This window comes from Crinia signifera, chromosome 4 (assembly GCF_055691185.1).
Source record: "Crinia signifera chromosome 4, ASM5569118v1, whole genome shotgun sequence".
Lineage (NCBI taxonomy): Eukaryota > Metazoa > Chordata > Amphibia > Anura > Myobatrachidae > Crinia > Crinia signifera.
Window position 1 is genome coordinate 209,256,844 of NC_139220.1, and position 72,089 is coordinate 209,328,932.

A 72,089-nucleotide genomic window follows, 5' to 3' on the forward strand; every position below is an offset into this window, starting at 1 on the left:
GATTTGTACAGTTTATCATAATTAGGGTCTACGAAGCCAGAATATTAAGTCAACAAAGATACATTCTATGTATCAATGTTTCAGACTAAAATCAAAGCAGCAGCAGAGGCCTCTTTGTGACCTGTCCAAGGGAACTCCTGATACCTGCTGCTGGGTACCCCTGTGTTCAGTGAGGTTGCCCAATGACACAGCCTCAGGGGCAAAGTAGAGCCGTTTCCCTCTATGCAATATTAATGGGTCAGATCAGCTCAGAATAAAAATAAATAAAGAACACACCGTTTTCCAAAGTGTTTGTTTAATAACAAGTTAGAAATGAGGTTACTAGTAGAAACAACCACTACAAAGACTTACGGTTCTAATCAAACCAGACATCCATCTACAGACCAAGCACGCTACGCAGCGCTGAGGCACACAGGAAGGTATCAGATCACTGGGTCATAGTGTCTTGTCATAAGTAGCATGGGCGTGAGCTTCCATATTCTCTGTTCTCCCCTTCCACGTGACAGTATTTTTGCAATATATTGAATATGTTGCCTTAATGTAAAGTATAAGGATACATGGTCTGCACAGGGAGGTCCATGCTATTGCATGTGGTTTAAGTTCCTAAAATTATTTTGTATAAAATACGCCATATAATGCCCATTATGCTTTTTTCCTGAGTCACTTCACCTTTCATACGCCGTAACTCTTATTATTATTTGATTAACTTCTCTCCTTTGTGCTATAAGTTACTGAGTATGTAGCGATAATATTAGTAGTAGAAGTACACCATCCACTTCCTTATTATGTTGTACAAGAACATTTCTTTCCATCTCAGAGTACAGAGCTTAAATCGAGTGTGTCCAATAACACTGAGTAAACAGCAAGCACTACAGTACCATCCAAGTCTGCCAATAAAAATCTCTTATTCCAATTATTGCTTCTTCTGGATACAAGATGTGCATCTCTCATGGACACTGCCCTGAGACCTGTAAGTAGTTATTTAATATGTTTTAAATATTTTAGGTTTTAAGGTTTGTTTGTTTTTTTGGCTCAGCTAAAATTGAAAAATAGGAATTGGGTTATGAGTATAGCTACAATATGCGCACCATTAACAAAGGTTAGTTCAGGTACTGAAAATTTGGTGCACCAGAAAGGCTGTACATAAGTCATCTCACCACAAATAGATCAACTTTAGTGTTTACGCCATAAAAGAGAAGACTTGCACATATAACACAATACATATTTTATGCTCCATGTGATCATCTTTCAAATATTGCTCAGTTACCATAGAAACTATCTGTTCAGGTTTTAAAGCTCAGGAATGTTAACACCTTACTACACAAGATGTGGTGATCACATGCTCAAGAACTAAGTTTTTCCAAGTGATCTAGAGTCTGGCTGGGAAAACTTGAGTTGAACCTGACTGTTCAAGTCATATTATCTCCAAAACATATCTTATGGTAAGTAACCAATGCTGGCCTTTCTAGATCTCAGAGCTGGACAGGAAGTTCAAATGACCTCACTGCCTGTCAGCAAACTGAGATAGTCTGGGGCTTTAAGAAAAGTCACATGACAGTACACTTTTCAGCTGACTGCTTCAGGTCATCCAAAGTAGACTGGGCTTTTCCTTTAATTGAGTCCAAGTCAATATTCTGGATATTTGTTAGTTGTCCAATAACTGATGTTTTCCCTTCCTCCTCTTCATTGTCCTCTTCAATCATTTTTGCCAACTCCTTGGGAAGCTCCACGTCACCACCAGCTAACTGGATCTGCGAATCATCAGTGTCATTCTAGAGAGAGACACAAACAAACATCATACATAAAGCTATATCAATTACTGCCTTGGGGCAGTACAGATGGTGTAATGGTTAACATTACTGCCTCACAGCGCTGAGGTCGTGGGTTTGATTCCCACCATGGCTCTAACTGCAGAGTTTTTATATTCTCCCTGTACCTGCGTGGGTTTCCTCCGGGTACTCCAGTTTCCTCCCACAATCCAAAAATATACTGGTAGGTTATTTGGCTCCTGACAAAATTAACCCTATAATGTGTGTGTGTGTGTGTGTGTGTGTGTGTGTGTGTGTGTGTACATGTGGTAGGGAATATAGATTGTTTGTAAGCTCCACTGGGGCAGAGACTGATGTGAATGGTCAAATATTCTCTGTAAAGTGCTGTGGAATATGTTTGCGCTATAGAAGAAACTTAATAAAAAAAACCTGAGGTTTTCTGGATGTGTTTGAAAAAATGAAGGTGTGTCCAGGTGTTTTTGAGGAGCCTAGCCTGCCTCAGTCACAGATTAATGGAAGCCTCAAACCCGATGTCGTAATTGGGGTATGGGTGACCGTTGTGCCGCACAGAGGATCTGTGAGTACACAGTCGCACACCCCATTACCTTTGCTTCTGGCTTGCAGGGTGCATGGAACAGCACCCTGCAGCCAGTAGTGCTCCCACAGCGTCTCCCTACTGTCTACTGCAGAGGCCCTCCGGAAATTGATGTAGTTTCTGGGTGATGGTGACTTGCCCCCTGTGCATGACATCCCGCATGAAAGAGGCGGAGCCAGCAAAGGGTGTCGGGAGTCCTCGTTACTGTGCTGCTCAAACCTCACATCTGATGTTTGGACAGACGACGAAGCCTATTCGGGAATTGCGAATAAATAGCAGTTGGTGATCCATTCACAATTTATTAACAATTTTACAAGCGTTTTTTTTAGTCTGTGCAGCGGCTTTCTCCTCACAGTCCACTGTGAATTCTATGAGTAGAGATGCATGCTGAATTAGGCCCAAAAAATGGAGATGGCAAGGAACTTCAAGAGCAGTTCAGCATACAGTATATGTTTGTGAGCAATGCATATATGTAGATATAGCCTCTGCAGTGCAGAGTGTTAAGGCCCATACACACTGGGCGACTTTGAGCTGAAAGTCGCTCAAAACAGCAGGTTTGAGCGGCTTTCAGCTCAAAGCCGCCCAGTGTGTATGGCCCGGCGATGAGCTGGGCATAGTCGCCCAGTGTGTATGGACCTTTACTCCTCATGTGTGCTTGTTGAATTTGTCTTAAGGTAAAAGATTTTACAATACCATACAGATTGTCTCTACTCATCTTTGTTATAATTGTTTGCCTATGCATTTGATGGGTTGTTGATAAAGCGGAATGTCTGCTATCGCCTAACTTTTAGGAAGAGGACATGACTCTGTTAGATCATAGATGGTGCAATCCTGGTTTGGGGAGGATTTTACTGGGATTTAGGTGGAATCATTGTAGACCTATTTCAGGTAGGCTTGGTGTCCATCTATTCAAAGGTTTACATTCATTTAAAACATGGGTCTTCAAACTGTGGCCCTCCAGATGTTGTGAAACTACAAATCCCAGCATGCCTTGCCACAGCTTTAACACTCCTTTATAGCAAAACTGTGGCAAGGCATGCTGGGATTTTTAGTTTCACAACATCTGGAGGGCCACAGTTTGAAGACCCATGATTTAGAACATAACTTCAATGTTATACGGTGTTAAACTAAATGAGAACAGAAGGAGAACAATCTACCAATAATTAAGATCACTGAAGGACATTTCTACAACAAAGGACAATTTACCTTCCCTTCTCGAAATACAATCCCTGACTGAATATCCTGGACTCTCAGCACTGAAATCCCTGGATTAGATTTTGCAGAAACTTTCCATTTTACCTGCAATTACTGGTATTTATATCTGTTGATTTGTACAAACACCTAATTTTGCCCTGGACAACATTAAGGAAAGGTAATTGTAGAACCTACTAATATTACTATTTCACCTTCTCATTGTTAATTAAGCCTTTTAACATGCTCACCAAACTAATCATTTTCATATCATGTCATGGAATTATTTTCAATAGATACTCATCCTACACTCTCCCTACAACTAACTACTGTGCACGTTATTACTTCCATTATTCACGCCCCTCTTCTTAATAATTTTATTTATGTATCGCTCTTTCTCCAACAGGTCTCAAAGCGCTTAACTGATAGAATGAACGTACTACAGTACAGGAACAATGAAGTACAGAAAAGTTTTTCATAAACCACAAAGAACATGGTGATACCTAAGGGAATTATTGAAACGCTTGTGTAAACAGGAAATTCTTGAGTCTATTTTTTAAGTATTCCAGAGTGGGGGCCTGTCAAACTGTGAGTGGAAGTGAGCGCCATTGAGTTTGAGCACCATGTTTAAAAGCTTGACCAGATGAATTACGGGAGATGATAGGTACTGCTAAAAGTCCTTCACCAACAGAGTGCAGTAAACAGGTGGGACAGTATGGAATGCGAAGCTGCTTCGAGTACCATTACTACTACCATTATTATTTTGTGTATTGGGCATCATGGTGTGCAGCATTTTGTATAATGGGAATTACGGTGTGCAGCATTTGGTGTGATGGGCATTACGGTGTGAATGCATAATGTGGAATGGGCATTACGATGAGCGGCATAATGTGAAATGGGGATAACGGTGTGTTCCATAATGTGTAATGGGCATAACAATGTGTTCCATAATGTGTAATGGGCATAACGGTGTGTTCCATAATGCGTAATGGGCAGTGTAATGCCTCCTTTTTGTGATGCCAAGCCTCCTTTCCATGAGGCCACGCCCCTTTTTGCTGTGCGGCTTAGCCGCGCAAGGGTCCCGCCTGCTGCAGGGGGCCTGTGTGCTCAAAATGCCAGGGACTATTTCTGGTTCCAGTCCGGCCCTGTTATCACCTTCTCAATCTCCTCCTTTACTCCAAACTCTCTAAAACTGAGAGCATGCAAGCCTCCTCAAACCTGCCAAAATATGAACACTATTAATTATTAACAACTTTCTTCCTCTCTACAACAACTGCTTCTACACTTACCTGTCCTGAGACAGCTGTATTCCACCTGAACCAGACTGCAAACAGTTCCTCCAGCTACTCCTAATCCAAGTAGGCTTAGATGCCAACCGTAGCACTCTAAATTAACAAGACATCTACAAAAACTATCACATAGAGAAGAACATCAGTGGCATAAATCTCAGAAACCTAGTGACTGCCTCACATTTAAGACTGCCTACCACTGTTACTTTACCCTCCCCATGAACTACTATCAGTGCACAAGAACTTATTTCTTACTTAAAGGACACGATTGATAAAATCCAAGATGGTATGGCATACTCTTCCTCGGTAGTGACTTTTTTCGTTTCCTTTCCTGAGCCTTTTGGCACTTTCTCCTCATCTGACCCCACAAATGAAGATGAAGTATATACACTCTTCTCATACTACTACTCCTCTACCTCTTGATGTATAGCCTTACAAGTCAGTAAAGCTCTACCTCCTGTGCTTATCCCAAATTTAACAGAAATCTGTAACACCTCTCTCTCTCTCTCTTTTTTTTTCACATCTTCTTCTAGATCTCTTTGCTGCCTTTGACACTGTTGACCACTCTCTTCTAATACGAATACTACAATCCATAGAACACAGCCCTTTCTTGGTTCTCATCCTACCCATCTAGTCGCTCTTTCAGTGTTCGCTTCTCTGATTCTGCCTCCCCTTCACTCTATCTGATGGAGTACCACAAGGTTCAGTTTTGGGTCCTCTGCTTTTCTCAACCTATACCTCCTCTCTTGGCAAACTACTCCGCTCTTTCGGTATTTAGTATAATCTGTATGCTGATTATTCTCTATCTATCTTCCCCTTGTCACCACCAGTATTGCTCAGTGTCTCTGAATGCCTTTCTGCCATTTCATCTTGGATGTCATCTCACCACCACAAACAACATTTCCAAAACAGAATTAATTATATTCCCACCAGTCCAAAAAAAAGTTACCATCCTGATATCTTAATCACTGTTGAGAACACTACAATCAATCTTACCCCACAAGTTCGATGCCTAGGTGTCATTATTTGACTCTGAATGCATTGAATAAAGGACAGTTCAATCTGTCTCTAAATCATGTTATACAGTATATATCTAAAAAAAAAAAATCCAAAATGTTATCATTATATTACACAAGACACTACAAAAACTCTAATCCTGATTAATGCAATAGTCTCCTTACCAGTATTACAGTATAAGAAAAGACTCTCACAACTACAATCCATTTTCAATGCAGCTGCAAGGCTGATTTTCCTGGCTAGATGTTCAATGTCTGCTCCTCCGCTATCAGTCCCTCCATTGGTTGCCTAAATTCTACTGTATTCAATATAAAATACTTCTACTCGCATACAAAGCCATTACTCTGACTACACCGACATACATTTCTTCCCTTATCTCAAAATATATCCCACCTGACTTCTCCGCTCTGCACAAGATCTGTGTCTCTCATCCACATTTATTACTCGATCCAATTCACAATTGCTGGAATTTCGTCAGGCAGCAACCACCCTATGGTATGCCCTTGCACACACAATAAGACTCTCCTATAGCCTCCAAACTTTCAAGCATTCCTTGAGGACTGTCTTACAATCTGGTGGGACTGCGATGCTACAGAATCATATCCTTCTGTATCCCTCCTATTATCCCTATAGATTGTAAGCTTGCATGCAGGGCCCTCCTACCTCTGTCAGTCTGTTATTACCCAGTTTGTTTTATCGCTGTTGTTTCCACTTGTAAAAGGCAACAGAATATGCTGCACTGCATAAGAAACTTAAAATAAATAAATATAGTATAGTGTTATCTACATGTTGACACCAAGTTTCCGGACAATCGGCCAGATTCTCTAAGCTTCAAAAGTGATAAAATGGAGAGTGATAAACAGCCAGCCAATCCGCTCCTACCTGCCATGTCACAGAGTTTGAAAAATGTCAGGCAGGAGCTGATTGGCTGGCTGTTTATCACTCTCTATTTTATTAGAGAATCTGACCCACTGTCTCAGAAATGACTTGCTACTTTACCTTGGGTAGGCGGTATTTGTCTCTGAAGTGAGTCCGTAGTGTGGCTCTTTCTGCTTTGCGTTGAGTGTACACTGCATCACGCTCCATCCTGCAGGAACCAGATCATGTTAGTACCATACATTTACTGAACGTGAGTAAACACGCAGTCTAAAATCAGCCATCTACTATTAATATAATTGATACAGCTGAAATCAGTCTTTCAGTAGATCGTTTTCTCGTATTTCATAATCACTTAAGCCTGTGATGGCTAACTTTGACACTCCAGCTGTTGTTGAACTACACATCCCGGCATCAGTTTAAGCATGGCCAAATAGTAAAACTGTAGCAAGGCATGCTGGGATATGTAGTTCAACAACAGCTGGAGTGTCAAGATTAGCCAACACTGACTTATGCTGAAATTGATGTCAGAAATATATATACATCATAATGTTTAATTCAAGTAACTATAAAAGGATTTTTGTAATCGTATCTATGAGAGTTGATTTAATCTAGGCCATATGATGAGGAATGTCTGGCAGAAGTGCCCTGTCTGGCTCAGATGCAGTGATTGCTGAAGGAATTGGCTTTAGACTATTCACGGAGATGTGCAGCTGAACCCAGAACATGTCACATTCCTTATACTGGTGGCTACTTTTAGAATTTCTAGTACTATTTCTTGTACAGATTTCTTATTTTAAGTAAATGTTGAATGCAAACACAACTACACATCATCTAGATTTACTGCAGAGTTCAAGCTTCACCATGGTATTGTTTGTATTTTTAACATGATTCTTTGTAAGAACTGCAGTCACAATATGAGTATATTTTACAGGGGATATCCTATTAGCGGATAAGAAGGAAAAGTCTGTGCCACAGAATTAGCAGCAGTAGGAAGTGTTCACTAAAGAGCTTTTTAAAATTGTTATTCTTTCCCCAGTAATTCAGATATCTAGGGGGAAATTTACTAGGATTCTATTTCACGTGGGATGTTGCTATGGGCGGATCAGATATGTAATGCCGGCGGTCGGAATCCCGACACTGGAATCCCGACCGCCGAAATCCCGACATGGGGGGGGACGTGGAGCGCCCCCCCTTGCGGGCTCACTGTGCTCGCCACGCAGCGGGCCCGGTGCCTCGCTACACTCGGCACGCTATTTTATTCTCCCTCTATGGGTGTCGTGGACACCCACGGAGGGAGAAAGTTTCAGGATTCCAGTTGACTGCATCCCCTATGGGCAACCAATCAGATACTACTACTTATTTTTTTTAGCACCTTCCAGAAGATAATATAGTATCTGATTGCTTGCCCATAGCAACATCCCATGTGAAATAGAACTCCCATCTTAGTACATTTCCCACCTAGTCAAGGCTTTACTCTTCTTGTCTAAAGCTGCTTCTACCATGTATTAAACCAAGGGGTGGATTCCTATGTAGTCAATTCATTCTTTATTTTTTTCCATTTATTATTCATTTAGAATTTTAATTTTTTCAATTAGAGCTTATTTTGTTTATGATCAATGCTAAGACTGTGGGAATAAATCCATTTTGTTCCCATGATGTAAGAAAATAGAAATCTGAGAAAATACCAAAGGGGGTGATAAGCTTATAGACACTGATCTTGCTTTACTTGTCTCAGACACTAGTGTCAACTTCTTCATCCCCTCCCTTCTTCAGGAGGTGTAACATAGAGCTGGTTAGCCCTAAATAACATCAAATCAGTAACGGCGGCCCCACTTCTAGCGGGATCTCTGTATTATGACCGTACACTGTGCTAGTAATACACTGCAGGCTTATTGGCTGCCAGTTTATGACTGAGTGGAGATTGTTTGCTGAAGTACAACTGCAGACACACTTTCTAGTATCTGTCGTTTATCACAATTTTGACATCCCAAAAGCCAAGTTCTATGACCCCACTGGTAGCACGCCATTGATAAAACATCAGTTAAACGGGAGACAAATTTCCCAGATGATGCTATGTACTAATACAAGAAATACAGTGTCATATATCTCTGCTAGGTTTAGGAGATCATAATTTCAATCTATCATTTTTTTCCACCAAGCTGTCAGTTTAGATTCTTTAATCCTATTCTTCCTAACTCTACATATAATACATCATGTGTGCAAGGCATGTTTGGAAAAGCTCCTTAGGAGGCAGTACTACTAAAAGCAATAATGTTAAGAGAAGGATTACGCACATGGCAAAAGGGATTTTAATCTTTTATTTTTAGCTTATGCATCATGTTCTCTAAGGATGGATTCACAATTTGGGGCTTTTCTTCATCATTCTCTGATATGTAAAGGAGCAGACTTCAACCATTTCTTTTGTTCCCTAATCAACAATGTCATCTTATTACGCCCTTAATATTCCTATTCTTGCTGTTCTCTGCCTTCTCATGCTATCTTTCAGATTATCATTTAACGACACTGTAGTGTAGAGGTAGAGGTAGTGTGCATACCATTAGTGTTTAGTGTTTACTGCACAAACTATCCATGTGACCAGTGGAGGATTTTACCTATGGGCTGCAGGACTGCAGTCCCCCAGGTAAAATCCCTCACTGTGCCCTGAATAAGTGAATTCTGAGACTACACTGGCTTCACTGTGACTAGCTGTGCCTTCATATTGGAAGTCCAGCCAGTCACTCAAGGCAGTCCCATTGGGAGATTTTTCCCTCTCTCTGGGATGCCTCTATGGGCTGCTTTGGCTGCAGCCCATAGAATCCAGGGTATGCAGATGTGCAGTACCGAGGCCTATACTGCTCATGCGACAGTCCCGGTGCCTGTCATCTGCTGTGTGCAGGCGCTGGGACCGTGATTTAGCTTCTCTGGACAGCTAGCGATCCAGCACATAGAAATGGGGGGCATGCACAGTACCGAGGATGCCCATGACCATGGCAGGGTTGACAGCAGCAGGGACCAGCAGTTGGGGGGGGGGGGGGCATCACTGTGGCCAGCAGAAGCCTCCCTCCTGCACTGAGGTAGGAGCCTCTGCTGCTTGTGACTATTAATAAACCGAACACATGTTCTAACTGTACGGAGTTTGTATATTCTCCCTGTACTTGCGTAGGTTTTCCGCTGGGTGCTCCGATTTCTTCCTACAATCCGAAAAATATATTGGTAGGTTAATTGTCTTCCAGCAAAAATTAACCCAAGAGTGAATATGCGTGTGTGTACATGTGTTAGGGAATATAGATTGTAAGCTCCACTGGGGCAGGGACTGATGTAAATGTTCATATATTATCTGTAAAGTGCTGCGTAATATCTGTGCTATATGAGAAACTGTTAATAATAATAGTATATACACTACCATTCAAAAGTCTGGGGTCACTTAGAAATTTCCTTATTTTATTTTTTAAAGAAAAGCACTTTTTCAATGAAGATAACATAAAATTAATCAGAAATACACTGTATACATTGTTAATGTGGCAAATGACTATCCTAGCTGGAAAGCCTGGTTTTTAAAAGAATATCTACATAGGTGTATAGAGGCCCATTTCCAGCGACCATCACTCCAATGTTCTAATGGTACATTGTGTTTGCTAATCGCATTAGAAGATTAATGGTTGGTGAAAACCCTTGTGTAATTATGTTGGCACAGCTGGAAATGTGTTTGCTCGTTAGAGAAGCTATAAAACTAGCCTTCCTTTGAGCTAGTTGAGTATCTGGAGCATCATGTTTGTGGGTTCAATTATACTCTCCAAATGCCCAGAAAAAGAGAACTTATATGTGAAACTCAACGGTCTATTCTTGTTCTTAGAAATTTAGGCTATTCCATTGAGAAATTGCCAAGAAACTGAACATTTCCTACAACGGTGTGTACCTCTGTGCGAGCGCATGTGAGCGTATATGTAAGCGTACACATTCGCTTGCAGCATATGGAGCGGATATGGCTGATGGGGGCCATGCGTTCAGTGGGGCGGTGTTAACCTGCTCACTAGCCAGCGAATATACGCAAGCTAGTGAGCAGTTCTGAATTGGGCCCTTAGTCCAAAAGGTGTCTGTGCTTTGCAGTGAAGTCTTAAATAGACTTCCCAATCATTGATTGGCAGCTATCTATTCTCAAATAAGATTGTTGAAAAGTTTTTGTTATGTATTCATGAAAATGTGATAAATAGCGCGCTCTAGTGTTTTAACCACGTAGTCAATCAAAGAAGATAAGTAATATGCATACCGCAACTTATGGGGTCACTTGCATCACCCCAAACTTCTCTGACTACCTAGTCAATACACTAGAGAGCACGGTTTCTCACCTTTTCATATATATATATATATATATATGTGTGTGTGTGTGTGTATAATGCTTCGATATGCCGGCACCCACCATTCAATTTCATCTGCCCAGGTGCAGGTATTAATATGTCCTACAGATATCCCAATGTACCGCACTCATCAGGACTTGTTCCTTGTATGATCAGCCTGAGGACGGGGAAATAAATCCCCGAAACGTTGCTGTAAGCAAATGGCTCCTGTCTGTTTATTTAGCCCATGGAACAAGTCCTGATGAGTGCTGTACATTGGGATATCGATCTCTATCTCTATCTATATATATATATATATATATATATATATATATATATATATATATATATATATATATAGATAGATAGATAGATAGATAGAGAGAGACAATAAACTGCTTTATTGAAGTTCGTGATGCCTTATGTTGCTGCTATATTGAAGGGCTCCTGAATACCAGGCTGGGCTATACATATGTTAGTGTGTTCATTCTAGCGCCCTGCAGTGCTTAGATACATACCAGACTCTGTGAGAAGCATCAAAGCTGCTGGCTTGGTGGATCGCTACGCTTGCCACAGATTCTATTCTCCCTCTTTGGGGATTGAGGACCCCCACAAGGGAGAATAGCCCCTGTGAGTCGGGACCCCCCCTGTCTGAACACTGGTAGACGGGATCCCACATTGGGATACTAACTGTTGGGATCCCCTTCCCGTCGGAGTGTCATCCGGCACCCGCATAGAGAGGTATTGGGCCCAGCAGTCTCCATTCATAGATAATAAAGAGGCTGATCACACCATGGTGATTGTGCAACATTCTGGGCCATCTTCAGGCAGGTGGTATACATTAATAAATTGATCCAATATACAGTATTTCTGTTGCAAGAAGTAAATGAAGTGTCTCCCCTCTGCGTATCATGATGACACTGTCCAAGACCTCTTATCTTTAGCTTTGTGATGAATGTAATGATTTAGTGCTTTGCGCAGAACTCTCCTGCTATGATCTGATCCTCTCCTATGTGAACTAATCCTGTCCTTGAGTGATCTCATTTTAATTTTATTCACAATAAAAACCTGGCTCAGTAAACACTAATGGAGGATGTGAGTGTGGTCCGCACCGCGTCCCGCATTGTGAGGTACTGTACATATAAAATAGGGAGCTTCCTCCATTTGTATACAAGGTTACCAAGCACTATATATCATTCTTCTATCTCTCGATGTATGTGGCTGATCATGTACACTTATGTATGCTTTGTACCTTTACTTTTGTTACTGTGTCTAGTAAGGGCCGCAGGGCCTGCGAGGAGGTCCATGTCGAGCTGTTTGGTGTTTGCATGCTTATCCTGTCCACTGTGCTCTACAAATACAGTCACAGAACACACACAGCTGGATTATGCAGAAAATCCCTGGTCAGATGTTACTGTAATCAGTTGTTTATGGGTTAAGCTACAGCTTGTGTGTCACTACCCACTGACCCTGTGATTAGATATGTTGTATTGTGAGTGACTACACCGGCCTGACATAGGCTGGGGAAGTTTATTGTGTTAAAGCGGTGGCTCCTAACCATACAAGGTACTAGTATAGACACAGGGGCTGGTTATGTACCAGAACATATGGGCAACTCAAAATGAACTTGTAAGACTGCAAATAGCTTACAGACAAGGTTTGGCATCAATGTATGGTTTCTTTATGGCCCTATATTCCAGGCAAAATCTCTGTACCGGAGTGTTTTCCCACAAGAGAAACAATCCCAATATAAGAAGTACAGTGGCAACAGAGGGGATCCCAACACTTGTCATTACCTCTGCTGTCAGTGTTCCTGGATAGCAACACACACACACACCCTCCATAATCCCAGGGCACTCCCACAACTCAGAACTTGCATTGTTGTCACCCTGAAACCCCAGTTTCCAAGGGAAAGACAGATTCCACGAGTTCTGTATAACAGACTAGGACTAACCCAAAAATGTGTACAGTCACATGTGCTCCTGCACTGGGGTCCTAATACATATGTGGTTGGAGTTGCTGTAGGTAATGCCTGCTGCAATATCAGATCACTAGAATCTACCGAGCAGTTTGTGGCACCCATTCAGAATCAGAATCATCTTTATTGGCCAGGTATACTTGCGCATGCTTGGAATTTTTTGTGGTAACAGTGCAGCATCAATCAGGGAACACAAAGGGGGTGGGAAGAGAGACATAAACATACATCACATACATTTCACATATATCTAGAACAGTTCGAGTTAGTATTTGGTACGTTCAATGCGGTTTAGTTGATGGACAGCTATTGGGAAGAAGCCTTTTGTAGTTCTTGTCGTCTTTGCTGGGATGGACCTAAAACGTCTGCCTGACGGAAGGGGTTCAAACAGGTTGTGGCCAGGGTGTAGCTTGTCCGCCAAGATCTTTCCTGCACGCTTATTGACCCTGGCTAGGTATAGTTCTTGGACAGGGGGGAGCTCCGCCCCAATGATCTTTTCTGCCATCCTCTCCACTCTTTGCAACCTTCGTCTGTCATTCTCGTTTGCTCCTCCGAACCAGATTGTGATCGAGGAGCAGACCGTGTAGAAGATGAGCAGCAGCTCCTGCGGGATGTTAAATTTCTTGAGTTGCCTCAGGAAGAACAACCGCTGCTGAGCCTTCTTGACAGTTGTAATGATGTTGGGACCCCATTTGAGGTCACAGGAAATCTTTGTTCCTAGGAATTTGAAGGAGTCGACCCTCGACACTACTCTGTCAGATATTATGAGTGGGTGCATGGCATTTGGTTTCCTTCTGAAGTCCACCACCATCTCCACCGTTTTGAGGGGGTTGAGGTTAAGGTTGCTTCCGCTACACCATTTAGTTAGCCGATCCACCTCCCGTCTGTATGCCGACTCGTTTCCATCCATGATTAGGCCGATAACCGTTGTGTCGTCTGCAAATTTTATAATTTTTACTGACTGTTCTGCTGAGGTGCAGTCGGGGGGGAGAGGACACATCCTTGAGGGGCACCGGTGCTAATTGTGCATGTGTTTGACATGAATGCGCCTGCTTTCACCGCCTGTTTCCTTTCAGTCAGGAAGTCAGTGATCCAAGAGCATGTAGGTTCTGGGACTCCTAGTGAATGGAGTTTTGGCTCCAGGATGTGAGGGATGATAGTGTTGAATGCCGAGCTGAAATCAACAAATAGTATCCTTGCATAGGTGCCTGGACTGTCCAGGTGCTGTAGAATGTGGTGCAGCCCTAGGTTGACTGCATCCTCAACACTTCTGTTTGCTCGGTAGTCAAACTGCAAGGGGTCGAGGTGAGCATTTGTAACAACTCTCAGGTGGTTCAGCACCATACGTTCAAGCACTTTCATGACCACCGATGTTAGTGCAATCGGCCTGTAGTCATTGAGGTCTTTCGCAGTTGAGCTCTTGGGAACCAGACCGATAATTGAGCCTTTGAAGCAGGTGGGGACCTTGCACATTTCTAGTGAAGTGTTGAAAATCCTGATAAAGATAGGGGCGAGCTGTGTTGCACAGGTCTTGAGGGCAGATGGAGACACTCCGTCTGGGCCTCCAGCTTTCCTAGGGTTGACCCTCTTGGACATTCCTTCTACCTCATTGTGCTGTAAAAGCCACCTGTTGCAGAGGCCATATAATCTTCATCTATGACAGAGATGCTGGCCTCTTCTCTCCCCCTCAACATCAGAGACACGCCAACATTTTCAAAAATCAATGCTGACGCCACCCCTTCCTCGCCCACCAAACAGCACCCGACTAGCAATCACTGACAGTCTGCTGATGTCCTTTGATGCAGGACCCATTCGTGCATGGGCAGAATGGGTCCTGTACAAAGTACCAATAATCAGTATTTTGTGGCACAGGTTGCAGCTCCAGCCACATCTGAATTAGACCCTATATGCAACAACTCACCATTTGCACCCATGCACAGAGATCCATCTGACTCAGAATTAGCCCCTAAGAATCTGTATTAATTGCCTCCTGCCCGGAGGTTCCTAAGCCTTCAGTTTGGAAACAATCCTGGCCATTCAGTGCTTTGTCTGGATACTGAAGCCAGCTCGGAGGAGCTGGGAGACTTTTTCAAAGAACAGATTAGTAGAGCAACACGGGGTTTGCATCAGTGGACCAGCACAGGGAATCTCTGTGCAATATGAGACCAGCCACAGTGGAGTACGTCTGGGAAATAAATACAAGGATCAGGGTAATTTCTCAAAAAATGTATGGCCAACAACTTGGGAAATCCCTCTGCGATATACAGGCAGCAACTAGAAGGGTATCTGCAATATATGGCAAGCAACATAGTGTTACGTTTTGTTTTTGTTAAACATCCATTCTTTACTGTGCACCCCAATAAATGTAACCTTTGAAACGGAAGTGACAAAAATATAGATTTATGTGACCCAGAATTTTATTTTCACAATCTATTAATATTACATTAAAGATAACTTGGTCAGGATAATATTTCAGTGACCAAAATGTAGCAGCAGTCACCAGTCTGTTACCCAACCATTCTTCAACCAATTCTTATAGGTTACACGTTGCCATCTTTAAAAACTCTTCATCACCCATGCCTTCCATATCAAAGAGAATGGACCCATATAATCCTCTACTGGAGAATGTTTTGCTCTCAAAGATACTGTACATCGTGGCTGATAAAAGGCCTGATTCAGGTTAGTATGTAAACTCAATGGTGGTGTTGGAAAGAATTTTTCAAAAACTGTGTGGCAGGATACGTCCTCATTTTCTGGGAGTGCCAAGGCCGGTGTCTACGTTTACTGAGGAATGAATTACTGGGAAGCCATTCTATAGATGGTGGGTCATTACTTGGGGTCATCCTGAACTACCTGTTGACCACTTCAGGAGTAAAATATGAGATGGACAGATTCCCATGAAATAAAAACTTGTCGACCCAAGTGCCTGCTATTGTAACTTTGTTGAAGTCTATTCATATTGTTAAAACGAATGCAATCCCAATATCAACAGCCAAACAACGTGTCCCTACTTGGCGACCTGACCACCATAGTCGTAGCTAGAAATGGAATGCATGTAATGTCTTTATGTAGTATATGTATTCTCTCTCCCCCCCCCCCCCTTTTCATCCCTGCTTGATGCTGCACTGTAATCCACAAAAAAAAACAATTATTTTATTATTTCAACTTCATGCGTACCAGAAAGGAACAATAACATATTAAGGAAGATAATATGTGGAATGAAATATAAAACTGCGCAACTGCTAACACGTTTCTAAATCAAAACAAAAAGAAATGCACTCTCATATGTAAAATTTTACGATCTCTGCTTTGTTTTCAAAACAATAGAACATTGTGAAAATCATTTCTGAAGTAATATTGGCAACAAACAAAGTTTGTTTACATACAACCTCTGATCGTGAAGCATAATTTGGTTTAGTCAGAGAGCTGAGAATGCTGGCAAAGCCTGCTAAAGATCTCTTTGATAATAAACATTAAGATCATGACAACATAAAATGCTCACTCCGATGCCCTACCCATGTGCCGTGAAGCTCCACAATGAGCATACAGCAAATTTGGTGTTTGTGGTTTTTAATTAATGAAAAATTAAGATTTTTTTTTTTTTAGTTGCCTCGGCCTTATTTTAATACGCTTGTATGTATAATTTCACAATTTTTGTTTGTAAACTGTGGATTTGTATAGAAAGACAGAAGGACACATTTTCGATTTTATATATTAGATTGTTTCTTTGCTTTATTTACTTTTATTACTTATTTTTATTTCATTTTATTTATCTTGTTTACCTGTGTACCCTTTATATTGACTTCATATTGCGACAGTACTCTCTTTGATTTCTTTTCATATTTTGATACTGTATCTTAGTTACCCTATACAGGTTGGGTATTCCGGATATCCCAAAACCGAAATATTCAAAACACCGTAGGATTTCAGAATATTTGGAGGTTTTTTTGTTGTTGTCCCCCGCACCTTTTTTTATACTTACCTCATCTCCCAGTGTCCATGGCGGCCATTGGATTCCTCTTCAGCAGCATCCCCTGTCCCATGGATGCATTGTGTTGGTGCGCTGGTGACGTGAGTGTATTGCGCTGGTGCACCAGGGGTGGCGCTGAAGAGCAATCGGATGGCCACTGTGGACATGGGGGCACCACCAGGTGAGTATGTAAAAAAAATATATATTTTGAAATTCTGAATAATCCCTTATCCAAAATGCTCGTGGTCCCAAGCATTTCGTATAAGGTATACTCAACCTGTTACAGTGCATTTTTGTTACCCTACATTCACATTTCTATAGTGAATTTTTGTTACTTTACATTGACAAAGGTCTGCTTGCTCTAGATCGACACTAACAAAAGGTTGAAACAAGCAAAAGGAAAATACATGCAGATCATTCTGCTCTCCTTGTGAGTGGCCTCAATATATACTAGTATCATGTTTCTAAACACTTGCTAATATCAACCGTTCGCCTGTGTTTCCCCTAGCTTTTACCTTCAAAAAGTCAGTTCAAATCTCATGACTAATGTGGAATACAATTAGCTGTGGTAATTTACTGGGGCTATTCAGTTAAGCTGGGTACACACCTACAGATTTAACTGTCCAATCTATCTGCTGGGAACAAAACTCTGGTAATGTTTGGGAGAATATGAGCATCAACTCAACCCAAATGCTGGAAAACAAACAATCGTGATTCAGATAAATTGGTTAAAGTTGTTTGATTTATCAAACTAATCCAAACAATTTTTTTTATCCATTTCCAGATTTTGTTTTTTTTCAGTATTTTTTATTGAAGCATTAGCATCTTTACATTGTTGACATTTGGTCCATACAGATTGAAAAGAACTTTGAGATGAAATATGTGAACATGTACACCCATTTCCAGACAGATTGGACAGATAAATCTTTGTGTGTACCCAGCTTTAGCCCCTGAAGTAAAACAGCTGGCAGCACTTATTGGACATTTACTTTTTATGTGTCTGAAAAGACTTAGGTAAATAAGGATAAGTCTGGGGGAGGGGAAATAGTAGGTCTCCTTTATATACAAATAAAAAAATAAATTGCACCTGGTGTAAGAAAGCAGTGCTAATTTATAGTACACCAATAATAGTACACCAATACTAATAACAGTATGTATTACTATTATTAGTATTGGAAGGCTATCAATTAGCGCTGCTTCCTTGCCCCAGGTGCAATTAGTATGTTTTAAAAGTGCAGCCACAGTGTTAAGATAGGAATGTGTAAACTTTTCACCTGTTAACAAGTTAAGTTAACGGGCATTAACAAGGTGCTCGGGTTAAAAGGGTCGGTAATTGAATAGCCCTGGGCATTAAAGTATGGGGCTACTTCCCTGTTTTTGACCTGCGATCATTTATCATGGTTATTTCATTCCTCCCTGAATCCACAAAATCTCTGCAATTTACAGGCTATTATGAAGAGGAAATGCCAGAGGTAACCGTGAATAAATCGAGCATGTTGCTGTCTAATGGGGCCTACACATGGGGCGATTTCAGGGCATATTCTAAGCGATCTGAGTCAATGTGACTAGATCGCTTAGAAAATGCCCCTACTGTACATCCATGTGTCCATGTGTATGGGCAATATCGACAGCTCTGCACGGCACCACACGTCGCTATTGCCCAGCGATTAAGATCTGAGCATACTGAATAAATCCAGTTAGATTTCCGGTCAGGGAAACTGTTCTCATCGGAGAACACTGGCCCTAACAGACTGCTCATCACAAATCGCTTACACATCGTGTGCGATGAGCGATCTTGTTGAGGGATCTGAGTTATCTAGCATCGCTCAGATTGCTCAGCAAAATCTCTACATATGTAGGCCCTATAGGGAGTGTGTACTATTTCATATTGGATCTTACCAATCTAGTGCTTGAAGTAAGAAGTGTAATGTGGGGTACACACCAGGACGATTTGGCCCAAGATGAGCCAATTTCGATACAATCTTGATGTTTTGGGCCATTTCACTGCCGATCCGATGCGCGGCCCCGTGGGTCATTAGGTCTTTTATGAGATCCTACCTGCAGCAGGTAGGATCTGAGAAACGACCACTGAAGTGGGTGCGGGTCGCGATCGGATCGCAATCACATCAGGTGCATTTTCTGAGCGGGTTGTCAGCAGGTCGTAGGCTCTGTCAGCTCGTGAGCAGGTCATATGCTGCATAATGCTGGTGTGTACCCTGCATAAGAATCAAAATCTTAGGCAGTGATCGTAGCCAGTGGGTCTGGTGGAGGAGAATTGAGTAGAGTATGTATTAAAAATTCACTTGAGGTAAGAAGCTTGAGCAGTGATGAGAGATTGGAAGTATATTTGTTTGGTGTGTAGCACAATGGTCAATTAAATTTTTCTCCTAATAGGACTCAAAGTGATTTACATTTAGCAATGAATATTGGTGATGTTCTGAGTAAACAGGAAAGTCTTGAGTCTATTTTTTAAATATTCTTTAGTGGGATCCTCGAAGTGTGTGGGAAAGTGAGTTCCATAGAGTCGAATACACAAATCTAAAAGCTCAACCCCCGTATGAATTTTGGGAGATTTTATGTACTGTTAATAGTCCCTAACCTACAGATCACAGTAATCGAGTGGGATATTAAGGAAACAGAAGCTGCTTCAAGCACCTTGTGCCCTGGTGATGAAGATGTTTTTTTTTATTTTTATGCCTCAACTTTACATGCTTTTAAACACGACTTTCTGGCTGCCCTTTCCAGGAGAGGGCAGCCAGCTCAGAGGGAGGTGGGGCCACCGGGAGCGAAAAAGGGGTGGGGATGGAGAGGAGCCACACATGTGGCTACTTGTTGGGTGCATGGCCAGAGCGATAGTGGGGGGGGGGGGGGGGGGGGGGCGCGGGAGCCAGGAGCCATTCCGGGAGGGTAGGCAACCCTGCTATAAGTGCTGCAGAATATGTGTGTGTTGTATAGATAATTGTTAATAAATATTACCCCACTACATACTTTTGTAATTGCACATAAATTAAAACACTGTTTTTATATCAAATAACAGTATCATAAGAGATCTATTTTGTAATTTCTTCCACATTTTATCCTTCGGGGATCATTCTTTGAATCTGAAAGAATAAGGAGACGTTCTGTTTTTCAGGGACTAGAATTACATCTGTGGATGGTGTGGAATTTATTTTCCTTTAAGGGAAAAAATGGGACACAAACAGTTACACACACTAAACTATGTTAGATTTTCTTCTGTATTACATTTTATATTATATGAATACCATTTTAAGCTATTGAAATAAAAAAAAAAAAAAAACATTTTTTAATTGTCATATATTATGATATTGTATGGCTGTTTTCTGTCTTTTGAGATTCCAATTCTATCCTTTATCACTATACTTTCTATACTTTATCGCCATGGCTGGAACTTACTTTGTGTCTGGTGCAGAGTTGCACACTAATTTACAGCTACCTCTTTGTATGCAGCTACTATGCAAAAATATGCAAATGTCTTGAGATGTTCACAGGTGGCATCGCAAATCCTAGCATCAGCGTACAAAGATGCAGCGTCCATCGCAGATGCTTAATCGGCCAGCTGAATCGCCTTGGGGTCACACAAAATTTCAGAGTGTGCTGCGCCACCAGTGCCATCATTTCTGCATATAGGATTGCTCTTGCAACCTGAAACACACATTTTTACTGCCTCTCTCATTACCCTTAACAAATAGTACCTGGCTAACATTCACTTTGAAAATCAATCCTCTCTTTAAGTGACAACCCTTAAGGCCCTCATACACTGTACGATTTATCTGCAATTTGGGTTATTTTCCTGTGATTGCAGCAACCAATCACAGGAAAAGATTTAAATAAATATAGAGTAATTGTGTGGTGTGCAATTATCAGCGGCTGGCAAGGGGAAGTCACTCCCCTAACAACAAGAAATATCTAAAAAAGAATTGCCAGCGCTGGCTGAAATATGATTCAGACGGTTCCAATAAAAAATTAATTTAGTAACTATACTAAAGATAAATGCATAAACAATATGTAACATTTAAAATAATGAAAAACATAATAAAACTGAGAGAGGATAGGGGAATGTCACATGGGTGACATCTAGCGGTGGATAGTGTCACAGGAAAAGACCCCAAATTGTAGGTGACTGACAGCGGGTCTGTTGCAATGCGCAGTCCAGTGCGCATCACACCGGAACCTCTGAGTCGCCCCTGCTGCCAAAGTAATCTGGATTGCTTCTTAGCCAGGCATGCAATATATTTCATGCAAAATACATCACATGCAATCCTGCCACCTGGGAAGGTCTTGGGGCGGCTAAATATAGAACTGCATACAAATTCCCCCGAGGGGAGAAGTCCCCGCAGTGTATGCCTTTAGCCTTTAAGCCCCGTACACACGGGGGGAGATATATTGCTGAGCAATATATTGCCCAGTGTCTGCTTTGCATCAGCGACCAGAGATGGTCGCTGATGAAAAGGAACCTCTGCTGGCGGTGCCGCAGAGGTAATTAGCTGGTAATTAGCCTTTCCAGCGATTAGAAAGGGGCTGGAAATGGGAGCGCGCACCTGGCGATTTATCACCGGGGAACACTCCCAATCACTGGCAATATGGTCGCCAGCGACCATATTTCCAGCGATTTCAGCCCCTATCGCCCCCGTGTGTACACAGCCTAAGATAGCTTGGAGACTGGGAAATGCAACTTAAATGCACATATGCAATTAACTGATAATTGCTGAAGTCTGGAAATATTGCCATTATGCACAACTGTGAATCAAACCCAATGTTTCTCCAAGGTATTCCCAGCTGCAAGCATCTAAACCAGGCATGTCCAACGTTGGCCCTCCAGATGTTTTGAAACGACACATCCCAGCATGCTTTGCATTCTCTAATAACAAAACTGTGGAAAAGCATGCTGGGATGTGTAGTTTCACAACATCTGGAGGGCCAACGTTGGGCATGCCTGATCTAAACTAACTACAGTATGAGCTGCTACTGCTGCTGCTACTACTACTACTACTATCTTATCAGGGCTACCATTCTGCTGTGGTTTGCAATACTTGTCCTGATATTATATGAAGGAGCATATCTGATCTCACGGTTTACCATCTAATCCTTCAGTCAGTCCAGTGCCTGCACTGTGAAGGGCCTATTGCTGGCAGATGGGAGGATTATGTTTAGGGACAGTTATGGCCTGCTGTGACAATAAAACAAAAATGTACTGGATTTAGTAACATTAATCCATAGAGTGCAAGTGTGGAGACGTTTCATTTTGCATTGCAATTACTCCTTTACTGGTATATACCAATTCTGTGAGATATAATACTTTTATGTTGTGTACTTTGATTTTAGATTTTGTAATGATTGTTGAAAAAATAAATAATGAGTTAATGATTTTTCTCTGTTTATGAGGAATGCATGTGTGCAGGTCCACTGTGTCCCTATAAGAATCTTGCACAGCAGACAGCATTTACTGGTCGTATACAGTACTGTATGCTGATAGATAGAGATAACAGAACTACCTATTGTTTCATGGCACAGTGAAAACGGGCTAGCTGTACCTCTGAGGGAAAGGCAATAGCTATATCCGAGACCACAAAGTGCAGAATGGGCAGACTGAACTGTAAGGAGAGGTTTCCACACAGATGTTTCTACTACTGTAGAATCAATAACATAAGCTTGTATGACTTGGGGCTTTCTCCCAGGACATGGGATCTGAGCTCTTCTCTCAGGGCATAGTAATTTGTCTTTCTCCTAGGCAGTGGGGTATTTATAACATACTTGCCTACTTTTGAAAACTAGTTTCAAGGAGATTATAGTTGGTAATAGAATTGTGCAAAGCCCCCCATTGAGGGGGCGTGTCATGATCCACCCAAAGGGCGTGTCTAGTTCCATATATGGAGAGATTGTGAAAAGAGAGTGTGAATGTGGCACCTACAGTAGAAGCATGGGTGTGCACTGCTACATCTGTGAGGAATCTTTTAAAATTACTTATATCCAAATGTAGATGAGCCCCAAAGCAGTTAGTAAGAGCTAATATACTTGGTAAAGTGCTGGGAAATGGTGCTGATGATTCGATGTAACTGTATCTGTCTCTTATCCCTTTTTCCCCCAAAAATGTAACAGTGTAATGTGGGCTAGGTGAAATGAGGGAGATTGCTGGACTAATGAGGGAGAGGGAGATTGCTGTTATTTCAGGGAGTCTCCTGCAGTATTATACAATCCCTCAGTAAGTATACAGTATCTCAACACAAAGTGAATTTAAAACACTTAGAAAGTTCCCCTAAAATACTATAAATCCAATGCTAGAACAGAGGTTGCCTAGGTTCTTCCATTGCATGTGTCTGTGCTTAATTTCATTGGGGTTTGGTGCTCCACCTCCTAAAAATTAAAAAGGAAACTATATATTGTGCATGTGTTTGTGTGTGTACCAGTGTCCACAGTGAATTGTTGGGGCTCCAGATACACTATGTCAGCCTGACCAGTGGGTCAAAGACTCACGAGCATTCATAATCAGCTATCACCAGTGGGTCCCATCTCCCAGTCCAGCAACAGCAGAGGCGTGTGCACTGCTTCTTGCTGCAGTACGGGTTGAGTACCAGGTACCAGGCAGAATCCCTTCTGTCCCGTACAGTAATAGCAGGATTTCTGGGATTGAACCACAGAGCTTGTTTGGAAAAGCAGCAATCACATTAGGTTCCCACTGTGAACCACACAGGTGCTGCTTTACATGCAGGTGCCCCCTTCAGAGCTTGGAGCCTGGAGGCAGGCAACTCCATTGCCTCTGGGACTTATGCTCCTGTGTCTGTGTTTGTAAGTTAAACAGAAGAATTATGGGCACCTGAAGGTGAGTAATCTGAGGATAGGAGGGTAGTACGGAGGAATTATAGAATCTTATGAAAACAATACTGAACAGTGTATTGAGGAGGGCACATGCTGGCAGTAGGAAGGTAAATGGAGGCTGTTATGCTGCAGTGCATGATGAGCAGAAGAGTCTGATGTGCAGAGTAATATCTAGTCTAAAAAGAATATACGCTACAGAAGACTGAAGCCTAAAATTCACACAGGGTTACCAATCCCTAACAGCAAATTCTACAGACTATCAGTGTGATCCAAAGGTGCTGTCTTGAAAATTGGTGACCAGTATCAAGTGCTCTTCTCCAGAGAGAGACTGTGAACCCACACTATCCTTGATATTGGTCCCTATATGTATGTAAAGGTTTCTTTATTTTCAGATACATTTCCTCCAGAATCGTATCTTAAAAAATTCCATACAATAAAACAAATAAATAAGAAATATTTACAGCAATAAAACAGCCTCCACAGGAAATACACACCCTGAGGAAAGACAATCTGTCTGAAACTCTTTGGTTATAACAGTTCTGCCACAGCAGGATCCACCTTCTACCCCTTACATCGGGTCTCACAACATATTGATTTGGCTCATTCTGGGTGAGAGGGAAATATGTTGTTGAGTTGATGCATACTGTAGCTCCTTCCTGTGGAGGCTGTTTTATTGCTGTAAATATTTTTTTATTTCTTTGTTTTATTTTATGTAATTTTTAAGAATAAAAATCCCCCTCTTTATGGAGAAATGGAGGTGCTGAGCTTTCTGGGTGAACAGGAGACCAGAACTGAAAGAAACCTTTATGGGAACATAGGTATACATTCCCAGGCCAGTACATTTCCACTTTTGTTTTTTTGACTTTCTATGGGAGGATGCTGTGAAGTTGAAAATATACCTTTACGTGCATATAGGGCTTGCTCCCAAGGTCAGTAATCTAGCAAAGACCCCTTACATCTGGAGGAAGTGTATCTGAAAATAAAGAAACCTTTACATACATATAGGGACCAATATCAAGGTCAGTGTGGCTTCACAGACTCTCTGGAGAAGAGTAAAAGATAAAAACAATGGAGGATTTTAAGGCGCAATAAAGGTGCAGAAAAGCAGCTCAATATACCCACAGGACTTGTTCAACCAGAAAAACAAGTAGAGGCAATGAAACACAATACAATTTTGGGGTATATCCAGAGTGCTGTCTGTAGATGATTCTCCTTCTTCTCTCGTTCTCCCAGATGTTTTATATGGAATAAAGAGAGAAGAAATCAATGTGTAGGATTGTAGAAAATATATTCTTTAGATATTTTTCTTCTAGATGAAAGTGAATTCTAAATATGACATACCACACTCACATATAGGGGGAAATTTACTAAAGGAAATTTGTAAAAAAAAATAGGTGTATTTGTATCCAGAAATACACTAATTTTTGACATTTTCTATCCCGAAAATACGGCAATTCGTATTGATGTGCTATCAATACGAATACGAATTGCTGTATTTTCGGGATAGTAAATGTCAAAAATAAGTGTATTTCTGGATACAAATACACCTATTTTTTACAAATTTTCTTTAGTAAATTTCCCCCATAGTGTGTGTGTTAAAAACTCGTAAAGGTTTCTTTTATGGTGGTGTTGTAAGCCTTCACCACATTACACCACATGTTCGAGGAGTATTGGACGTACGTTTTCACTCACTCAGAGATAAACGGAACACACATATAAAGGTTTCTTTAGTGTGGGCGTACTAATAACTCACAATTCACAAAGGCATTTTCAAACTCATCTGGGTTTCTTTTCCTTGGGAGTTTGTGCATAAACTTTTATTGTGATTCAAAGATTTAAGAATCGAAACGCGTTGGTGGCTATCTGGACCTTCATTTTACTTTTTGGACTTTTCTTTGGACCATCTTTTTGTACTGTTGGACATTTACCTAAGGTATTGTGTGGTACACTCAGCGACAACTTTTTTGACTTATCCGGAAGGTTATTTTTTTTGTATAGCGAGCTTCTATTGACATCATCCACCTGCCTTTTTTTTTTTTTGTGACTCCAGTCCTTGTTCTTGCCCAAATTTTAAATATTTTGTCACAATAAAAGTTTATGAAAAAGGTGATTGGTGTGTTATTCGCTGCTAGATATATAAGTTTAGGAAATATACTCCGAACAAATGACCAGTGTGCAGAAAATGAATGACACGGACACACTGCTTGTACAGTATAAATTTTATATATTAAAAGATGCTACATAAATATACAATATATAAGGAAAACAAAAAAAAATTAATAATACAAAATATGCAAATAAATAAATACAATGAAAATAAAAATAAGAAGCAATACACTATATCTGTAATAAATTAATTAGGGAAACATATGTACTGTAAATACAGAGCTTAAGATTAGATAGTTCTAAATAGAACTAGGATTGGACGAATGTTTGGGGTGCTCCGCTGTTGGTAAGCCACACTGATATTTAGAAGCCAGTTTGTTAGTAAGCATCTAGCAGAAATTTCTGTTATCCATAATTTGTTAGTAATGAATTGTAAATCCGAAAAGCAGTGTTAGTACATTGATGTAGTATAGGGTCAACAGTCTTTTAGCATGTAAAAGAACACGCCTTGGGATGGATTAAGACCGGACTCCAAACATTTAGCGGTTAATATTCAGTGATCTTGAACAGGGTATTAAAGGTTTTATCTCACCCCATTTGTAGCAGTCAGTATCACTTGCTCGGTTGCTCCGTTCGTGGAGAGAGGGATGCGGCCGGTAGTTTTCCTCTGTGGGTCACCTCCTTGGTGCCGGCAGCTAGTAGATCCTTCTCAAGGATAATGGGAGCGTCCCGAATGCACAAGCAGTGTTGGTAAATGCTAGGCGCAGGACCCAGTGAAGCGCCGGGAAGCTGTAGATACAGCGTGTCTGTGAACAACAGCGGTCAGCCCCAACGTCCCATTGTGACGTCAACGCGTTTCATCTCCTTAGTAGCTTGGAGACTTTCTCAAGACGCTTTGCACAAACTCCTATTTTCTGGTTGCTGCTCAACAATTCTCCGAAGTAAAAGAAACCCAGATGAGTTTGAAAACGCTTTTGTGAATTGTGAGTTATCGGTACGCCCACACTAAAGAAACCTTTATATGTGTGATCCGTTTTTATCTCTGAGTGAGTGAAAACGTACGTCCAATACTCCTCGAACACGTGGTGTAATGTGGTGAAGGCTTCCAACACCACCATAAAAGAAACCTTTACGAGTTTTTAACACACACACTATATGTGAGTGTGGTATGTCATATTTAGAATTCACTTCTCATCTAGAAGAAAATATCTAAAGAATAAATTTTCTGCAATCCTACACATTGATTTCTTCTTTCTTTATTCCATATAAAACATCTGGGAGAACGAGAGAAGAAGGAGAATCATCTACAGACAGCGCTCTGGATATACCCCAAAATTGTATTGTGTCTCTGGAAAAGAGCACTTAATACTGGTCACGATTTTCAAGACAGCACCTTTGAATCACACTAGTAATATCGAGTCTAAACTATCAACATTGTTAGATAATAACATTTTAGAATCTAGACCTTTCCTAGGAAGTTAAGTATATAAGTAAATGTATGTTGTCATCTGTATTTGATTTTTTACTTTCATATGTAAAATTACTATTAGAGTATACAGTGTATTTTGCAAATGAAGGTGAGTACTAACGTTAATTTGCTAGTTTGATCCAGTCTCTAGTCCACCCTACTCCTCCCACAAGATATGCAAAACGTTGTAATCTACAACACTATACCCTTCTCATAGGGCCTGCTCTACCATTATTTAGCTTTAGGCAGCAGCCTACGGTTTCCTGCTCTGGGGGGCTCCACTGAAATTGCCTATCACAATTAAGAATGTCTATGAGATGAGGAAGAACTCTTCATTTTTTTAAAGTGATTTTTTTTTAGATTTTACAGCATAGCAAAAACAGTCTTGATAACAACAATACTGCAACAGTGTTTTCAAAGGACGAGTAAAGTTGAAGACTTTGTAAAAGGATCCTGTATATTATAAATGGGTTAAGGAAAAGGAATGGAAAATAGTGAAATGAAAAGGATGGGGAAAGAAAGCTACGGTGAGTAAGGGAAAGAAGGAAAACTGTTGGTGAGGTTGGCAGAGTGTAGGTGCTAAGATTTACGTGGGTGAGATTTATTGTAAGAAATCCAGGGACACCAAATTCCTGTGAACTTGTGTGAAGATTCCTGTATGTAGATAACTGTGTATCTGAGATGGGAAGTGCGCCATATTGAGGAAAGTAGAGCAGAGGTGGAAGGAGGTTCTTCCTTCTTCCAAAAAGCTGCAATTGAGTAGTTAGCTGCAGTAAGTATGGCTCTAATTAGAGCTTAAGTGTTTTTGTCACAATTAGGAATGGGCTGGAGAAGGAGAGAGTACCTTTCACACTGAACCCGTTTCACCCATAGAAACAGTGTGATGTCATTTTAAATGGACTTTTTCTGGCTCACACATAAGAAGGGCCAGTGCTTGCAGCACCAATCTGCCCCACAGCCAGTCTAAACCTAGATGCCCAGGCACCCCCAAGTCACCCCCATAGTCCGTCTAAAGATAGACGCCACATAGTCTGTCTAAACCTAGACGCCCAGGCATCCCCCTAGTCAACCCTATATTCCATCTAAACCTAGATGCCCAGGCATCTCCCTTGTCACCCCTATAGTCCGTCTAAAATTAGATGCCCCATCGTCTGTCTAAACCCACTCTGCATGTGATTCCTCCTGTTATTTCCTGTTTCTGCCTGGTGACATCATGCAGGGAGACAGCCTATCACCTTCTGTAGCTCAGTCATGTGTTGTAAATACCGGGTCTGAGCCTTTGACACAGCACAATGAAACACCTCATAACCATGTAGGATCCTTCTTTTTACCCATTTTCAAATACCGTGTTTTTATACCCGGTAGATTCACAGTGGCGCTTTCACACTGCAGAACTGGTTTGAAACGCTTAAACAGGAATATACAGAGTTCTAGCTGCGGTGTCAAAGGGCTATTATGGAATGCTCTCTAACATTTCTGGGTAGAGTTATTTCGTATTGTTCTATGGTGAAGTACTCTGTGTCTCCTTCAGTTTGATTGACACAAAGGTTATAACAGTGTTGCAGATTTCATGTGGGATAGAAAACCTATGTGGATTGTCTATTGAAAGCATCAGTAAAAACAGAAATGTGCAAAGGAGCCCTCTTATCCACTATTTCTCCAGCATCTATCAGACGACTGAGGAAATATAGCTCTGAGATAGGAAAATACTAGGTACCACCAAAAAAGGCACTTAAAGGCATATTCCTGAATTTGGATACAGATAGAAAATTTGGCAACAGATTTTCGGGTTGTAGTTCATTCCTTCGGTTCCAGAGTCTCTCCAATGTCGAGGAAGAACTCTTTAATTACTTAATAAAGGTGGTGGCTGTTTAACTTCGAAGCTGCCACCTTCACAATTTACTGAGTTTTGCCGCCATATTTCTGTTTTTTCTATGACTGAAGTGGAAAGTTTTTAAGCTGGTATGACGCCAAAACAATGATCTAGCCCAGGGATGGGGAACCTTAGCCCTCCAGCTGTTGTTGAACTACATATCCCAGCATGCATTGCAACAGTTTTAGCATGGCCAAATAGTAAAACTGTAGCAGGGCATGCTGGGGTGTGTAGTTCACCAACAGCTGGAGAGCTAAAGGTTCCCCATCCCTGATCTAGCCAAAGCCATTCAGTGCATTTTTCCTATTACAATGTGTGCAGGTGCTGCATGGAACATGAAGGTTTTAAAAAAAGCCAAACTGACTCCGTCACATTACAGCTTTTCTTAGAAATATTGGCATCAACTGAAAAATATGCTCTTTGGCATTGCAAGGTCATTTCTGCAGGATAATACAGTGGGGGAGAGACCAAAATAAGCTAGTGACAAGGTTGTGAGTCAACACAAGCTAAGCTCAGAATTGCACAAGGCAGCAATGAATGATCATAAGCAGAGGAAGTATACAGGTTAGTAGTGGCAGATGCCAGGTTACATAGACTGAGAGCTGCAGTGATTGGCTGGAGCTGATGAGTCACTGACCTTGGCACACTAGAGATTTGGACATCTTATTGATCAGCCATTGTTGTATTAGTAGGTATAGTATATGACTGAACTTTGCTTGTTTAGTCATTTTAATCCTTCTCAAGACAATAGTCATTGGTAAACAAATAAAATCCCAACCTTATAAAGCACAATAATGTGCATATCGTTCTTTCCTGTGTGGTAAATGATTATTTTATCTGTGCCATTATTTCATTCTGCTGCGGTGTGCTAATATCTGCAGGTGTGTTATATGTAGGTCAGCATTCTATACATAGACTTGGCATCAGAATATACTATTGTGCAATAACATGGAGCTTTTTAAATCATAATATATTTCTCTTTATGTATATTATTAACCTATAATCTTTTTCTTAACCTATATTCTTTTTTTTTATTACAGCTCAGTGTATTCATGAGCTCCAAACAATATAATGATTAGTAACATGATGATGTGTTGTAAATGTTAGATTTCTTATGGCTTTATGAAAGTCTGCATGCCTTTGTGTAATGTACAGTATGTGGTGCATTCATCACTGTAACTACACCAAGTGTTTTACTAAACCGTTCTACTGTAGTTTTTAGGCCAGGACTTACCACCCTGCTCAGGAAAACACTGGATTAAAGTAGCATCAATCATAGGGCACCATAAGGAAGGTTTTTCCAATATGTTTAGAATAGACCGTAAGGGCAATGTTTGTAGCCAATGGCACTACTTACTCTAGAAGACTGTATATACTGTAGTAAGTCTACTACCTACACAGGCCCTCTATGCACACTCCAAAATTAACACCATTGGTAGCACAAACCAGAGTAGTGTTCTACTCTGGTTAAATCCAATAAAGTCGTCAGGATGACGTAGTGGGGTCTAGCCACAGACTAGTGAAGTCTACTGAAGATGACAGGAGCTTTAAGACAATTAAGTGCTATACACAGTCTGCTACAGGGTATATAGAAATGGATTACTGTATACATATGACTGCTACGAATGCTAAAGAAAAAAATAGACAAAGTGCTTAGATATACAATAGAATTACCCATGTGTACTTGTAACTGTACTAGCCTGCTATTACTGCAGTAACATTGATGGCCATCATGGAGTGTTGTGGGCTTTGAGCAGACATTTAGCAACTTTGAAGTTCTGAGTATGGGCAATACAATGGATGTATTGGTAGATAGACACATTTGTACACTTTGTAGACCACAGGACTAAATATTGTGCTCATATACTAGTGCTGTTGTTATATGATAATCTAAGGTAAAAAAAAATACTATTAGATGTATGAATATACAAAAACCTGACAGTAATAGTAAGGCAACTACTTAGTAGCAATGCACTGCCCCAGGGGTGGTCTTCAGGACTGACACCTGGCACCTGTACCAACAATTCCCAATGGTCAATTCAAAGTTGTCTCTACAACAAATTGTTTACAGAGGGTTCTTTGTCCATTCCAAACCAGACAATGGTAGTAGCTATGTAGCTGTACCTTCTATAGTATATTGTACCCTGTCATTAGTTTATTCAATATTATTATATTGACACATCCAGGCCTACCTACTGAATAATAAATACGATGTATATTTTTCCCTATTGCGCTGTAGAATTGAGAACATTGACTGCTACTCTGAGTGATATTTTCAGCATGCTGTCCTGTAACTTAAATGAATATAAATGATTGTAATTTTAACAATACAAAATAAGTAATAGAAGTCATGTAAATGTGACATTAAACTATGAGTGTATAAATGAACTATCAGGGGAACTGAGTAAGACAACCTGCAACTTTACTGACTGAAATTATAGAACTTTCTGACTAACCCCTGTATTTTATATTCTCCTGACCCCTCCAGTTATGTATTGTAAAACAGTGAGCTATAGGTCTGGTGCCAGGTATATGCTGGAATAATATAAATGTATAATTTACATGTTATTTTTGTTTTCTTTTACATGCATTACTTTACTCATATGGCCCAAACATGAAACACTTACTTCTCTTCTAGAAGTTGCTTCTGATACTCTTCAAATTCCTCCCTCGACATTCCTCCGGCTTCAGCTGCTGATTTCTCTCCTTCCCCCTTCTCTTCCTTGCTCCCCAGACCTCCTGTGAGGTTCTTCAGTTGACCACCCACCATAGTCTTCACCATAAAAGCCATGCTTGCACAAGCACACGGGTTTCAGGCTTCAGTGACTTTTCTGCACAGGGTTAAATTTGTCAATGAGCTAAAGGTCTGCAATTAAATTATATTGTAATGCGACTAGGAAGGAAAATCAACTTTAATTTACTTCGTCAGCCTAAGCACAACCCTTCAGTATACAGCATGAAATGTACCCTGGTTTGCTGAGGACAGGTTGTGCAGGTTCACACTGACGCTCAGTTTAATGAGTTGCTTTCAGACGTGCTGTGCTAAGATCCTTATATCCAGCAGAGGAGTCTGCAAGTGAGGATATTCCAGGAGGTCTCCGGATTGCAGCCTCTGACGTGGGAAGAGTGTCACTGCTTGGTCTTGATTTCAGCACCACCGCTCTGAACAGCTCCCAACCCTGCGCTGTCCCTGCTCTTCTGAGACTTCGGGGAGAGAGAGAGGGAGGGAGGGAGACAGACTCCCCCAGTCCCGAGTCACAGCTAGCTGAGGAACTGAGAACACAATCAGCCCCTTCTGTTCAGTCTGGCTTACAGCATCACAGGCATCACAGCCATTGGCTCTAGTAAAGTCACTTAGCCTTTCCAATCTGTTCACATAGCTCAGCTGGGCGATCCCACGTTTAGAAAATAACAGACACACATCTATTCCCATTAGCTTCCAACCCTTCAAATCCTATTATTCTCTGCCTCCAAACCTCCCTCTGATTCTAAAGATAGCCTAACTTGTTTACACGTATGTAGTCGCCAAGCCACACGCCCCACCTGCAAGATGTCCCTGGCTGCCCCCCCTTCTGACAACAAAGAGGTGAATACCTCCAGTGTGATGTAGAGGTGATATGCCCTAAAATGAAAAGCCATCACACCTATGGAAACGCTGCCGTGTTATTAGAGTGAAACATAGCAAGAACCCGGATGATGATACAATTAACACCTTCAGTTTTATCTACAAATGTGGCACAGATACAACAGTAACCCTGTTGAGGTGCACAGGGGGCGACCATATATATTAAATCAAAGTTCACAGCAATGAAATCAGCTTATGCCAAAAGGCTTTTTTTCCCCATTATAAAAGCAGTTGCATTTCTCACAGAAAGACTGACAATGTCAGTGCAGGAATTTCACAGAGTAAATGCACTGATAATATTCATGTAGTACTGTATTCATTCTATGCTACTAACACAACTGTGGCTCGGTTGTATAAAAATCCCACTTTTGTCTCTTCCCCTTGCGCTGTCTGAATATATTGAATTGTTTGTGCACTTTTGACTGTACGGTAGGGCCACTTTGTGGTGCAACCTGCATAAAAGAAGACATACTACAACTACTACTAATAATAATAATAGTAAGTCAATATTTATAGTGTCTCAGAAAATAAAGGAATGTTCATTCCTTATTATTTCCTGTGCCTACATTTGCTTACATGCCAGATTCCTGAGGAATCACATGGATTTACTCCCCAATATAGTGGTTTTTGGTGGGGCACAGACCTGTACCTCAACTGATTTGAGGACTATGGAAGATCAAGGGTGTTTCTCTAAGGGGGATACAAATGTGTAAAGATAACTGATTAACTCCTGTTATTTGAGAGAAAAAAAAAAATAACGTCTGTAAAATGAAAGGCAGAAGATAATTGGCTAGTACTGTACGTTAACTCTCACAATTCTTTATGTCTCCAAGCTTTGATGTAGTAGTGTACATTAGACACATGCACCACCCAATAACAGAACTTGTGAGTGTTGGACCAAGGTGCAAAAATTTGTATTGGGCCCCCCCTTCCCCTCAACAAGTTTAGAATATGGCACATACTGTATCAGAGGGTGACAGGGTGTGGCAGTGGTTGACGGGGAAAGGATGACATGGAGAGGCAGTGGGTGACTGAGAGTGGTGACAGAGAGGCAGTAAGTGAATGGGAGAGGTTGACAGGTAGGTGATGCTGGGAAAAATGAATAGTTCAGACCTGGGGGAAAAGCAGTAGGTGATGCCAGAAAGACAATGACAGAGCGAGGTTTTCAGGCAGGGTTATGTCAGGGAGATGCAGTCTATAGTGACAGGCAGTGCATAACAGGGAAAGGCAGTGGGTGACAGCAGTGAGAGGGTGACAAGCAGTGGTGACAGGCAGAGGGTGACATGGAGATGCTACATGGGGTTATGGCAGAGAAATGCAGTGGGAGATGCAAGGTAAAGTGTGGCATTCAGTAATGCAGGGGATGCCAAGGAGAGGGTGACGCTAGGAAGAGGGTGACAGTCAGTATGTGCCAGGAAGGGAATGGCAGAGATAAGTAGTGGGCAATGCCAGGAAGAGGGCGAGAGGTAGAGGCAGTGAATGGTGACAGGGAGAGGCAGTGGGTAACATGGAGAGGGTGATGCCAGGAAGAAGGTAACAGCAGTTGGTGATGAGAGGGTGATGCCAGGGATATTGTGACAGCAGTGGGTAACATCAGAGAGAGGGTGAAAGCAGTGGGTGATAGCACTGGGTTACAGGGAGAGGGTAGCATCAGTTATTGACAGGATGATGCCAGAAAAGGGTGACAGCAGTGGGTGACAGGGTGAGGGTGAAACCATGGAGAGGGTGACACTAGTGGGTGGAAGGGGAGGGTGAAACCAGGGAGAGGGTGACATGGTGAGGGAAAAATCAGGGAGAGGAGGATGACTGGGAGAGAATGAAAGCAGTGGGTGACAGACAGAGGGTGATGCGAGGTAGAAGGCAGCTGCAGTGAATGGCAGAGAGTGGGTGACAGAGAGGGCCAGATTTATATATATATATATATATATATATATATATATATATATATATATCCACACACACATGCCACAAAGAAAAATAAGTAGTGCCTGCAACTGAAAAATAAACAAGTAACACAGTTAAAATGATATTTACACCAGACATGTATCTTTTCTTAATTCTGTGTGGGTGCAAAATACATATATTAGTATTATGTAATGAGATGGCCTACATAAGGACAATGTTCCTATTTATTGGACCGGTTAAATCTTGTTGGCCCCAGTCCAGAAAAATCCCACAGCTTTTCAGCCTAGGGGCCCCACAGCCCTATATCCAGCCCCGAGCACCCACAAGAGATATGTCTTCACATTTAATTATTTTGTTTCTCCAGAGAGCGTGCTACAATTAAGTAAACATGCCCTTATTGCACTTAACTTATGATTGTATTTCCCCATTGTGCAAGTGTAAGTATAATGTCACCCAGGTCTATACTATGAACGCAGCTTTATATGGACATATTTTGAGAGCAAATGCAGTACAGAAATACATCTATTTATACCATAAATATGCACATACATACTTCTATCTGTAATTGAGGAATATAGTGGAGAACAGTAAAGAAATTATGGTTTCACATTATAACGGTATATATACAGCAATCCACAAGAGTGGAGAAATTCACTTCTATGTGGGTGTGGACGGAAAGGTCTAGAGTGTGTAGGTGGACAATCAGTAGGTCGATACCAAAAGGTCGTCATGCGAAAGGTCGACGTAATCAAAAGGTAGACTCATGGGTGTATCGGTTGCAATGCTTTAGGCATGGGGCCTTGCTCCACTGCACTCTCCACACGTTACCATTCCCAATGGGAGTCCACGTGGATGCTAAAGTATGACAAAGACCAAAAAATAGGAAAAAAATGGGAAAAACTCTTGTCGACATTCTCATGTGTCAGCCTTTTTCACGTCAACCTTTGTTTGTGTCGACCTTTTCTCATTGTCAACATTTTGAATATCAACCTTTTGCATGTTGACCTGGACTCTGTAGACCTATCAACCGGATACCTTTTTATGGGATTCAGTATTGAATCCCGGCGGTCGGGATCCCGGCGTTCAGAATCCCGACGCCGGAATCCCGACAGCCGAAATGTCGACAAGGGGGGGACGTGGATCCCCCCCCCTTGCGGGCTCGCTGCGCTCGCCACGCAGCGGGCCCGGTGCCTCGCTACGCTCGGCACGCTATTTTATTCTCCCTCCAGGGGTGTCGTGGACACCCCACGAGGGAGAAAGTGTCGGCATTTCGGCGGTCGGGATTCCGGCGTCGGGATTCTGAACGCCGGGATCCCGACCGCCGGGATCTTAACTGCATCCCCTTTTTATGTATAGTCAATTCTTTGTCTACATCACATGAGATAGGATGTATCAAGTATTGCAGAAACTTTGTTATACAGCCCAACATCACCAGCGTTTATTAATGCTGGATTTACTAATATTTAGCTCAAAGGATAGCTATTCTGATATAGAGCAAAATGACTGGCATCCAAATTGTGACCCTGCCGGTTGTCAGCCTGGAAGGGGGATTACATGGATCCTTACGATCAGGGACTTGTCGGTAACAGAAGCCTATAGGCTGTTGCATATCAGGTAGAAATTCCAAAATGTTATTCTATCTGGAGATTGCTGCATACAGAAATATAATGTGTATGGGGGAGGGACACGGTGACAAGAGCCTGCTCCAGGTGCCATGGCTCTAGGCCTCTGAGGAGGTGACCATTGACTGCCGAAAAAGGAAAGCAGTTGATAACAAGTTATCAACAAATTTTGGTGGGCGCAAGTAATAAGAGGTGCCTTGTCAAGCTGCAGTGTGGATAAGGGGCAGTCAACCCCCTATATAAAGAATACAAAAAGAAAGGAAGGTACTCTGTGCTGTGCAGTAGATAAGTTAATTAAATTAAGCAACAAGGTGCCAATTAAGCATACAAATACTATAACATTTAATAAAACACATATAGACACTTAAACATGACATATAGCGACATATATTAAAAGGTCAACAGTGTGACTAATGGGAGCTACTAATTGAACCAGTCTATACGGTACTGTATTTTGATTCCTGTGTGTCATTGGTCCGTTCATATAATGTATCCTGGAATTGGAATGGTGTTAAACCCATCTTTGGGCTGACCAGCGAGTGTATGATTGTGGAATAAGTCCTGATGGCCCGCGGTAGGATTCCCCTTTGTGGGATAGCACTTCCTGGCTGGTCTGGGACCTCCGTTCGGGTTGAAGCACAAGTGGCCCTTCGGGGGGAGAGATGGAGTGGCAAATGCTGGAATGTAGGCACATAAAGTGATGAGGCTGGTCCGGAACCTGGCACAGATGGTGGCAGTATAGTAGGTGCCACTGGATAGTAGAATCCCTCTTATTCACCAACGCGTTTCACCATTATTGCGACTTTATCAAGGTGACCATTGAATGCCCTATGATCTGGCGACAATGAGACTGCAGCTAACAGTTTAAACCATCCGCAGATCAAAATCATTTGCTCTCTCTTTTTCATTGTCATAAAACTTACAGGTACAGTCGATGGGAAATGCAGCTTCCTGGTGTCCTGTCTCTGTATGCTTACTGCAAATTATGATAGAAAAATGAGTGGGCCAGAAAAAAATAAAGAGGAAACTCTATGCAGTACAAACTTGAAGATAATTACATTTTTGCTAAACAGAAATGACTACAGTTCGCAAGTTTAAATAAAGATATTATGGCTTCATCCCCATTTTCCTTTTATTCATCCCCATTCCCTTTTGTCTTTGCCCACCCAACAGAAATCATGGAGGGGGGACAACGACTGCCCCTTTCCCACCCTTCCCGATCCCTACACTCCTGCCAGCACAGGGTGCATTGCCTCCCTGTTACCGTGCAAGACAGACTTGACTGCCAAACAGTTTCAAATTCATACTACATAAAAGAGGTTTTTCTGATCGGAGCGGCCAAACGTGCGTACGTTCACTATTAACGTACGCTAGCCGTACGCGGCCGTTAGGGTTAGGTCCACCCACAAATCAGCCGCTTACGTACGGGCAGAAATACCATAGAAGGGGAGTGGCGTACAAATGAGCGTACGGCAACGTACGCGGACGGCCCAGCCCTTGCACTCCGACAACAGGCGTACAACTGAGCGTACGGCGCCGTTTACGGACGTCTTTCGTCCGTCTCCCCACCGACTTCTTGCGGAGATCTGAGCGTACGCCAGTTTGCACGGACGGGTCCCTATTGTTTTCAATGGAAAACACAGCTTATGTCACCGCTCGTGAGAGTGAGCGTACGTCCGTGTACGCTGCCATACTCTTCACATATATGGACCTGCAAATCTTGCCTTTCAACTACAAATCTGACAATTGATTAATTAATCTATTTGTTATTCAATTATTGATTTCTATTAACTCAATTGTCTACCTTAATAAAGACCTAATAAAACAACATTTGAACCCTCATTACATGTATATTTGTTATGTTCTAATGTTGCATTTTATTCACTATCTATGTGTCCCCATATTGCTGTTAATTGTACATCAAGTTATGTTGGTGTTTCTGTATATGTACTAAATATGTCCATAATTTCTTTGTCCACAATGTGTAACATGTATACCTACCCTGATGTTATGTGTGATGTTTTAATCTAACAACATTAAACATTCATGCATTTTCACTATGTGTTATTTTACTCAAAAACACACACATTCACACATCAATCATTACCCCTCACCTCAAATTACAAGTATAACTTACAGTACACATCTGTATGTACCTACCCTTACAAGCCCTCTAACATATTTCTGATTAAAAACACAGGCAATTGCGAACTGTACATTAACTTTTATTTCGGACAAAAATAATAAGGGGGGGGGGGGGATAAACAAAAATTAAATCCGGGCCTCCAGAAGGCCAAACAGTATTTGGAGGTACAGGAGGGTCAGTACTATCTGCCGCATTAGGGCTGCCACCTCCTCCTGCTGCTGTCCAGTGTCTGTAGAGAAGGGATAAAAAAAAAAAATTAATATATAACATACACAAATGTTTGTTGTATTTGTACATAATAAAAAGTTCAGAGTTATGTGTGAAGGCCACATACATTTTTAAACTACATTGAAGATGGGTCTGCTGTAAACACAGTACTAAAAAATAATATGTTAACACACACATACTGTACATAGTAAATAACATTAATTCAATTACTCCTTCATCAATGAATGTATGCTGTATCCCAATGGGTACTTTGGTTTTGGGGGACTGTCCTCTAACCTCACAATTAGCCTGTGCTATTTAAGGGTTATGAGATTGTTGTGGCTTAAGCACTCCTTACTATTTTAAATTTAGGACATTGCTGTACAAATTATAGGCCTACAGCTATGTTTGTAAAGCATGCATCCGCATGGCCTCACACACTATTACCAAAACAATCTCTACATTTATGTTGCACCAGTGCCAGATTAAGCCTTTGGGGGGCCCGGGGTACTTTAGACCTGGGGGCCCCCTTGCACTTGTCATTACTGGCCGCACACTGCATGGGAGAAAATTATACTGTCAAAACACAGAGTAAACTTGGTTAATGGTTAACTGCAGGGGATATATATATATATATATATATATATATACACATATACACACACACACACACACACACACCACATGAAAAGCCTGTGTTTGTCCCTCTGCCCCTTACTCTGGAGGAGACCTCACAGTCCTATTGCTGCCTCTGATTAAAAACCCTCCCATGACTAAGCTGCTGCTGCTGTTCTCCATGGACCTGAGAAGCATGTAATGAGCTCCACCAATCAGAGCTCAGCACAAACTTCTCAGCCTCTGTCCTCTGGTGCAAAGTGTCAGGGGACTTAGTCAAGTCCCAGAAATGCACTGCACACTTGTGCAATCAGTGTGCCTTGGCTCCCGATGTTCAGCACCATAAATCATTGTCACATTGGCAGATAGGTGAAGCTGCAGCACTACCCCACCCATGGACAAAACCTTTAGCTAAAAACAAAAAATACAAAACAAATCAATTATTTTTTTTTAAAATACATGCCAAACACAGGGGGCCCCTAACTAGAGGGGGGCCCAGGGGCACTGACCCCTTGTGCCTCCATTATAATCCGGCCCTGTGTTGCACATCATGCTGGGAACTGGAGTTACCCAACACCTGGAGCCACATAACTACCACACCACTAATGTCGGATATCTCATTGGATGTACTGTTATGTCAATTATTCAAGGGGTGAGGCATGGCCACACTCAAAAATATCACCAAGGGGACCCTTGTTCCTGGAGAAGGACAGGACACACCTTATTGTCGGCCTGCAGTGATATGTTGCAACTAATGTTGATGTTGGATACACATATGTGGTTGTTGTGATTTTTGATGTGTAGAAATGTGTAGGTCAACATTATACACATTATTTACTTACGGCTACTTGAGCCATCCTGGTCCCCGCTGGTTGGCTGTGCGGTGTTTGGGGTGGTCATGAGCAAGGGGGAGGGGGTGGGGGTGGGGGTTGAGGAGGGGGTGGGGGTGGGGGTTGGGGAGGGGGAAGGGGATGGAGAAATTGTGTGGGCCCCAGCTACAGCCAGTGTCTCCAGTGTTGGGGAGGGGGTGGGGGTTGAGGAGGGGGTGGGGGTTGAGGAGGGGGTGGGGGTGGGGGTTGGGGAGGGGGAAGGGGATGGAGAAATTGTGTGGGCCCCAGCTACAGCCAGTGTCTCCAGTGTTGGGGAGGGGGAGGGGGAGGGGGTGGGGGTGGGGGTTGAGGAGGGGGTGGGGGTGGGGGTTGAGGAGGGGGTGGGGGTTGGGGAGGGGGAAGGGGATGGAGAAATTGTGTGGGCCCCAGCTACAGCCAGTGTCTCCAGTGTTGGGGAGGGGTAGGGGGTGGGGGTGGGGGTTGAGGAGGGGGTGGGGGTGGGGGTTGAGGAGGGGGTGGGGGTGGGGGTTGGGGAGGGGGAAGGGGATGGAGAAATTGTGTGGGCCCCAGCTACAGCCAGTGTCTCCAGTGTTGGGGAGGGGGAGGGGGTGGGGGTGGGGGTTGAGGAGGGGGTGGGGGTGGGGGTTGAGGAGGGGGTGGGGGTGGGGGTTGGGGAGGGGGAAGGGGATGGAGAAATTGTGTGGGCCCCAGCTACAGCCAGTGTCTCCTCTTCTTCCTCCTCCTCTTCTTCCTCCTCCTCTTCCTCCTCCTCTTCCTTCTCCTCTTCCTTCTCCTCTTCCTCCTCCTCTTCCTTCTCCTCTTCCTCCTCCTCTTCCTCCTCCTCTTCCTTCTCCTCTTCCTCCTCCTCTTCCTCCTCCTCTTCCTTCTCCTCTTCCTCCTCCTCTTCCTCCTCCTCTTCCGGCTGCTCCTGGGCTGCCTGGTCCCGGCGTGCCTGCTCCCGGGCTTCTCTGCGGGCTCTTGCCCGTGCTGAAATGTTCATGTTGATGGCATAGAAATCGAAGATTGGGTTTCATAAAAAAGGGGGAAAGAAAAATTCACATTAGTCATGCTCATAACCTTCAAAATTATCATTGCTGTGATATTTCAGACATTTATCATGCAAACTAATTGATATCCTACACCCAAAAACTGAGCAACTACTTAAACCCCCCCTATACACCCCCTATACACCCATATACCCCCCATATCCCCCCATATACACCCCATATACCCCCCATATACCCCCATATACACCCCATATACCCCCATATACCCCCCATATACACCCATATACCCCCCATATCCCCCCATATAACCCCGTATACCCCCCATATACCCCCATATACCCCCCATATACCCCCATATACACCCCATATACCCCCCATATACCCCCATATACCCCCCATATACCCCCATATCCCCCCATATACACCCATATACCCCCCATATACCCCCCATATACACCCCATATACCCCCATATACACCCCATATACACCCCATATACACCCCATATCCCCCCCATATACCCCCATATACCCCCCATATACCCCCCATATACCCCCATATACCCCCATATACACCCCATATACCCCCCATATACCCCCCATATACCCCCCATATACCCCCATATACCCCCATACACCCCATATACCCCCCATATACCCCCATATACCCTTCATATACACCCATATACCCCCCATATACCCCCATATACACCCCATATACCCCCCATATACCCCCATATACACCCCATATACCTCCCATATACCCCCATATACCCCCATATACCCCCCATATACCCCCATATACCCCCCATATACCCCCATATACCCCCCATATACACCCCATATACCCCCCATATACACCCCATATACACCCATATACCCCCATATACACCCCATATACCCCCCATATACCCCCATATACCCCCATATACCCCCCATATACACCCATATACCCCCCATATCCCCCCCATATCCCCCCCATATACCCCCATATACACCCCATATACCCCCATATACCCCCCATATACCCCCATATACCCCCATATACCCCCCATATCCCCCCCATATACCCCCCATATACCCCCATATACCCCCATATACCTCCATATACCCCCCATATACACCCCATATACCCCCCATATACACCCCCATATACACCCCCATACTCAGGAACATATTTATAAAAAGTACACAAAACATTGCTAAAAAACGCTGACATACTAGTAATCAAAACTTACATCGGGCAATATGGCGGCGAAGGGTGCTGAGAAAAACTGGCTGCCGCCGGCGCAGGTCTGACCAGCGCCGCTCAACCTGCCCCAGGCTTCTGCGGACGCCGGTCGTCGAGAATATCAGGCGGCGGGCAGCAGTATACGCCCGCCGCTTGTCCGCATTGCTTACATATGGGCCCCTGGGCCCCAGGTGACGGTCCATTACGTCAACCAGGGCCAACAGCTCAGGGGTGGAAAACGGCCTAGCTCTGTTACAAGTCATAGTGCCTATGGCGCAGTTAATAATTGCAGGTACATATATCACTTTTGGTGCTTGCTGATTGGTCGAAAAAATTGTTTGTTTGGTATTAACTTTATTAATCCCTCTTACATTAACAAACTGGATGTGAATAGAAACTTACGCGGACCGTTCCGATATACACACACCACAACCAACAGCATGCATTCAATGTATAGAGAGGAACTGTATATACAGTGTGCGGAAAATAATACACGCAAGCGTCTACTTACAAATACGCTGCTTAAAGGGGGGCACAATACATCGTTTTCCATGGAGAGACGTACTGTATATACAGTGTGCGGAAATTAATACACGCAAGCGTCTACTTACAAATACGCTGCTTAAAGGGGCACAATGCAACATGTTGGTGTATGACAATTTCAGACTCATTACATATGTAAGGAAAGCATTATAACGTGATGTTTTGAAATGTGACTCACAAAGCATACACGAACTCCAACAGATACCAGCTGACAACACTCATCATTGGAATGACAGGTGCACACATTTCACGATGCAGAACACAATGCTCCACAACCTGTGTATGTGCATATACAGGTGATTGATCAGGTGCGCGGAGACCTGCGTAATTTAAGCGGCAGTTATCGGCGGGAAATATCGGCGTAAATTAGCAAGTCAATTGCGTGGAAAAATATACGCCCCCTTTTTCATGGCGGGAGATTAACATATAAATATTCAGTCAGATGCAGGCCACAATTGCTGCAAACATGTCTAGTTCAGACGATTCCGCAGCTGAGGACGCTCTCCAGAGAGCCAGAGCAGAATCCTTGCTGGAAAGGTTGAGGCAGAGGGAGCAGGAGAGGACAAGGAGGACCCAAGGCCAAGCGGGCCCCTCAGTAACAGGCCCTGTTCAACCTCCACCAGCTCCACAAGGGCCAAGCAACCAGCCAGAACAAGAGGTTGCATCTCTCCAAACAGGTGTGACCCAGCAGGTGCATGGTGAGAGAACTGGGGCCACCAGAAAACAGGCTGCAACATCGAGGGTGAGGACTGAGCAGGATGCCACCACCAGAAAGAGAAACCCTGCATTTGTAGAGGCCGAATTAAGAATCTTAGTGCCCAGGGCACGCGAATGGATAGAATTGGCAACCAGGAAGCCGGGTGCCAGTGCAAGGAGAAAGCTTTGGGACAAGATCACAGAGGAAGTGAACCAGGTGTCACCAGTGGTCAGAAATTGGGACGCGGTGAAGAAAAGGTTAGTGTGTTTGTCAGGGCTATTTTTCAGCAGGCTCCAGCAGGAACTGAGGCCCTTATTCTAGTTCACTCAGACAAAATATTTATTAGATGGACAAAACCATGTGCACTGCAGGTGAGGCAGGTGTTACTTGTGCAGAGATAATCAGATTTGGGTGGGGTTTTACACCTGCCTCACCTGCAGTGCACATGGTTTTGACCATCTAAGAAATATGTGGTCAGAAAGAGTGACCTAGAATAAGGGCCTCAGTTGCTGCTGGAGCCTGCTGAAAAATAGCCCTGGTGTTTGTCCCCCTGATAATGTCATATGTGTGTACATATGTTACATGTATGTTTTGCGAATTATAGAAAGGTGTGTTTGTAGATAGTGCTACACTTCAATGTCACATGTGAACACAACCATGTCTAATAACCCACATTGATATATGAAACATGCACCATTGGTGTGATGTGAGGTTATGGGCACAGTTCTGCTCATGTGAAGTATGTGATGGGACAAGAGAAAGTGTGTTTTTGAAAGAGTTGTTGTAACATGTTCCATATGATGCTACTGAAACAAGAATGAGCAAACTGTGCACATGTAGCTGGTGAGAAACTACACATCCCAGTATGCCATCCCATAGTTAAATTACTCCATAATAACCACATTGTCAAGCTATGGTGGAATGTGTAGTTTCACAACAGGTGGAGGTGCATAATTTGGCCATGGATGATGTCATTTCTGCATAGTGATGTATGTATGTGCATTTAGTGGCCTAATGAATGTGATGAGACACTGAAATGCGTCCTAATGGAGACATGAATGTGTGTGTGGGACACATATGGCTAAAAAACATAAGATCACCCACACTAGGAAATGTCACGTAGCTAGGGGTACCACCTAGTCCCTTTAATTCCGGACACATATTAATTACACAGGTTCTGTGGCTGGCTGACTTCAAGACTCCACTTCACCTAATTTTAAACTGCCACAGAACCTGTGTAAGTAACATGTGTCCGGAATCAAAGGGACTAGGTGGTAACCCTACACGTAGCACAGTGGTGCACATATCTCATGGTGATATTTGTATTTTTAAACTTGTAGGTGGACTGACTTCAAACGGCAATGAAGAGGAAGATGACTGACCGGTACAACCACAGCATGTCCACCGGGAGAGGTCCTATGCCCGATCATTTGGAGTATACCCCCCTGGAGCAGGACGCCTTGGACGTGATTGATGTGGGCGAGGTCAGGGGGATCTCCAATATGGACAGTGAGCTCCCGGCGGAGGTCTTTGATGCTCCTTTTGATGGTAAGTCACAGTAATGCATTGTATTTTGAAAGAGATTTTTTAGTGCGTATGTGATGGTGACATTTTTTTCAATTATTATCCTAGCAGAAGCAGAAACCCAGGATGTACCGGCAGCATCTTCCTCTGCAGAGCCACAGGTGGAGCGAGTGGTCCAGCCTTCACCAAGAAGACACCCCCAGCCCCAGCCACAGGAGACATGGGATGAGAGCGTGATGGTGATGCTGGAGAGGATCGAGCAGCAAGGGGTGGATGCCGCGCTCCGTCAGCAGCAGTTTGGGGATTTTTTTGATGAGTGGAAGGCCACAAACAGGCTGCAGTGTGAGGCGTTGAACCGCATTAATGACACTCTGGCGGCTGGCATGCTAAGCATTGGCCAACACCTCAGCCGCCAGAATGAACTTCTTGCGGAGCAGCTGACCACCGCCAGGTCCCTAAGGGACAATCCCCCATCTGCTGGCCCACCCCAAGCTGCTCCCCAACCTTCCACCTCTGCTGACCCTCCTGTGGCCACTAGGGGAAGACGCCGCAAGCCAGCTGACCCAAAGGCCCCTGTCCCCAAGGCCCCATCTAAAAGGGGGAAAAAAGGGCCCAAATAATGAGACCTGGTTCACTTCCTCTGTGGTTGGACCCCAAATGTTTAAATTGCACTGGACATCCACTTCCTGAGTTGTCCATCTATCCATTTGCGTGCCATGGGCATTAAAGTTCTTATTTTGACCTCTACAAATGCAGGATAAATTTTTGGTGGTGTGTATCTTGCTTAGTATTCACCCTGGTTGTTGCAGTATGTATTCTGGTGTCCCCATTTCTTTCACCATTGCATTTGCAGGGTAACACATGTTTGGAGATATGCAACCTCTTGTTCTGGCTGTTTTTTTATTTTTGTGTCTATTTTATTTGTTTATTTCATTTCTGACATTAAAGTGTTCACACTTTAAGCTGTGATGCTGAACAGCAAATAAATTTCTTTTAACAATTAAATCCAAATTGTTGTATGTGTAATTTCTTGTGTGAAACAAATACTAGATTTATGTGTACTTACTGACCAGGGTATTTTTGAACATTTGTTGAAGTGTGGTCGAAGTTTCCCATGTGTAACCCTCTCCATGGCCATTCCCATGTTCCTATCCAACTTTTCCCTGCTAATTAGTTTGTGTCAGCACATGTGCAGAGCAACTTAATAGGTGAGAAAGCAGTTTGTGTGCAGGTGAGGTAGCTCCTACAGTAGTAGGTAAAAGCAGGTCCAGAACAATGCTTTCCTCATGGAGTGGGTGAGGCAGACAAACAATGGTCAAAAGGTACATTTGTGTAGGAATGCATATGTGTCCTCCCTAAAAAAAGATGTGTGAATGGGCCAAACATGATAAAATTGCTTGTGAACAAACATGTATAAGTTTTTACATATATATGATTTGACAGTATCATAAGCAGATGTAGGAATCCTTTGTTAGAGAGATGTGAGTGCAATAATGTTATTGGTGGCATCTTACATCCAGAGTGTAGTCAAATCCAATTCATAGCAGATGAGATAGTGGTAGAGTTCTGTATTTTGGGTACTATACAAAGATTGTGTGCAAAATAGTGGTCATGGGCTTAAAACATTGCTGAAACATCCTTTGTAGGTGTTAGATGTGGTTTATGTTATTGTATCCTAAATACAAAACCTATGTTTGTATTAGAGTGAACACGTTGACACATGTCGACTTGTGTAGATTGAGTGTGCTACTGTGTAAAGTCTATGAAAGCACGTAGTGAATGTGTCTAACTGTTTAGCAAATAGCTACCTTAGCATATATAAGCAGGTCTTCAAAAGATTCTTACCTTAAATTAAACAAACCTTTAAATGTCGAGAAGTATATAAAGATAAGCTTCCAATGTGTTTGAGTGCTGTGTGTGGCTTGCAGGTAGTGAAATCATGGTTTGGACTTAATAGACTGCAGCATTGCTTATTACATTCAGGTGTATGTGTTTGAGTAGTAATCAGCGTAAATTAGCAAACCCAGGCGCACGCTGGCATGCGGTATCTGTAGGGGTGGTTTGAGCTGGCGGTTGGCGGCCGCCTGTTCTGTGTCCGAAATGAACGGTGCCTTAGTCGATCGTGCGGTAGTAGCACCGCTCATTTTTGGTGCACACCCCCGTGTACGCCCATATTTACGCCCATTTTCCCTCATTATTTCGGCCGCTCCCCTCTTCACGCCCCTATGCCGCCCCCAATACCGTACACTCGCGTACAGGTTTTTTCGCACGTAGAGACCCGTCCGTAAGCGTTGGTGAGCGGTCGCGCCTGCGCATTGGCGAATGTACGCATGCGCAGATCATAAAAAATCCCGGGACGTACGCGTACGGCCCGGCCGCTCCAACCAGAATAAGGCCCCAAGTGTCTGACACTGACACTGGTGTAAACGTAGGAGTTATTAGTGATGACCACAAAGCTGCTAAGATGTATCTGATTGGACACAAATGTAAAAAAACACTCCAATATATTGAAATACGTTACAACTACAGGAGTAGTTCTTAGAAAGTAACTTTACGGGTGTAGTAATGTTAAATAAATCTTTAATTTTATATTTTTTTATCTTTGATGGGCTTATACTTCATTTACTTTTGGGGCCCATTTATCATTCAGTATTTGTGGCTAATTCCCCATTTTTCGGGAGTCTTTATTAAGCACAATGTATTTAGAAGGGACTGCCGCAGATATTTCCTATATCTGCTGTGATCCCTCCAATGCTTTCCGCAGCCCTATTGGTTTCTATAAGGTAGCAATGCTGCTATGTGTTACATTGAGCTTTAATAAAAATATGTTGGGGAAAGAAAGTAAATTTACACAGCAGGATATCCTTATTCTAAAGAAATAACACATGACTCATGTATATTATTTGAGTGAGGAATAAACATATTTATTTGTGTGTGCTTTGTGGAGCAATTCAGATGCTCCAAACCAATGGGGTACATATTAGCAGCACAGTATGGCCACTGACTTCAATATATTTCCATATATATTGTGATTTTCATTTTATTTCTGTACTGACAGTGAAGCCATGTCTACAGCCTCAAGGATAAAGAGTGCATTAGGAAAGTGTAGACTAAGTTTAGAGAGGGGAGCTTGGCCCAATATTGTAGCCAATAGGCTGCGCGTTACAAAAAGTACAGGGAGAAGGATCTGCAGAATGTACAGTTTGATTGCATAGTTCAGTTTCACTGCAGCTAATAAAGTCACACTGCTGCAGCTCTCCAAAATCCTGTGGTGATTTGCACATATAGGCCCTTATTCTGATTGAGTTGAACGGCTGAAATAAAATCATATAAATAAAATTAATAGAATTATATGTATCACTTAACCACGGGATATATAGTTTGGAAGATAAGATGGTATGTTAGGACTTTCTCCAGTACCATAAAAGGGACATTGTGATAAACCAGGTAGCTGTCATAGTCCCTTTGAAGATGTAGAAGGGGATTGTGAGTCCCACAGCTTAACAAGGGCAAGAAGATGGTGAACCTGGATAAACCTGCAGTTCTGTGGTCACCTCGGAACAGCCTCTGGGTGGTTAATAGATCAAATGTTGGAAGGTGGTATGTCCAAATAAAGTCTTTCGTAAAATAAAGTTTTCCAGTGGTATAGGTGTGATTAGTGGCTCAACGTATTTCCCTGGGATTAGTCACCCAGCTTCATCAGGAGCAGAAACTTTCTGGTCACCATCCCCATCAACATCACAAAGGTTCTGCTTTCAATAAATGCCACAGTGCTTGTGGAAAACACCATCATTTTGCACACCTGTGCATGTCCAAGTCTAAAGCTGAATATAGACTGCATGTTATAACACTTGAAACCGATAGCTGTAATCTTTGTTTTTCAAAGGTTTCACAAGATCATCCAGTGCTGTTTGCGACAGACCACCAACCCAATTACCATTCTCTGACAAAGCTGCCATCTGGATGTGGTGTACAAATGTAGAAAGGACTTCCATGTCTCTGACACCTTATCACAGGCTTGCCTCCTGAACTGAAGTGTTACTGATGCTATTGATAACTGGGATGTAAAGGAGTTTGATGTACTCTCCTTTTTGAACTGTTGTCTTGTGTTATCCTGGTTGACCTTCTTTCGCCAGGGACCGTTCCTTTGATCTTAAATGTCTTTCTTGGCCTTGCACCATAAATAACCCTCTCGTTTGGCATCCTCCTGCGTGATACCTTCTACCTTTCAAGGTTTCTATACCTAGCAAGCTCAGCAGGGGCATCTCAAGCTTGAGGCCACCATACAGTGGTCTAAGGATGCCTTGTACTGGCACTCTATGGCTGCTGACATTTTTATGGGTCCATAATACCAAGCAACTGCTTAATCTGCATGAGTCCCTGACCTGCCTTGGTCCATCATTGGTACCAATTTATTTGTATTAGTTGATCATAATTCAATTGGTTCGAGGATTGATTATTTTCCTAAACAGGTTTCAACTAAATGAAAAGAAACTTTCCAACACATGGCATACCATGCAAGCTACTTACTGACACTGCTATGCAGTTCATGAGTGAGAAGTTCCAGACTTTCACTAGTGAATGGGACATCTCATATCTCACCAGCAATCCTTGCTATCCACAGACTAGCAAAAAGTCATTATATTCTGCAAAGCACCTGTTAGACATATGTTATATAGATGACTCTGCTGTGTTTATTGCGTTCCTCAGTTTAAGAAATACTCTGAGAGACTTCCCTTTCCTACTCAATGTCTTCTGACCAGGAACACTCGTATAATCCTTTCCACCATCAAGTTCAAACTTAAGCTGCATACACACAATGCGATAAAGGCAGCTAATGACATCATTAATGATTTCCCTTGAACTCCCTGGAGCCTAACCACAAAGGTGACCTCAATTGACTTTGCGGTCAGACTGATTTGCCGGTTCGCACCATAGAGCTCTATGTTAAAGTCTTAACATAGATACCTATGGTGTGAACCAGCCATAGACACACATGTTAAATTCATAACATGCGCGTCTATGGAGGAGTGCACTGCCTATCGATTGCTGAGCTCCCCTGTATCGGGGAGGAGCTGTATGTGTAAACAAATAAACATGCAGCCTCTTAAGTCAACTGGTTATGGGTAATTAGAGTTTTTTTATTTTTAACCCTGGATGCTCACTTGGAATGAAGAGGATCGAACTACACTGGAGCTGGTAAGTATACATTTTTTTTTCACAGGCCCAGCATGGATTTCTACTGGAGAAGAGAACAGAACCTACAGACTCAATATAGGTTTGAATGTATGGATGGTGCATGTAACAAAGTTATACTTTATTCTGTTTAAGTGTGTTTATTTGAATATTGGTCCTGATGTGGAACTACAAGTCTCAGCGGGCTCTTTAATGGCCCATATGCTGGAACTTGTGACTCTCCAAGTCCCTGCATGCAGGGGAGGCTTGCTGGGACTTAGAGCCAGATGCACTAAGCTTCAAAAGTGATAAAATGGAGAGTGATAAACAACCAACCATTCAGCTCCTACTTGTCATTTTTCAAACACAGTCTGTTACATGGCAGGTAGGAGCTGATTGGCTGGCTGTTTATCACTCTCCATTTTATCACTTTTGAAGCTCAGTGCATCTGGCCCTCTAAGTGTAAAAATAATAAGCCCTGGGCTTTAGTCCTGACTGGGGGTGGCCTGGGAGGGCAGGGTGAGAAAGCTTTTGCCGGGGGAGCTTATGTAAAAAATCTCCCCTAGCTGTGGCATTACACCACTGGCTGTTAGAGCGCTGTGCTGGTTATAAAGTTATGGGGAACCCCTACTCTCTCCCCTCCCCCCCTGTAATTTTAAAGCCAGGGCCAATTGGGAGGGGGGGGGGGGGGAGTAGAGGTATACATTACACCAAGTAGCAATGATTTAGTCAGCAAACTCCATAACCTTTTACCATTTTCTAAAGATTATTTTTCCGTGTCTGTTTTGCATATGCTGTGCAGGCATTGTGTGATTATTATGTGCTGAGAGAATATTTATATATTTTCATTAAGTGGTGTGTGCTGCATTTGTTACACACACAATTGTGTGTATATATATATATATATATATATATATATATATATATATATATATATATATATATATGTGCAGCTCCCGCAGGGTTGCTCTAATTTGGCGTAGTGTCTGTCAGGACCAAGCTGCTATTTTGAGATTGTGTGCCGGGAGATCCCCATCTGCGTGAACTTACCCACTGGAGCGTAACATTCAGTGTTCTGTCCTAAGCAGCCACACACTCTGTACAGCAGCAGCATAAAGTCAGTGTGTGCCCAAACATAACCTACCTTCTGTTTATCAATAATTCCATTATACATACAGCAATTCATGGTACTAAGGTTATTCTGGTTGACTCGCAAGGCTGCAAATTTCGCAGCCTTGCGAGTCCACCACCAGATGCCGCCCGCTCCCACCTCGCACGCCGCGTTCGCTGCATGGCTGGGAATGGATGTTTAGCATAAACATACATTCGCAACCTTGGGTGCAGGAAGCGGGCAGGCAGTTGACATCCACTGACACACCTGTGTAATCGAATAATTACCATGTGAGCGCCCGGTGTTTTCATGGGAAAACACATGAAGTGCTGGGAGTTCCCATGGGCGCATCCCCTGGCACGCCCCCCCCCCTCCCCCCGGCCACACTGTTGTGTGCGAGCGCCTGGCTGCTCGCATACAGCAGCTACATATGCGCATACATAACTATGCAGATGTGCAGTCACTAAAAGTAAACTAGAATAGGGTCCTAGGATCCATAATGTAATACACAATTAGCTCAGTAGTGAGAAGCATGGCACCAACCCAGCATACAGGGTACAGATGACAGTGGATGTAGTATTGTGTGACAGCTACTGTATTCTGCAGCATAAGGTACTTACAGCGCATCCGGAAAGTATTCATAGTGCTTCATCTTTTTCACATTTTGTTATGTTACATCCTTATTCCAAAATAGAATAAAAAAATGTTTTCCCTCAAAATTCTACACACATAATGACAATGTGTAAAAAGTGGAGCGTCAGCTATCCTTTGCCTGCGTTAGCCAGATCCCTTGCACTGGCGAGCGCTGGCGATAGAGACTGGGACACGCCTGCATCTCACACACACGCGCGTCCGAGTATCACGGCAGCTGTGCCCTTCGCTTCAGGGAGATGTTGGCCAGTTTGGGGGGGACCAGCGGGGGACCGGCGGCAGGCTCCATTTGCCAAGGGTGCGTGAGCGCCCCTGGTGGTAGCCGGACGCTGGCGGGGCTGGCGATAGAATCGCCAGCCCCTGAAAAGTTAAAGCCAGCTCCATCTGTACATAAATATTCACAGCCTTTGCCATGAACCCTAAAAATCAGTGCAGGTGCATCCTGTTCCACTGATCATCCTTGAGATATTCCTACAGCTTAATTGGAGTCCACCTGTGGTAAATGCAGTTGATTGGACATGATTTGGAGTGGCACACACTTGTCTATATAAAGGTGTGTACACACGGTGCAATATATTGCTCAGTGTCCCGTTTTCATCATTTCATCAGTGACCAGAGATGGTCGCTTATGAAAATGACACACTGCTGGGAGAAGAGGCAGGGAAAGTCGCTCCTCCGACCAGCAACCATTAGGGGGATGAAAACGGGAGCGCGCACCTGGCGATTTATCACCCGTGCACACTCCACTCGCTGGCAATATAGTTGTACACAGCTTAAGGTCCCACACATGACAGTGTATGTCAGAGCACAATCTATGGCTGTTCACCGAAGCTTCCTATCCAACCTGATGGAGCTGGAGGATACTTTAGGTATGCCAAAATTGTGGCATCATATTCAAGAAGACTTGAGGCTGTAATTACTGCCAAAGATACATCAATAAAGTACATGTGATTTTGTAGTTTTCTGTGTGCTCTCCTCCCCACGAAAGGGAAATGGCAGTGGCGGAGGTCCCGGAAAGCTGTTCCTGATGATGTAATTTTGTAAAAGAGCTTCGGGAATGGCGTTCCGGGGTGTTCTGTCCCAAAAATAGCCCTGGGTATCACTGCATGGTGAGAGCAGCCAAATAGATACATTTTTTTAACAGCGTCTCTGCAGCAGCCTGGGCTACCCGCTGACCCCTATCACGCCATGCTTCCTACCCATCATGGGTTTACAGCTGTTTTCCTCCAGCTATCCCAGTGGCCACTTAAACTTCCACTGCCTAGGGGAGGCTTTCCCAACCATGGTCCTCAAGGCACACCAACAGTGCAGGTTTTGTAGATATCCAGGCTTGAGCACAGGTGACTTAATTAGTACCTGAATGATTCTGATTAAACCATCTGTGCTGAAGCCTGGATATCACTAAAACCTGCACTGTTGGTGTGCCTTGTGGACCGTGGTTGGGAAAGCCTGGCCTAGGGCATTTGAACCTCTACGAATTCTGACTTTTTTTTACTAAAAATCGCTAAAGTCAAATATCTCATCCTATTAAAGGTCTGATTTATTGGCACACTTAGCATCACCCCTGGACTGATACGGCACACCTAGCAGCACCCCATGAATTATACAGCAGACTTTGCAGCAACCCATGAATTATATGACACACTTGGCTCACCCCAGGATTTATGTGTCACACATGCGGGCACCCCTGACCTGATACAGCACACATGGAATTATACGGCACAGATGGCGGCACCCCTGGACTGATACGGCACACATGGCGGCAGACATGGAATTATATGACAGACATGACCACATTTCTGCAGTAGAAAAAGAAAAACGTTTATTCTTTTAATAAAAAAAAAGAGCAGCACGCCTGGAATAATATACGGCAGACTTAGCAACACCCCATTAATTATACAGCACACTTAACAGCCCTTGCAGTAAAAATTAAAAACAAAAAAAAAACTTTTTTCTTTTCATTAACCCCTTCCTGACACAGCATGTTTTTGCCTTCCTGACAGAGCCCTTTTTTTCAAATCTGACATGTATCACTTAAGTGGGGATAACTTTTTTTTGCTTTTACTTATCCCAGTGATTTTGAGATTGTTTTCTCGTGACACATTGTACTTCAAATTAGTGGTAAATTTGGGTCGATACAGTCTGTGTTTTTTTGTGAAAAATACCAAAATGTCGTAAAAAAATGGAAAATTTAGCAATTTGCAAAATGTTAAATTTTCTGCTTGTGAGACAAATAATCATACCACTCAAAATAGTTAATAACTAACATAGACCATATGTCTACTTTATGTTTCCATCATTATTTCAACTTCCTTTTAATTTTTTTGGACACTAGGAGGCTTACATTATGAATAGCAAATTTTCAAATTTTCAAGAAAATTTCAAACACTGATTTTTTTAGGGACCAGTTCATTTCTGATGTGACTTTGAGGGACTTGTATGTGAGACACCCCCATAAATGATGCCATTTCAAAAACTGCACCCCTCACAGTATTCAAAACAGCATTTTGGAAGTTTGTTAACCCTTTAGGTGTTTCACAGGAATTAAAACAAAGTGTAGGTGAAATTTCAAAATTTCATTTTTTTTGCAGATTTGCAATTTTAATACATTTTTCTAAGGAACACAGTAGATTTTACTAGAGAAATGTGACTAAAAATTGATTCCCCCAATTCTTTTGTTTTCATAAATATCCTATATGTGGCCCTAGTGTGCACGTTGACCAAACCACAGGCTTCATAATAGAAGGAGCACCTACTTGATTTTGGAGCCTCCTTTTTATGAGATTATTTTTTAGGCACCATGTAGGTTTCTAGGCACCATAAGATGCTAAAAGTTAGGAACCCCCCCCACAAGTGACCCCATTTTGCAAACTACACCCCTCAGGAGTGATTTTTGGATTTTGCAGCTCAGATTCTGGTGGAATGTTGGTGGGTGCTATGTTGCATTAGCAAGACCCCCGAAGCACCAACACAGTGGAACCCCCCCAAAAGTGACCCCATTTTGCAAACTACACCCCTCAGGGAATTCATCTAGGGGTATAGTGTACATTTCAAACCCCCAGGGGTTTCACCAATTTTGATACAACTGGGCTGTGCAAATGAAAAATTACATTTTTTACACAAAAATGCAGTTCTGGCTCAAAATTTTTCATTTTCACAAGGAATGAAGGAGACAAAGCACCCCAAAATCTGTGCCCCAATTTCTCCCGAGTATTGCAATGCCTCACATGTGACCAAAAAATACCAGTTGGGTGCATGGCAGGACTCAGAAGGGAAGGAGTGATTTTTGGATTTTGCAGCTCAGATTCTGGTGGAATGTTGGTGGGTGCTATGTTGCATTAGCAAGACCCCAGAAGCACCAATACAGTGGAACCCCCCCACAAGTGACCCCATTTTGCAAACTACACCCCTCAGGGAATTCATCTAGGGGTATAGTGTACATTTCAAACCCCCAGGGGTTTCACTAATTGTGGTACAACTGGGCAGTGAAAATGAAAAATTACATTTTTTTACACAAAAATGCAGTTCTGGCTCAAAATTTTTCATTTTCACAAGGAATGAAGGAGACAAAGCACCCCAAAATCTGTGCCCCAATTTCTCCCGAGTACGGCAATGCCTCACATGTGACCAAAAAATACCATTTGGGTGCATGGCAGGACTCAGAAGGGAAGGAGTGATTTTTGGATTTTGCAGCTCAGATTCTGGTGGAATGTTGGTGGGTGCTATGTTGCATTAGCAAGACCCCCGAAGCACCAATACAGTGGAACCCCCCCACAAGTGACCCCATTTTGCAAACTACACCCCTCAGGGAATTCATCTAGGGGTATAGTGTACATTTCAAACCCCCAGGGGTTTCACCAATTTTGATACAACTGGGCTGTGCAAATGAAAAATTACATTTTTTACACAAAAATGCAGTTCTGGCTCAAAATTTTTCATTTTCACAAGGAATGAAGGAGACAAAGCACCCCAAAATCTGTGCCCCAATTTCTCCCGAGTACGGCAATGCCTCACATGTGACCAAAAAATACCAGTTGGGTGCATGGCAGGACTCAGAAGGGAAGGAGTGATTTTTGGATTTTGCAGCTCAGATTCTGGTGGAATTTTGGTGGGTGCTATGTCGCATTAGCAAGACCCCCGAAGCACCAATACAGTGGAACCCCCCCACAAGTGACCCCATTTTGCAAACTACACCCCTCAGGGAATTCAACTAGGGGTATAGTGTACATTTCAAACCCCCAGGGGTTTCACCAATTGTGGTACAACTGGGCAGTGAAAATTAAAAATTACATTTTTTTACACAAAAATGCAGTTCTGGCTCAAAATTTTTCATTTTCATAAGGTATGAAGGAGACAAAGCACCCCAAAATCTGTGCCCCAATTTCTCCCGAGTATGGCAATGCCTCACATGTGACCAAAAAATACCAGTTGGGTGCATGGCAGGACTCAGAAGGGAAGGAGTGATATTTGGATTTTGCAGCACAGATTCTGGTGGAATTTTGGTGGGTGCTATGTCGCATTAGCAAGACCCCCAAAGCACCAATACAGTGGAACCCCCCCACAAGTGACCCCATTTTGCAAACTACACCCCTCAGGGAATTCATCTAGGGGTATAGTGTACATTTCAAACCCCCAGGGGTTTCACCAATTTTGATACAACTGGGCTGTGCAAATGAAAAATTACATTTCTTACACAAAAATGCAGTTCTGGCTCAAAATTTTTCATTTTCACAAGGAATGAAGGAGACAAAGCACCCCAAAATCTGTGCCCCAATTTCTCCCGAGTATGGCAATGCCTCACATGTGACCAAAAAATACCAGTTGGGTGCATGGCAGGACTCAGAAGGGAAGGAGTGATTTTTGGATTTTGCAGCTCAGATTCTGGTGGAATGTTGGTGGGTGCTATGTCGCATTAGCAAGACCCCCGAAGCACCAATACAGTGGAAGCCCCCCACAAGTGACCCCATTTTGCAAACTACACCCCTCTGGGAATTCATCTAGGGGTATAATGTACATTTCAAACCCCCAGGGGTTTCACCAATTGTGGTACAACTGGGCAGTGAAAATGAAAAATTACATTTTTTTACACAAAAATGCAGTTCTGGCTCAAAATTTTTCATTTTCACAAGGAATGAAGGAGACAAAGCACCCCAAAATCTGTGCCCCAATTTCTCCCGAGTACGGCAATGCCTCACATGTGACCAAAAAATACCATTTGGGTGCATGGCAGGACTCAGAAGGGAAGGAGTGATTTTTGGATTTTGCAGCTCAGATTCTGGTGGAATGTTGGTGGGTGCTATGTTGCATTAGCAAGACCCCCGAAGCACCAATACAGTGGAACCCCCCCACAAGTGACCCCATTTTGCAAACTACACCCCTCAGGGAATTCATCTAGGGGTATAGTGTACATTTCAAACCCCCAGGGGTTTCACCAATTTTGATACAACTGGGCTGTGCAAATGAAAAATTACATTTTTTACACAAAAATGCAGTTCTGGCTCAAAATTTTTCATTTTCACAAGGAATGAAGGAGACAAAGCACCCCAAAATCTGTGCCCCAATTTCTCCCGAATACGGCAATGCCTCACATGTGACCAAAAAATACCAGTTGGGTGCATGGCAGGACTCAGAAGGGAAGGAGTGATTTTTGGATTTTGCAGCTCAGATTCTGGTGGAATTTTGGTGGGTGCTATGTCGCATTAGCAAGACCCCCGAAGCACCAATACAGTGGAACCCCCCCACAAGTGACCCCATTTTGCAAACTACACCCCTCAGGGAATTCAACTAGGGGTATAGTGTACATTTCAAACCCCCAGGGGTTTCACCAATTGTGGTACAACTGGGCAGTGAAAATGAAAAATTACATTTTTTTACACAAAAATGCAGTTCTGGCTCAAAATTTTTCATTTTCATAAGGTATGAAGGAGACAAAGCACCCCAAAATCTGTGCCCCAATTTCTCCCGAGTATGGCAATGCCTCACATGTGACCAAAAAATACCAGTTGGGTGCATGGCAGGACTCAGAAGGGAAGGAGTGATATTTGGATTTTGCAGCACAGATTCTGGTGGAATTTTGGTGGGTGCTATGTCGCATTAGCAAGACCCCCAAAGCACCAATACAGTGGAACCCCCCCACAAGTGACCCCATTTTGCAAACTACACCCCTCAGGGAATTCATCTAGGGGTATAGTGTACATTTCAAACCCCCAGGGGTTTCACCAATTTTGATACAACTGGGCAGTGAAAATGAAAAATTAAATTTTTTTACACAAAAATGCAGTTCTGGCTCAAAATTTTTCATTTTCATAAGGTATGAAGGAGACAAAGCACCCCAAAATCTGTGCCCCAATTTCTCCCGAGTATGGCAATGCTTCATGTGTGACCAAAAAATGGCAGGACTCAGAAGGGAAGGAGTGATATTTGGATTTTGCAGCACAGATTCGGGTGGAATGTTGGTGGGTGCTATGTCGCATTAGCAAGACCCCCAAAGCACCAATACAGTGGAACCCCCCCACAAGTGACCCCATTTTGCAAACTACACCCCTCAGGGAATTCAACTAGGGGTATAGTGTACATTTCAAACCCCCAGGGGTTTCACCAATTGTGGTACAACTGGGCAGTGAAAATGAAAAATTAAATTTTTTACACAAAAATGCAGTTCTGGCTCAAAATTTTTCATTTTCACAAGGAATGAAGGAGACAAAGCACCCCAAAATCTGTGCCCCAATTTCTCCCGAGTACGGCAATGCCTCATGTGTGACCAAAAAATGGCAGGACTCAGAAGGGAAGGAGTGATATTTGGATTTTGCAGCACAGATTCTGGTGGAATGTTGGTGGGTGCTATGTCGCATTAGCAAGACGCCCAAAGCACCAATACAGTGGAACCCCCCACAAGTGACCCCATTTTGCAAACTACACCCCTCAGGGAATTCATCTAGGGGTATAGTGTACATTTCAAACCCCCAGGGGTTTCACCAATTTTGATACAACTGGGCAGTGAAAATGAAAAATTACATTTTTTTTACATAAAAATGCAGTTCTGGCTCAAAATTTTTAATTTTCAGAAGGTATGAAGGAGAAAAAGCACCCCAAAATCTGTGCCCCAATTTCTCCCAAGTACGGCAATGCCTCACATGTGACCAAAAAATACCAGTTGGGTGCATGGCAGGACTCAGAAGGGAAGGAGTGATTTTTGGATTTTGCGGCTCAGATTCTGGTGGAATGAATGGTGGGTGCTATGTGGCATTAGCAAGACCCCCGAAGCACGGTGAAATTATGAACCTAATAATCCATAGATGTGTGGTATATTTTAAAACACTCCTTTATACATAGGCCGGGTTTGTCGGGGCAAGTGTCACACTGGAAAATAGTTTGCTTTCTTATTCCCTTTTTATAGCAAACTTTGCACCTTTTTTGTGTCCTGCCCTTTTTTCCAGTGGAGGGGATTTCATCAGGAAAATGCTGCCCTGGTACAATACGGGGGCCAGTACTAGAAGTACTGGGGCCCTCTGCCTGCTGGTTCCCAAATATTAGGCCCTTTATGACTTCCTCTTGAAAGTGCATAAATGTCCCCCTCTGGCTGGTAGAACGGAATAGCACGTAAGCGTTATACAGTGCCATCTGGATGATATACACGGCCAGCTTCTTGTACCAGATTTTTGTTTTCCGCAGGGCACTGTACGGCTTCAATACCTGATCTGAAAGATCCACTCCGCCCATGTACCTATTGTAATCCAGGATACAATTAGGTTTTGAGGTGTGGGTACTGGTACCTCGTACAGGGACGGAGGTGGTACTGTCTCCGTGAATTGTTGTCAGTATAAGGACATCCCTCTTGTCCTTATATTTGACCAACAACATATTTTCGGTGCATATTCCCCTGCTTTCACCCCTTCTCATTACTTGGGCAATGTGCGTTTTTGGGAGGCCTCTTTGGTTCTTGCGCACAGTACCGCAAGCTGCTGTACCTCTTGAACCAAGGGCCTTAAACAGGGGGATGCTGGTGTAAAAGTTATCCACATAGAGGTGATAACCTTTATCCAGGAAGGGGTGCACTAAATCCCAGACAATTTTTCCACTAACACCTACGAGGGAGGGGGGGCATTCTGGCGGTTCAATTCTTGAATCCTTCCCTTCATATACCCTAAACCTGTGGGTGTACCCTGAGGTGCTTTCACACAGCTTATACATTTTTATGCCATACCTTGCCCTCTTACTGGGAAGGTACTGGCGGAATTGAACCCTTCCTTTAAAATGTATAAGGGACTCGTCTATGCAAATGAATTTATCTGGGATGTACATCTCTTCAAATTTGGCACTGAAGTGATCAATGACCGGCCTGACTTTGAATAGCCGGTCAAAGGTGGGATCATCTCTGGGTGGGCACTGTGCATTATCGTTGTAATGCAAAAATTTAAGGATTAACTCAAAACGAGTCCGGGTCATGGCCATACGGTAAAGTGGGGTGCTGTACAGAACATCTGTACTCCAATATTGCCTAATTTCGGGCTTTTTTACTATGCCCATATGAAACACCAGACCCCAAAACGTCATCATCTCTACTGCATCTACAGGGGTCCACCTAGCAAATGATGATGTGGGGTTTTGAGCAATAAACTGCTGGGCATATAAATTAGTTTGGTCCACCATTAAATTTATAAAATCATCAGAGAAAAATAATTTGAAAAAGTCAATTTCTCTGAGACCTGTGGAATCAAATTGGATTCCTGGGATGGCCAAAAACTCAGGAACCTGGGGCTCAAAATTGTCTGGTGGTGGGGTCCATACGAGATCAATTATTGGGGGGGGGTCTCAGCTGCTCTACGGGGGCGTCTTTGAGGGGGTCCCTCATCACTAGAGGAGGAAGAGGAGCTTAAGATGAATCCTTCAAATTCCCCGCTTGCCTCACTGGCTGTGTCAGAGTCAGAGGCAAGCATGGCATATGCCTCCTCCGCTGAATACATTCTTCTGGATGACTGGGATGACATTTGGGATGACATTTGGGATGACATTTGGGATGCCATTTTTATTTTTGTGTTTCTGGTAGTGAAATGTTTCAACACGTGTATAGTGTAGGGGGGGTACAAACTTTATTTCAATGTAGTATGTAGTGTGTAGTGTGTATGTAGTGCAGAAAAAAAAAAAAAAAAGGTCCTGCGCCAAAAATTGAGCACAGATGTTGGTCAGTAACGTCCGTCACTGAACAGCGCTCAAAGGCAACAGGAATTTGATCAAAAAAATTTGATCAAAAAAAATTTAAAAAAGACCCCACAGCACCCTCAAAAAAAAAAAAAAAGTGATCAGTGATGCGACACTGATTACCAGTGAGGGGCAGCAGGTGCACAACCTTTGGTGCAACTGACAGTGCAACTGGCAGGTATATTTATAAAAAAACCTCTGCACCCCCAAAAAGTTGCTGATCACCTCAGATATAGTGATCAGCACAAAAGGGGGGGGCAGCAGACACAAAATATAGCACTCTCTATCACTCTCTGTCACTATCTCTCTCTATCTCTCTCTATCTCTCTCTATCTCTCACTATCTATCACTCTATGACACTGCAGCAGCAGCACTGACAGTTATATATATAAAAAATAACCCCTGCACCCCCAAAAAGTTGCTGGGGGTGCACAAAAGGGGGGCAGCCGACACAAAATATAGCACTCTCTATCACTATCTCTCTCTATCTCTCTCTATCTATCACTCTATGACACTGCAGCAGCAGCACTGACAGTTATATATATAAAAAATAACCCCTGCACCCCCAAAAAGTTGCTGGGGGTGCACAAAAGGGGGGCAGCAGACACAAAATATAGCACTTTCTATCACTATCTCTCTCTATCTCTCTATCTCTCACTATCTATCACTCTATGACACTGCAGCAGCAGCACTGACAGGTATATATATATAAAAAAAAAAACCTGCGCCCCCAAAAAGTTGCTGATCAGTTAATTTATACTGATCAGCACAAAAGGGGGGGGGGCAGCAGTCAGTTGCACACGCAGTACAGCTGTATATATATAAAAAATATATAGCACAATCTGTCACTATCTCTCTATCTCTCTCTATCTCTCTATCTATAACTCTATCACACTGCAGCAGCACAAAATATAGCACTCTCTGTCACTAGCCCTCTCTATCTCTCTCTATCTCTCTCTATCTCTCTCTATCTATAACTCGAACACACTGCAGCAGCACAGCAGCACAACACAGCACAGCACAACACAGGAAGTCACAAGAAGTAACAAGATCCAGGAACGCTACAAGCAGTGATCAGGTAAGTGTTTGCAAGGATCAGGTCAGTATATCGCGGCAGATAGGCACGGTGACCGCACTGCACGCAATTCCAGACCGGAATGGCGTCTGCAGTGCAGTCACCGTTAGTTTAAATCACCCTCCATGGCTGTGATTGGTTCGTCGGTCCGACGAACCAATCACGGCCTTTGGGGGCGGGTTGGGTGAGGTGGGGTGACACCAGTGTCACCCTTACACCCCGTGGTGATTGGTGCTGTACTTTACAGCACCAATCACCACCGATCCCTGTGTCACCGGCGAACGTTATTCGCCGGTGACACAGAAAACGCTGTAATTGGCTGTTCACACTGAACAGCCAATCACAGCGATCGCCGACGGGGGGGCAGCATCGCAGCCCCCCCTGGGCATGCAGGGACATGTCTGCTGTCAGGGACAGCAGACATGTTTAAACTGTCACCGCGTCTATAGACGCGGTGACAGTTTAAAGCCATGACGTACATTTACGCCATGTGTCGGGAAGTACATCCCGGCCATGACGTAAATGTACGTCAAATGTCGGGAAGGGGTTAAAAAAAAGGGCAACTCCCCTGGTCTAATGGGGGCACACCTGGAATTATACGGCACAGATGCGGGCACCCCTGGACTGATACGGGACACATGCAGGCACCCCTGTAATTATATGGCACACATGTGGGCACCCCTGGACTGATACGGGACACTTGCGGGGCACATGCGGGAACCCCTGGACTGATACGGGACACATAGGGGCACCCATGGTATTATACTGCACACATGTGGGCACACCTGGTCTGATACGGGACACATGGGGGCACCGATGGTATTATATAGCACACAAGTGGGCACCACTGGAATGATACAGGACACATGGGGGCACCCATGGAATTATACGGCACACATTTGGGCACCCCTGGACTGATACGAGACACATGGGGGCACCCATGGAATTATACAGCGTTGAGCCCTAGGAAGTATATATCTTGCAGTCTCGCGAGAATCCGACAGCGGGAAGATGACGTTCGGCCTCGTTTTGGACTCGGAAAATGGCGGGGACCCATCGATCTCCTGGGATCCGGCCTCGGATCAGGTAAGTTCGTGGGGCTTCGAATCCTACAGATCAATATAACATTGATGGAATATTCTGCCTGAAGAGGCCTACACACAGGGAGATTTACCGAGCGTTCTGGGCGATGATACATCTCTCACATCGCTCAGCGCACAGTGATGGGAAGAGTGTCCCTGACTGATTAATATCCAGCATACTGGGTATTAATCACTGGGCGATAGCTGGGATCTACTGAGATCACTAGAAAATGCTTCTAAATCACTACATGTGTAGGTCCCATTATACTACATTTTTATCGAAAACTAGCATAGCAAAAATATGTTCTAAGTTAGAAATCTCATACAGAGGGTCTGATTCAGTTTGGCTCGCTAGGCAGCGTACATTCGCTGCCTAGCAAGCCCATAAAAGCTGACCACAACCCTCCTCCCCGTCGCACCTCCAAAACCGTAGCCGTTCGCTGCCTGGGTTGCACATGCAAACACCGACCATTGGGGCTGGGGCTGAATTCTGATCGCAACGAGCTATCCTGAATCAACCCCAGAGTAGGGGTAGTAGTGAAGTAGTGAAGGCAGCTCTTTTTTTGGCCTATCATGCGACAGCATAAAACCACGTCACACAACCACCCAGTGAACAGTCCTAATCACACAACATGCTGATAAGTACCGAGCACCAATGCTCTGAAGAAGGGAGTAATAAGAGCATAGGCAAACGCAGGGGGGTTCTGGTTGCCCGGAAACCTTCCTCCTCTTGGCAAGTGCCTTAAATTGTGACAAAAATAGCTCTTATATAATATGATCAATAGAGCTGTCACCACATCATGCAGTGTAAGGGACAGAGCGGAGCTGCTGCACACGCCTAATGTACCAGCTTCTTCTATCACATTTACTGTATGTGTGGATCTGAGCCCTCAAACATCGCACTGGACCAAAGAGAAGCTACCAGGAGTAAGAGACAGGAGCCTTACCATGAAGTGGGAGATTGTGAGCGTAGAAAGTGCAGTACTGTTCTATTATGTTTGTGTAGTTATTTATTGTATGTTTGACCTTTTCCTGACCACTTATTATATTTAAATGTTTGAAACAGCCTATATATTTCATACAGTATCCAGTGTAAAAAAAGACACATTTTTGGGGCTGTTACTGCTCCCCAGACTTGCGTACTTACTCCAGTGCACTGCAGAATGGGAGATTTTGGATTACATTTGGAAACCCCCCTCTAAAAATCCTGCATTTGACACTGGGATGGTGAATTAGATGACTGTCATTCCATAAGAAGCAGCCATCATTCCTCATGGCCCTTATTCTAGTTGATTCGGTCGGATGCGTATTTTCAGACAGGAACCGAGTGTTCTTAGCCCCGCCTTCCGTACGGATCGCTCACACCGTTCGAATGCGGTAAAACGCAGACCGAACGGACCGCAAGTGGATTTTTCATGTGAACCTCCTCCATCTGTGGGAACCTCCCCCATCATTCAATGGTCGCCGACCATCGAATGCTGGACCGAGTGGTCAGGCAGCACCGAGTGCTCCAGACCACTCGAGGCATTTCTCCATGCAAAAGCAGGGATATGGGCGGGCAGCTGGCATCCGGCTATGTCAGCTCCCTGCCCCCCACACGTGCGTCATGGCCGGATTACCATACGTATGCCCAGCGTTTTCAGGGGAACGCCCATGAAATGCGGGGCGTATGCATATGGTAATGAGCTCAAACAGCCCTTCACGCCCCTCTCCACCCCCTGTTCGGATTGTTTCGATCGATCGTTTTCTGTACGGAATTCACGCCGTGTTCGTATGTGCGCGGAGTTCGCACATGCGCAGATATGCCTCTGCACATGCGCAAACACCAACCAACGGCCATCCGTCCGCATTCAGAGCCATCCTACTCAACCAGAATAAGGCCCTATGTGACATATTTATAAGAGTAGGGGTGTAGGCGGGCGTATAGGGAAAAGGATAAGTGTGTGCGCTAAGGGGATCATAGTAAAATCAGGGTCCTAATATCGCATAATGGAGCTGTTTTAATTCCATTTTGGCTTAAGGATGGCAAATTAAATGGCTGTCATTCCAATGGAAGCAGCCTTCATTCTGCTTTAGGAGACACGTTTATAAGAGTAGGGGTGTAGGCAGGCATATTTGGAAAAGGATGAGGGTGTGCGCTTATTGGATCAACGTAAAATCAGGGTCTTAATATTGCATAATGGAGCGGTTTTAATGCTATTTTTGATTAGTGATGGCGAATTAAATAGCTATCATTCCGCATGTAACATGTGTCATTGTCTTAGCAAGATGTGTACTAAAAATATAGTTCATAGGTGTAAGAGTTTCTGAAAGATACATATAAATGAAATCTTCTCCCATTATAGTCAATTGGCATTCCTTTTCAGCAGACCAGACTGTCATTCCACTGTCATGTCCCCAAGTAAACAGCATACCTGTTAGTAAGGTGCGCTCTGCACCTGTCCCCATGGCAACCCCAGCAGCAGCTTCAGCCAGCAGGCTGTTTTGTCCCCTTGCAGCCACCATTGTCAGCAGTAGACGGCCCCAGCATCCATGCATCCACATCTCAGAGTGACAGCGCACTAAGGCCCTTATTCAGATCTGATCGCAGTACAAATTTGTTCTCAAAATGGGCAAAACCATGTGCACTGCAGGTGGGGCAGATGTATAGAGAGAGTTAGATTTGTGTGAGTTATTTTTTTTCTGTGCAAGGAAATACTGGCTGTATTATTTTTACACTGCAATTTATATTTTAGTTTCAACACACCCCACCCAAATGTAACTCTCTCTGCACATGTTACATCTGCCCCATCTGCAGTGCACATGGTTTTGCCCATTTTGAGAACAAATTTGTACTGCAATCAGATCTGAATAAGGGCCTAAGACCATCAGCATACCCTCCAAAATGACCCATTCCATTAGGTACAAAATGCTCTGTTCCTGGACTTCCCTGCCAGTGACAGTTACAGATGTGAGCCTGCAGCACAGTCCAATATTCAAAAAGGGGAGCCACACCAGCTGCCATCCCAAACATCACTGAGAGTTGATGTGACCCCCCCTCTTTGAATATTGGATTGTTCTGTAGCCTCACATCTGTAACTGTCACTAGCAGGGAAGTCCAGGAACAGAGCATTTTGTACCTAATGGGATGGGTCATGTTGGAGGGTATGCATCAGCAGCAGTGCGTCTCTTTAGACCAGTCAGCGTGCTGCTTACCTCAGTGTGTGTCCCTGCACTGTGTCCGTTACCACAGTGCTCCTACAGTGTGTTTGTGACAGGGAGAGCTAGTGTGATAGCGCGCCCAGAGCCCCACTGTCTACCCCGCCAGAGGGAGAGCCCGCTGTCAGACATTGCCGGATAGTTCCCTTGCACTTAGTGCCTGCAGCGCTAGGGCCGCTGAGACCCTCACACGCTGTGCAGACTTCAATCTGGCTTTAGAGAGACCTCAATACCCTCCAGTATCCACTGCAGCTACAAGGATACGATAAGTACCTGCACCATACACCTGTGTATACCTGCCTGTAATTACCTGCTACACCTGTACTTAACTGCTATATACCTGCAAGTTAACTATTTCAGTACTACTATTTACTATGTGTTCACTCAAATACAGTATAAGCCACATTCCTGGTTAAGCTTCCAAAACATGTGTCGTCTAACAACACCACAACCACTGCTATATACTCTGGCAACAATACCAGGTTAACAGCTCAGCAAAACAAGGTTACAGCATTGCAGATTTCGCAGTCAGGGTACACGCCAAAGCATCTAACGTAATATTACATTACCGGCCTATCACCCAGTTGCTTTTCAGCATTGGGAGCAGTGACCTCTTGCCCTGGACACACATATAACAGGAAGCCGCAGGTGCTGCTAATAAGCCAAACATTATTCATATCAGTTTAGGAAACCTGGACTGGATCTAGGGTTACCACCTAGTCCCTTTAATTCCGGACACATGTTAATTACACAGGTTCTGTGGCAGTTTAAAATCAGGTGAAGTGGAGTCTTGAAGTCAGCCAGCCACAGAACCTGTGTAATTAATATGTGTGCGGAATTAAAGGGACTAGGTGGTAACCCTAACTGGATCTAATATATATTTCCTATTGAATAAGCACTCAATTATAGAACATAGTTGCCTACCCTCCTGCATTCTGCAAAAGACTCTCTGAAACAGCAGCAATCTCCCCGTCTCCCTCATTAGTCTAGCAATCTGCCTCCTTTCACCTAGCCCACATTACACTGTTACATATTTTGGGGAAAAAGGAATGAGAGACAGAAACATTTACATTGAATCATCAGCACCATTTCCCAGCACTTTACCTAGTATAGTAGCACTTACTGACTGCTTTGGGGCTCATCTACATTTGGATATAAGTCATTTTAAAAGACTCCTCCCAGATGTAGAAGTACACACCCACGCTTCTAGGTGCCATGTTCACAATCTCTTTTCACAATCTCTCCATATATGGAACTAGACACGCCCCCTCAATGGGGCACTTTGCAAAATTCTATTACCAACTATAATCTCCCTGAAACTCGTTTTCAAAAGTAGGCAAGTATGTTATAGAATAAACTACCAAGGTGCCTTCCACAAAAGATACCTAAGTCTGGTGGCTCTCCATGCATAGGAACCAGACAGCACTCAGTGGATTAGTTGGTAAAATCAGCTTGATTTCAACCACATTATAATGCCTTGAACGGCGTTTATTTTTTTTCAACATTTTCATGAGGTCTATGTTCAACACAGCATATTGAACATAGATCCCATAGGTGAATGTCAACATTTCAGAATGTGTATTGACTTGTTCTTTAGTCAGGAACAATGATTAAATAAACATTCTGAAACATTAACATACACCTATGGTGTCTGTGTTCAGTTGTTGACAAGTCATCCTGAGCACAGCCTCCTCTGCTATATATCAGACATCTGTATGTATATATCAGACATGGCAGAAGGAGCACATAATTTACTCTAAATAGCATTGTTTAACTTTAACTAACTGATATCCCAAATACATTGTACTTTATGTGACTTTAAAGTTCTGGACATTCAACGCCCCCGATTACTCATTCCGTTCCTCTTCAAGTAAACCTGTCTCTGTAACACTTGTCTCTCAGCCGCCTCTGCTAATTGTCCTATTCTATCTGGATTGTTGCATTAAATTGCGCTATGTGGAAAGAGTACGGCCCTGAGGGGAGATGCTGGCTGCCTGTCAGAAACATGTATGCCTCCTGTCTCCAGAGACTGTTATTATTGGGAAAAGGTGTAATATTTGTGTTACATATAAAACATTTGCAAAGTATATATTAGCTGCGAAAACTTTATTTTCCAAAACACATAGCGCCAACCGGGGGGCAATTACCAAATATGTCACATATTAGCAATTCCTCTACTGTACAGGTGTATTGCCGCTGCATATTATTGTCTCAGGCTTAGAGGAAGACGTATCATGCTTCAAAAATTTATAAAATGGAGAGCGATAAACAGCCAACCAATTGGCCCCTAACTGCCATGTTACAAGCTGGGTTTGAAAAATGACAGGTAGGAGCTGATTGGTTATTTATCACTATCCACTTTATCACTTTTTTGAAGCTCGATACATCTGGCCCTTAGTGAGGTGCACTTTAATGCTTTTACCTGTCATTGTTTTACTCAGCTATGCAGATATGTAATGTGCATCTATATTGCTCCATTTAATCCAATATTCATTAAATAAGATCAAGGCATTTAAGTTATTGCAGCAATTTCCATTCTAGAAATAGCCTGTTCAAAGATAATCACTGTACAGAAAATGTCAGTCAAGACGCTGGCTCTTTGCTTTATGTGAGGGGATCGTTACAGCGTATTACTACAGCTTGATGAAGCTCCTGTCGCTATCATAGGCTCCCAGCTGTGGGGAGTGCTGCGCGGCTGCCAGGCCTCGGGACAAACTGAAGTGTCTAGGACACAGATTCTGCTTTTTGGTGCATGAGAAGCTCCGCACACACTGCTGTTCCTGCTTCTTATATATGTAACAAAGTATACCGCCAAAATATGTGACCACTACACGCGATCATTATATGTCTCTGTTATACTCCCCTGTCATAATATACAGGATTATGACATTAAGAATTATCACCCACCATACAAAAGAAGAGAAACAGTACAATGGACTTATTATAAAAAATGGGAACATTGATGTCTGGGGCTTCTTGCACATGTACCTAGTCTGGACCTGTCACTGGATAGTGATGCACCTTAGTGTCACATGCATACTTTTAGACTGTATCTAAGAGGGTGCAACGAGCCAGCTGCCGGTGTAAGGCTTTCGTCATCCTAGGCAAAACTTCAACCTACTGTCCCCACTCACTCCATACTGCCACTAATGACCACTTTCCAGCCGCTCAAGTGAAAATGTGGAGCAGGCGTCTGAGAAGTACCACAGCCGTGATGTACACAACAGTACAATTCAGTCTTCTTCATAGACATCCTCAATTTTGTGATAGGAAGACTCGGTGCACCCCCACCTCCTCCAGATCCTGGCACCTTGGGCATGGTAGAACCAGCACAGAGGGTATGAAACCGGAAACCTGAGATGGGATTGGGTAAAAAGAGGAATGGACTGGCCCACAGAAAACCAGACTGGGGACCAGATGTACTAATTTGAAAAGTTATAAAATAAAGATTGAAAAGCCACCAGCCAATTAGCTCCTATCTGCCATGTCACAGGCTGGGTTTGAAAAATAAGAGGTAGGAGCTGATTGGTTGGAGGTTTATCACTCCACCATTTTATCACTTTTCAAGGCTTAGAACATCTCATCCTCAGGGTGAGATGTACTAAGCCATGAAAAGTGATAAAATGGAAAGTGATAAACCACCAGCCAATCAGCTCCTACCTGTCATTTTTCACACAAAGCTTGTGGAATGACAGTTATGAGCTGATTGGCTGGTGGTTTATCACTCTCCATTTTATCACTTTTCAAGCTTAGTACATCTGGCCTTAAGCCTGCAGTGAACACTGCCACTGTGCAACTTGTGGAGCTCCACAGTCAGAAAGATTACAACCTGTCTCTATGGTCTGGGAATGAATTAAAAAAAATAATAAAAGGGGGAACACACTAGAAGCTCCACAGTGCCAGACGTCGCTACAGTGAGGGTTAGATGTGTGAAGCAGTGATAAATGAGAAGTGAGCCAGAGAAGTAGTGGCCCATGGCAACCAATCAGCACTGAATTAACATCTATAATTTTCATTCATTTTCTGATTGGTTGCCATGGGCTACTTCTCTTCTAGCTAACTTCTCCTCCTTTATCACTGCTTCATACATCTACCCCAGAGTCAGTTCGCTCCTGTATTCTGGGACTCAAAACGTGCTGAGGCAATGGTACTGTATAGTGGGAAAAGAGAGGGCAGCCTCCTACTGTAGATGAAGATTGGGAAAAACAGTTTGGGTTCAGGATGACAATTATTTACAGCTGTTAACAGAGTGCAGTACCAACTTCTTATCAATAATCTATTCAGCAGACACATATTTCATATAGAATCTCTGCCCCATACCGACCAACATCAATTTGTAAAATTATGTAGGGCAGTGCTGGCCAAACTGATCCTCAAGATTTAACAACAGCTCACGTTTTCCAGACCACCTAGCTGGTGCACAGTTGTAGGAGTTACTGTCACATTTTCAAACATGCTGTATTAATTCCTAACGGATGTTCTACGGATCCATGGGTGGTAATGTAACGCCTGAGGTCTGGTCTTGACCAGGGAAAGCCTTAGGCGTAGGGGCTGACTGGAATAGAAACTGGGAAACCTTAATAAGGTTATGGTATTAATGGTAGACAAGGTCTAAGTTGACAGTCACTAAGTCGACCATTAATGGCCGGAAATGACTAGGTTGATACCTTGAAATGATCGACATACCCAAGGTCGACTTTGACAAAAGGTTACACAAGCTTATGGTTTACATGAATAAGGTCAACATGAGTTTTTCACTTTTTTGGGTGTCGACATGGACACCATAAAAGTGTACCACGTCCTCTCGCCATGCTTCGGGCACCGTATAAGTGTACCGCGTCCTCTCGCCATGCTTCGGGCACCGTATAAGTGTACCGCGTCCTCTCGCCATGCTTTGGGCACCGTATAAGTGTACCGTGTCCTCTCGCCATGCTTCGGGCACCGTATAAGTGTACCGCGTCCTCTCGCCATGCTTCGGGCACCGTATAAGTGTCCCGCGTCCTCTCACCATGCTTCGGGCACCGTATAAGTGTCCCGCGTCCTCTCGCCATGCTTCGGGCACCGTATAAGTGTCCCGCGTCCTCTCGCCATGCTTCGGGCACCGTATAAGTGTACCGCGTCCTCTCGCCATGCTTCGGGCACCGTATAAGTGTACCGCGTCCTCTCGACATGCTTAGGGCACCGTATAAGTGTACCGCGTCCTCTCGCCATGCTTCGGGCACCGTATAAGTGTACGGCGTCCTCTCGACATGCTTCGGGCACCGTATAAGTGTACCGCGTCCTCTCGACATGCTTCGGGCACCGTATAAGTGTACCGCGTCCTCTCGCCATGCTTCGGGCACCGTATAA

General features: G+C 43.3%; 1 protein-coding gene across 1 annotated transcript; it reads right to left on the bottom strand.

The window, feature by feature from the left end:
• Positions 1 to 1,013: 1,013 nt before the first annotated feature.
• CPLX3 (complexin 3) lies at positions 1,014 to 32,922 on the bottom strand. Its single transcript, XM_083183665.1, has 3 exons — positions 31,928 to 32,922; positions 6,861 to 6,948; positions 1,014 to 1,772 (listed from the first exon to the last, which is right to left on the bottom strand). Exons 1-3 carry the CDS (start codon positions 32,089 to 32,091, stop codon positions 1,548 to 1,550), a joined length of 477 nt encoding a protein of 158 aa, XP_083039791.1. The 5' UTR covers positions 32,092 to 32,922; the 3' UTR covers positions 1,014 to 1,547.
• Positions 32,923 to 72,089: the final 39,167 nt, after the last annotated feature.

Coding starts and splice junctions, on each gene's coding strand:
- CPLX3 (XM_083183665.1), bottom strand. CDS start 32,091: ATGGCTTTTATGGTGAAGACTATGGTGGGTGGTCAACTGAAGAACCTC. Junction 6,949..31,927: donor AAGCAACTTCTAGAAGAGAA/GTAAGTGTTTCA, acceptor TGGTTCCTGCAG/GATGGAGCGTGATGCAGTGT. Junction 1,773..6,860: donor ACAAATACCGCCTACCCAAG/GTAAAGTAGCAA, acceptor GTCTCTCTCTAG/AATGACACTGATGATTCGCA.